The 71,846-nt window shown below is 43.5% G+C and overlaps 2 protein-coding genes across 4 annotated transcripts; both read right to left on the bottom strand.

The window, feature by feature from the left end:
- Window positions 1-24,246: 24,246 nt before the first annotated feature.
- Window positions 24,247-28,298, bottom strand: PRND (prion like protein doppel). Its single transcript, XM_079126527.1, has 2 exons — window positions 28,252-28,298; window positions 24,247-25,681 (listed from the first exon to the last, which is right to left on the bottom strand). Exon 2 carries the CDS (start codon window positions 25,668-25,670, stop codon window positions 25,134-25,136), a length of 537 nt encoding a protein of 178 aa, XP_078982653.1. The 5' UTR covers window positions 25,671-25,681; window positions 28,252-28,298; the 3' UTR covers window positions 24,247-25,133.
- Window positions 28,299-46,629: 18,331 nt separating this feature from the next.
- PRNP (prion protein (Kanno blood group)) lies at window positions 46,630-62,040 on the bottom strand. Of its 3 annotated transcripts, none has more exons than XM_079127398.1 (3): window positions 62,018-62,040; window positions 58,854-58,934; window positions 46,630-49,019 (listed from the first exon to the last, which is right to left on the bottom strand). In XM_079127398.1, exon 3 carries the CDS (start codon window positions 49,007-49,009, stop codon window positions 48,242-48,244), a length of 768 nt encoding a protein of 255 aa, XP_078983524.1. In that variant the 5' UTR covers window positions 49,010-49,019; window positions 58,854-58,934; window positions 62,018-62,040; the 3' UTR covers window positions 46,630-48,241. The 3 variants fall into 3 exon arrangements, with proteins under 3 accessions (XP_078983524.1, XP_078983522.1, XP_078983523.1); XM_079127396.1 differs by lacking the exon at window positions 62,018-62,040 and adding an exon at window positions 61,815-61,951; XM_079127397.1 differs by lacking the exon at window positions 62,018-62,040 and adding an exon at window positions 60,803-60,892.
- Window positions 62,041-71,846: the final 9,806 nt, after the last annotated feature.

Here is a 71,846-nt window from a genome sequence, read left to right on the forward strand (position 1 = left end):
ATTGTGAATTGAGCTGCTATAAACATTGATGTGGCTACATCACTGTAGTATGCTGATTTTAAGTCCTTTCTTCCTATTGACTATCAGCAGGATGATATCAGACTGTTAAGTCCCCACTGCATTTGGTAAAGATCCATGGAAACTCTAGGTCACTTTGGCCCATGCAGACTGGTTCTAATTGGAACCTGTTCTTACAGATTTTATGGTTAGGTGGAATCATCCTTATCTCCTGAGTTCTGAAACCTGGTCTGTATATAAGTCACAAAAGCACCCCCTTCAGGGTAGTGTCCCTCTTACAGCCTTTTGTGCCTGCATTTCTCCTGCAGTAACAAGTTGTTTGCTGAGCAATGTAACAGATCCTATTGACTTAAACCGGACAGGGCTGCAGGTGAATTGCTTTTTAAAAGACAACATGGCGGGGGGCGGTCAGCACAGTGGACCCAGTTTACAGAATTATTCCCTTAACTTCATGCTTCCCCCTCTCCCATCTGTCTGTTACCTATCACTCATAGGATCTGGGGATCTCATTTTTTCTGGGCGGGCTCCCCACTTCTACACAAGGGCCTTTACCTTCAGTTGAAGGCTCCAGCATGACATTTCAACTTTCTTGACGGGAATTATAGAAGTACTGAACTTTATTAAAAAGAGGCAACAAAAGGTAGTGGTTAAGAGTGTGGCTTTTGAAGTCAGGCTGACTGCCCAGGCCCCCTGTTCACTACCAGTCATGACCATCTCACCAAGACTTTCTCTCCCCTTTTGTACAATGGGGATTACTTTGTTTTATTTTTTGACGCTGGGGATTGAATACAGAGGCACTTTACCACTGAGCCACATCCCCCAACATTTTTACTTTTGGAGACAGGGTCTCACTAAGTTGCTTAGGGACTTGCTAAGTTGTTGAGAGTGACCTTGAACTTGTGATCTTCCTGAGTTGCTGGGATTACAGGCATGTGCCACCATGCCCTGCCAATGGGGATAATTTTAGTAGGGCCCACCTAATAGGGTTTTTGTGGAGGTTAAGGCTGCTCCCCACTGACAGAGTAAAAGCCATTGGCTCCTCATTGGGACATACTAAGCACCCAATAAATGTTAGCTGTTGTTTTTGCAACTTTGAAATGAACAATCGGCATCCATAGTTCTTCAATATTCTGTATGTGTCTTCATTTTTCAGGTTAAACTTTTTTTTAACATTGTCACAGAGTCTGTAAGAGAGTCAGGTGCATATGATTTGAGCAGCTTCAAGAGAGATGCTGTGACTTAACTAAAACCTAGAGCAAAAGAAGGCGTCTTCCATGGGTCTGTTCCTTAAGCTTCGAGTAGACAAGGCTGTAGCCACGTGTCCCAGAGCTTGAGCTTGCTCTCGTGAAGAAGTGCTGCCAGGTGGCTTCAAGACCGGCCTTCTGAGGGTTACCCCTTCTTTATGGAACCCATGTCCTTAACAGTTTCAAGAGCAACGCTAATCTCAGAGGAACTGCCTGGCATCTGCTAAGGTCTTCTCCCTTGTGCAGCCTCCTCAAAGTTGGTTGCTATTTTTAAACTCACTAGAAGGAATCAGTCAATACCTCAGCCCTGGCCACTCCATTCTTCTGCCTTCATAGAATCTGGAGTCAGAGGAACTTGGGGCTCATTCAGGGGGTCCTCCACCCGGTGTTGCAGGAATCCCTTTTGAAGCACCGTGACAGACGTTGGAGGTTCCAAGATGGGGTCCATGTCACCGTCTGACCTTCCCCTTGCACCAGAACTTCTTCTCTGGCTCCAAGCCACCCTGTCTCCTTCTCCAGAAGATTCCAGCTGGGCCCTTTAGGGCAGCACAGGGATCTTTCTCTCCCAGGACCAGATGACCAGGACCAAGAACAGCTCCTTCTGCTCTGCTGTATTTTTTCCTTAGGAACCCAGGAATGGAAAGGTGGCTCTCAGGGACAGTTGGACGGGGCCCAACTTCTCAGGCCCACACAGGGAAAGGAAACAAGGTTCCAAGCTTTCCCTGTGGGTCTTCCCCTCCCCAGCCCCACCTCCTGTGGCAGAATGAGGAAGAGTCCTGATCCTAATTGTTTGGCACCAGCCCCAGCCCCTGAGGGCTGAAGTCTTCCTGACAGGACCAGTCACTTCACTTGAGAGGCCCTGCGCAAAATGAAGACGTGGGCCCTTGTTAAACAGTTAGCAAGAATTCTGAGGTGACAGAGTGTTAAAACAAGAGCAGGGCCTTTCTGGCAGCTGCAGAGGTCATGGACCTCACAGGAGTGTGTCCTGCTTATTGCATCTTCCTGAGATTCCTAAAGCTCCTTGCTTGTTTTTCTTTATCTGGTCTTTTATATCTGGTTTCTTTATTTAACTTAACATTTTCAAGATTTGCCCATTTTCATTCCTTTTTATGGCTGCATAATATCCCACTGCATTAAGTAGACCACGTTTTGTTTGTTATAGCTCTGTATTTCTTTCTGAAATCTGATCTTCACACCACTCAGAATGACTCTCATTTTGCAATAATCATCCTATTTTCAAAGACTCGTCTATTTCCTCCTTTTAAAACTTTGTGTTTTATGGATGTGGAGCTGATACATAGTAAATGGCACTGTGTTAATGTTGCTTTACTGTAACAAAATACCTGATATTATCAATAAGACAAAAGGTTTACTTTGGCTTCCAGTTTTGGAAGTTGGAGTTCATGATCAGTTGGTCCTGTTGCTTTGGGGACTGTGACATTGCAGCATATCATGGCAGAAGCATGTGGCAGAGGGAGATATAGCTCATGGTAGGAATGTGAAAGAGAGAGGAAGAGATCACATCCCATAATTCATTTTGAGGGCATTCTCCCAGTGACCAGAATACCTCCCACCAGGCCCTACTTCTTAAAGGTCTCTACTACCTTCCCATAGCACTAAGCTGAAAATCAACCTTGTAGCACAGCAAGCCTTTGGGAAACATTCCAGATCTAAAGTATAGATGCACATATCTCCAGTTTCAGGTTGACAAATTCTTGCATGCCTAAATCTGAATAACCACCACCCAGAATATTTCCTCTCCCATCAGCCTCTCTGAAGCCTCCCCTCAGGCAATACCATGTGCCCCGCCCCTCAGAGGAAATCACTATTCTAATTTCTACCACCTCAGATTAGTTGTATGTATCCTTGAACTTCATAGAAAATGGAGCTTTGCATTATTCTTTTGCTCAACTTTTGTTTGTTTGCCTAGCAATAAGACTGAAATTCGCTCCTATCGAGTATGGCCATGATCCTGTCTCTGTGTTGGCTCTGGTGTGCCATTGTAGGGCTGTGCCACCATCTAACTATTTTATCTGTGGATATTTGGATTGCTCCTAGTATGCAGCCATCGTGAATAAAATAGCTATGAACATTTTCGTCCATGTCTTTTGGTAGCCCGAAGTCCTCACTTCTGTTTGTGAGTGTTCATGTTGCTCTGCTTCCTCATGGACATTTGCATCAGTCATTCTGGTACGCAGTGGCATCTCACTGCAGCTTTAATTTGCATTTCACTGATAATGTATGAGATTGAGCCCTGCCCATATGCTTATTGGCTATGTACATATCCACCTCCAGCTAGAGTTTTGTTTTTATTTTTATTTTCAGATAGAGTTTCCCTATGTTGTCTGGACTGGCCTTGAACTCCTGGGCTCAAGAGCTCCTCCCACATCAACCTTCTGAGCAGCTGGAACTACAGGTGTGCACCACTGCACCTGGCCTCCTATGGTCTATTTTTGTGGGGGGGGCGGTACAAAGGATTGAACTCAGGGGCACTCGACCAGGGAGTTACATCCCCAGCCCTCTTTTGTATTTTATTTAGAGACAGGGTCTCACTGAGTTGCTTAGTGCCTTGCTCTTGCTGAGGCTGGCTTTGAATTCTCCATCCTCCTGCCTCCGCCTCCTGAGCTGCTGGGATTACAGGTGTGCACCACCACACCCCGGCTCCTATGGTCTTTTTATTCCTTCTTTTATTTTATTTTATTTTATTTTATTTTATTTTGTATTGGGTATTGAACCCACACATGCCAGGTGCATCCCTAGCCCTTTAAAAAAAATATTCATTTATTAGTTTGTTTATTTATTTATTTATTTATTTATTTATTTATTTATTTATTTATTTATTTTGTGGTGCTGGGGATTGAACCCAGGGCCTGGTGCTTCCAGGGCAAGCACTCTACCAACCAAAAAAAATTTATTTTGAGACAGGATTTCCTTAAATTGCCCAACCTGGCCTCAAACTTGTGATCCCCTGGCCTCAGCCTCCCCAGTGACTGGGATGATAGGCATGAGCCACGAGCCCTCTCCTATCACTTTTAAATTGTATTTTCCTTTACACTATGGCAAAGGGATTATACCTTTCTTTTTCTTTAATTTTTCTTAAAAATTCACTCCTGTTGACTTAAACGTCATTGCACATTATTAGATGATGCGTTTTCATTGTTCCTCACATCCTTGCTAATACGGGATATGACCTGTCCTTTAAACTAAAGGGGCAAATAATCTCATTAATACTTTCATGTAATATGCATTTCTCTGATTATCAGTGAGATTAAGCATTTTCTTATGCTTATTGGTTACATGTTTTTTCTCTGTATAGGTTTTTCATGTACTTTATAAGTTTAGTTTTATTTATTTTTTTGTCATTTCCTCATTGATTCTGAAAGTTCTCTCTCTTTTTTTTTTTTTTTGTCTTTTATGGAAGTTCTCTCTCTTTTTTGCAGGGGTGGGATATGACCTTTATTGAACTGATCCACCAGAATGCAGATCATGTCTGTACAAAACCCAATGTTTGCTACTATGAACTTCTGCATCACAATTAAAATCCAAACAGTTTTTTAAAAGCAGTTGATTCAGTCAAAACCCACTACTTCAGAATCAATAGCTTCTTTGACGTCACAGTAACACTTAAATGTGGTTAAGAGGTGAATGCAGAAATTTGGTTGGATGGAAAGCTAATGAAACTTTCAACTTGCTCAAAGAGAATTACAACAAGGCACAATTGCTTTTTCACAGAGGTACAGTCCACTGGGATCACCACCCCTGAACAGCTGTTAAGATTATTAGCGTTCTGAGATAATAAGTAATCCAGGCGTCCTTTAGATAGCCTGCTGTTGTCCTTTGTCCCAGTCAGAGATTTGTGGGTATGTAGGATGATACCACCAGCAGCAATAGTAGCCTTGATGAGGGAGTCCAGTCCTTCATCTCCACAAAAAGTGGGGATGGGGTGATCCCCTTTACCTTTAAGTCTTTTGATGCAAGTACCTCTGTGGTGAGGTATTCTACGATGGCTGCACTAGACACAGTGACCGACGGGCCCACAGGTCCATGACTGGTTGCCCTAGATTTCAGGTGTCCATGAATATGGCCCACAGGGAACTGCATGCCGGCTCTGTGAGCAGGAAACTGCCTTTGTCTTGGCCTTTCTGGAGTCCTTTCCAGCCTTACCACCAGCCATCTGGATTCTGCTGAAGCTCAGACAAGCAAGGCAGAGAAAAGGCAAGAAAAGGCTAGTCAGATGCAGCACCAGGATTCAAAAAAAAATTTTTTTTTTTTTTTTTTTTGTGGTGCTGGGGATTGAACCCAGGTCTCATGCATGCAAAGCACATTCTTTACCACTGAGCTAAATCCCCAGCCCAATTATGGAAGTTCTTTATATGTTTTGTAATTTATTATCTGTTAAATACTGCAAATGCTTTCTTATCTTCTGTTGCTTGCATGAAAACAAATACTTTCCTGGGTTTAAAACAATTTTAGAGTCACAGAAAAGTGAAGAAGATAGCACAGAGTTCCCACATACCCGCACCCAGAGTCCCCTTTTGTTAACATCTTACATTACTACATGTTACATTTGTTACAATTAATGAATTGATATCAATACGTTATCTCTCTGTCATGTCTCCTTACGCTCCTCGTGGCTGTGATAGTTCCTTGGACGTTCCTTGTTTTTGTGACCTTGACAGTTTTAACAAGCACAGGTCAGATATTTTGCAGAATGTCCCTTTGATTTGTGTGATGTTTTCCCTAATGGTGAGACTGGGAGTCATAACCCAAAACTTTTTTTTAGGAGGAAAACCACAGAGGTAAAATAACGATTTTTCCCACATCTTAACAGAAGTAGGTACTGTTAACATGATTTATCACTGTTGATGTTGACCTTGGTCACCTGGCTGAGGTAGTATTTGTCAGGTTTCTCCACTGTAAATTTACTCTTGCTCCTCATTCCATGCTGTACTGCTGAGAAGAAAGTCACCATGCTTGCTCACACTTTAGGAGAGCAGATGTAGGGTCTCCCTACTTGAGGGCAGAGTATATGCATGAATTATTTGGATCTTCTGTGCAAGGAAGATTTCCTAATTTTTTCAATCATTTATTTATATTGGTATGGAATCATGAATATTTATCTTCAATTCTGGGTTATAACCCAGTACTACTTCATTTCAGTTGGTTGCTATATCTCTTCGACAGAGTTCCATTAATTTACATTTGTGTAGTTTTGAAGCACTTCCTTATTTTTGGTACTATAACATGTTCCAGGCTCATCTTGTGTACTTCTGCCTCCATCATAGACTCAGTCATTTCTCCAAGGAGCCCTGCTTCCTTTTATTGGAGAAGAGAATTAGAAACCAAGATCTGCCTGGGCACAGTGGTGCACACCTATAATTCCTGCTATCAAGAGGCTGAGGCAGGAGGAATGTAAGTTCAAGGCCAGCCTGAGCAACTTAGTGAGACTCTGTCTCAAAATTAAAAAAAATATAAAAAATAAAAATGGCTGGGGATGTAGTTCAGTGGTTGGTGCTTGACTAGCATGTGCTAGGCCCTGGGTTCACTCTCCAATACTGCAGAAAAACAAAACAGAACAAAGAAACCTGGGTGGTTTTTCTTTTAGGCCTTTTCAGCTAACAGAGCAAGGAAATAAATGTGTGTGTACTAACCAGTATACATACAGACATAAGCATAAATGTTTTTGTATGCAACCTTTTGTATACATATTAAGGTAGAGATGAGTTAATGCTGAAGTCTCCAACTCTGCTCAGTTACCACCTTGAATAATTAAATAAATGGATTGTCACTTAAGGTCAGTCAAGGTCATTCAAGCCCTGTTCTTGTTTATCTGTAAATTTCCACTCCAACAGTGAGATGCCTGACTCCTACTATCCACCATCCATTTATTTAATTATTCAATTCAATTATGCACATGGCAGAACTGTTATCCTGTACCTAACTCAGGATACTAAACTACAACTTTGTCAACTGAAGTGCAGAATGCATATGATGAAGAATCCCTTGGTGGCCGAGTAAGGATAGGACTAACTTGTAACTGGTCTGTGGAGATTCTGAACTTAATTCCAGGAGTTTCTGGACGTCTGGTGAAGAGCTGTAGTCAAGATATGGATTAATTGCTCTTGCTAATAATTTATAAAATGCTGCTTAAAGTCCCAAATTCCTTGAAAGTCCAAAGCTCCTGTACCAGCATGTTTACATTATTTTCCCAAAAATGTAAGAAGTGACTGTTGGCATCAATAATAATGCAATAAAGTTTTGGGCAGGGAAGGTCTGGAAAGGGTTTGGCAATATGGTGGAAATTTAAGGCATGTGCCTTGTGGTGAGGTTGGAGAACGAGGCAGAGTCCAGGTTAAGAAGGACCTAGTGCACTTGATCAAGGAGCCATAAACTTCTCCTGTGCATGATGGAGTGACCTTAAAGGATTTAGAATAGATTTGGAGGACCCTCAGAAACAAAGGTAAGGCCCTAGGAACCACTTTATTCTATTTTCCTTGAAGAATTGAAAATGTTTGCAACTTGAATTGTTTCTAATACATCTCAAGGATGTTCTCATAAATCCATCTTCTCTCTTTTGAACAATTTTTTACTTTGCCTTTTTATGGTGCAGGTATACTGGGGTAACTGAGTGTTAGGGTGAGTGAGGAGGCAAAGACATTCATGGCAGATTACTTCGAGCCCCTTGGATAATGTTGCTATGACATTGATGGAGACACAAGTTCTTTTAGGGCATAGTAGAATCTCCAAAGTGGGTGTGAGAGTGCAGAAAAGGAGGAACCAGCATCCACAATAAAAACAGGGAACATTTATTCATTCCTTCCCTGGCTCTGGTGCACTTAGCATTGGGCCAGTGCTCTGTGATACACTAGAAATTACGATTTCAGTCCTTGTTGCTGAGGAACCCATCTCTGCTTAGAAGAAAGAGATGACATCAGCAAAGTAAAATTGTGCTGTTGTAGCTTATTAATAGAAGTTAAGGACATTTTAAGGGGACTCAGAAGATCTTTGTGGGTTCAGAGATAAGCTTTGTTGGTTTTGATGCAGATGACAGACATAACGGGTGGAGTGCAGTTGGGAAGAATTTCAGGGGGGGGAGTAGGGCCAAATGCAGGTGGTGGCCTCATGTAGAAGAAAGCCATCAGGATAGGTGTGCCAACTCCAGGAACCTCTGACTGTAGGCAGAGAGCCTTGCTGACATGAAATTGCATAGCAGGCCAATGCTCCCCAGCAAACCCAGACACTCTGGTGCATCTCATGCACCACCTCACGGCACCCAGCTTATAAAATGACCTTTATCTCCGAGACACTAGATTATTGCAGTGATATAGGATGGTTCTTCATCTTGTTGACCATTCACTCAACATGAGCCAATAAAGAGCCTCTTTCATGAGCCATCTGTACAATTAGAAGTTGAAACTACTCTCATCACGTTTTTCCATGCCTCTGTGCATTCTCCTCTGTTGAAGAATGACATACTTTAAAATTTTTAACCATGGCCCTAGTTTTCAGGTTAAATATTGCACTAAATGTTTCTGGCATATTCCTTACAAGGCCTTCACATGAAGCGATATTTGCAATTAGAAAAATGAGAGGTATTTCTATATTTTCTTGGTGTCAACTGGAGATGGAAAGGTCACAGGTGAGCTGAAGCCACAGGCTAAGCTCACCTACCTGTCAGGCTTGGCTTTGAGGAATTATTTTTTCCTTTGAAAAAGCAGATGCTTAAGAAATATGGTAGTGGGGTGGGTGGAGGTACCCAGGAGGGTCAAAGTGAGTTCGTCTCATCTTGTTGTGCGTTAAAGCGTCTTGAGTATTCACTTATTTCCTTCTGTGATTCCAACTCTCATCGTTAGAAGACAGGACCAGTGTGGTCTGAAGTTCACTCAGCCCATGTGCATAATGGGCTGGAACTATGAGGGAATTAAGGCCTCTGGGGGAACTGCCCTTCTCCAGGAACTAAGCTGTATTGGCGCATCCACATTCCCCAGGTCCCCTGCCCCTCAGGTGGGAGGGCTTTGACGTATATGTCCTGCACCTGCTCCCAAGGGTCCCCAGCAGAGTGAAGCCTCCGTTGCCCCTGCAATGACCTTGCCAACACCTTTAGGGGTCGCCCTCTTTTCCCTGTTGCATTCCCACTTGCCATGTGCCCAGAAATTGCCTCCTTGCCTGTGACTCTCTCACAAGGACTCTACTCCTAACTCCGAGGGTTACCAGCCTAATCTGCACAGAGACTCCTGCCATCTAAGAGGAAGGGAAGATGAAGAAAGATGATACTCTTTTTAAACCTCATTAAGTTTATCTACCACCTTGATTTCAGATTCTACTTTTAAAATATCTTGTCACAGTTTGCTTTACCTTTGTTCATTTTGATGCAATTAATATTTACTTTGTATCAGGTTTTTCCAAATGCATCCTCTTATTTGATTTTCCAGAAGGCTTCCAGGGGTAGGTGGCATTACATCCTCTATCTGGATGAAGAGATTAAGTGATTTGCCTAAAGACCCATTGCAAGGGGCAGCAAGATATGAAATCATTTTATTATTATTATTATTATTATTATTATTAATTTGCAGTACCAGAGATTGAACTCAGGGTGTTCTATCACTGAGCCACATCCCTGGCCCTTTTTACTTTTTATTTTGAGACATGATCTTGCTAAGTTGTTTAGGGCCTAACTAGGTTGCTGAGGCTGTTCTCTAGTTTGCCATCCTCCTGCCTCAGCCTCCCAAGTTGCTGGGATTGCAGGTGTGCACCACTGTGTCTGGATGGATTTACGTTTCCATTTCTCTTGGGTGTATACCTGAGACTGAGACTATTGGGTTACAGATTTAACAATTGGAAACTGCCAAACAGCTTTTCACAGTCAGGATGAGAACTAGGAATGTGTTTTTAATGTGCCCCACTCCTAGTTGATCTTTAGGTCTCAACACAATCATCATTTCCATATGACAGTCTTCTGTTGTCCTTCAGATGGGGCGAACACCTCTTGTCTTAATATCCATATCCCTTTACATGCCAATTAGTTTTATTTATTTATTTATTTATTGTAAACAAATGGGATACATGTTGTTTCTGTTTGTTCTGGAGTAACAGCATACCATTTGCATATTCATACATTTACATAGAGTAATGATGTTTGATTCATTCCGTTATTTTTTTCCTCCCCCCCACCCCTCCCACCTCTCTTTTCCCTCTATACAATCCCTCCTTCCTCCATTCTTGCCCCCCTCCCACCCCCCATTATGTGTCATCATCCGCTTATCAGTGAGATCATTCGTCTTTTGGATTTTTGAGATTGGCTTATCTCACTTAGCATGATATTCTCCAATTTCATCCATTTGCCTGCAAATGTCATAATTTTATTATTCTTTATGGCTGAGTAATATTCCATTGTATATATATATACCACAGTTTCTTTATCCATTCATCAGTTGAAGGGCATCTAGGTTGGTTCCATAGTCTGGCTATTGTGAATTGAGCAGCTATGAACATTGATGTGGCTGTATCTCTGTAGTATGCTGATTTTAAGTCCTTTGGGTATAGGCCGAGGAGTGGGATAGCGGGGTCAAATGGTAGGTCCATTCCAAGTTTTCTAAGGAATCTCCACACTGCTTTCCAGAGTGGCTGCACTAATTTGCAGCCCCACCAGCAACGTATGAGTGTACCTTTTCCCCCACATCCTCTCCAACACCTATTGTTGCTTGTATTCTTGATAATTGCCATTCTAATTGGGGTGAGATGGAATCTTAGTGTAGTTTTGATTTGCATTTCTCTTATTACTAAAGATAGTGAACATTTTTTCATATGTTTGTTGATTGCTTGTAGATCTTCTCTGGTGAAGTGTCTGTTCATTTCCTTGGCCCATTTGTTGACTGGGTTATTTGTATTCTTGGTGTAGAGTTTTTTGAGTTCTTTATAGATTCTGGAAATTAGTGCTCTATCTGAAGTATGGGTGGCAAAGATATTCTCCCACTCTGTAGGCTCTCTCTTCACATTGCTGATAGTTTCCTTTGCTGAGAGAAAGCTATTTAGTTTGAATCTATCCCAGTTATTGATTCTTGCTTTGATTTCTTGTGCTATGGGAGTCCTGTTAAGGAAGTCTGAACCTAAGCCAACAAGGTGAAGATTTGGACCTACTTTTTTTTCTATAAGATGCAGGGTCTCTGGTCTGATTTCAAGGTCCTTGATCCATTGTGAGTTGAGTTTTGTGCAGGGTGAGAGATAGGGGTTTAGTTTCATTCTGTTGTATATGAATTTCCAGTTTTCCCAGCACCATTTGTTGAAGAGGCTATCTTTTCTCCATTGCATATTTTTGGCACCTTTGTCTAGTATGAGAAAATTGTATTTATTTGGGTTTGTGTCCGTGTCCTCTATTCTGTACCATTGATCTACCTGTCTATTTTGGTGCCAATACCATGCCGTTTTTGATACTGTTGCTTTGTAGTATAGTTGAAGTTCTGGTATTGCGATACCCCCTGTTTCATTCTTCCTGCTAAGGATTGCTTTAGCTATTCTGGGTTTCTTATTCTTCCAGATGAATTTCATGACTGCTTGCTCTATTTCTGTAAGGTACATCATTGGGATTTTAATTGGAATTGCATTGAAGCTGTATAGCACTTTTGGTAGTATGGCCATTTTGACAATATTAATTCTGCCTATCCAAGAACATGGGAGATCTTTCCATCTTCTAAGGTCTTCCTTAATTTCTTTCTTCAATGTTTTGTAGTTTTCATCGTAGAGATCTTTTACCTCTTTGGTTAGATGGATGCCCAAGTATTTTATTTTTTTTGAGGCTATTGCAAATGGAGTTGTTTTCCTCATTTCCCTTTCAGCTGTTTCGTTGCTTGCATATAAAAATGCTTTAGATTTATGTGTGTTGATTTTATAGCCTGCTATTTTGCTGAATTCATTGATGAGGTCTAGAAGTTTTCTGGAGGAGGTTTTTGGTCATCCGCAAATAGTGACAGCTTAAGTTCCTCTTTTCCTATTCGTATTCCTTTAATTTCTTTAGTCTGCCTAATTGCTCTGGCTAGTTTCGAGGACAATGTTGAATAGAAGTGGTGAAAGAGGACATCCTTGTCTTGTTCCCATTTTTAAAGAGAATAGTTTCAGTTTTTCTCCATTAAGAATGATGTTGGCCTTGGGCTTAGCATAAATAGCCTTTACAATGTTCAGGTATGTTCCTACTATCCCTATTTTTTCTAGTGTTTTGAGCATGAAAGGGTGTTGTATTTTGTCGAACACTTTTTCTGCATCAACTGAAATAACCATATGATTCTTATCCTAAGTCTATTGACATGATGAATTACATTTATTGATTTATGAATGTTGAACCATCCTTGCATTCCAGGGATGAACCCCACTTGATTGTGGTGCACAATTTTCTTAATATGTTTTTGGATATGGTTTGCCAATATTTTGTTAAGGATCTTTGCATCTATATTCATCAAGGATATTGGTCTAAAACTTTCTTTCCTTGATGTGTCTTTTCCTGGTTTGGGTATGAGGGTGATATTAGCTTCATAGAATGAGTTTGGTAGGGTACCCTCCTTTTCTATTTCCTGAAATACTTTGAGAAGTATTGGAATGAGTTCTTCTTTGAATGTCTTGTAGAACTTGGCTGAGAATCCTTCTGGTCCTGGGCTTTTCTTGGATGGTAGATTTTTAATGGCTTCTTCTATTTCATTGCTTGATATTGATCTGTTTAAATCGTGTATGTCCTCCTGGTTCAGTTTGGGAGGAGCATATGTCTCTAGAAATTTGTCAATGTCTTTGATACTTTCTATTTTGTTGGAATACAGATTTTCAAAGTAGTTTCTCATTATGTTCTGTATCTCAGTGGTGTCTGTCGTGATATTTCCTTTTGCATTATGTATTTTAGTAATTTGAGTCTTCTCTCTCCTTCTCTTTGTTAGTGTGGAGAATACAGATTTTCAAAGTAGCTTCTCATTATGTTCTGTATCTCAGTGGTGTCTGTCATGATATTTCCTTTTGCATTATGTATTTTAGTAATTTGAGTCTTCTCTCTCCTTCTCTTTGTTAGTGTGGCTAAGGATTTGTCTATTTTGTTTACTTTCTCAAAGAACCAACTTTTTGTTTTGTCAATCTTTTGAATAGTTTCTTTTGTTTCAATTTCATTGATTTCAGCTCTGATTTTAATTATTTCCTGTCCTCTATTACTTTTGCTGTTATTCTGTTCTTCTTTTTCTAGGGCTTTGAGCTGTAATGTTAGGTCATTTAGTTGTTGACTTTTCATTCTTTTCTGGAATGTGCTCCATGCAATGAACTTTCCTCTTAGTACCGCTTTCATAGTGTCCCAGAGATTTTGATATGTTGTATCATCATTCTCATTGACCTCTAAGAATTTTTTAATCTCCTCCCTGATGTTTTTTGTTATCCATGTTTCATTCAATAGCATATTATTTAGTCTCCAAGTGTTAGAGTAATTTCCCTTTTTTATTTTGTCATTGATTTCTACTCTCAGTCCATTATGATCTGATAGAACACAAGGCAGTATCTCTATTTTTTTGTATTTCCTAAGGGCTGCTTTGTGGCATAACATATGGTCTATTTTCGAGAAGGTTCCATGTGCTGCTGAGAAGAAAGTGTATCCGCTCGTTGATGGATGGAATATTCTATATACGTCTATTAAGTCTAGGTTATTGATTGTGTTATTGAGTTCTATGGTTTCTTTTGTTGGATTTTGTTTGGAAGATCTATCTAGTGGTGACAGCGGTGCGTTAAAGTCGCCCAGAATTATTGTGTTGTGGTCTATGTGATTCCTGAAATTGAGAAGGATTTGTTTGATGTACAGGGATGCACCATTGTTTGGGGCATAAATATTTACTATCGTTATGTCTTCCTGATTTACGGTTCCCTTAAGCAGTATGAAATGACCTTCTTTATCCCTTCTGACTAACTTTGGCTTGAAGTCCACTTTATCTGATATAAGGATGGAAACCCCCGCTTTTTTACTGAGTCCATGTGCGTGGTAGGTTTTTTCCCATCCTTTCACCTTTAGTCTATGGATGTCTTTTTCTATGAGATGAGTCTCTTGCAGGCAGCATATTGTTGGGTCTTTCTTTTTAATCCATTCTGCCAGTCTATGTCTTTTGATTGATGAGTTTAGGCCATTAACGTTCAGGGTTATTATTGAGAAATGATTTGTATTCCCAGTCATTTGGCTTATTTTTGGTTTTTAAGTTGGCTTGGTTTCTCCTTTGAGTGGTTTTTTTCTAAGGTAGTTCCTCCCTTTGCTGACCTCCATTGTTGTTTTTCATTTCCTCCTCATGGAATATTTTGTTGAGAACATTCTGTAGTGCAGACTTTCTATTTGTAAATTCTTTTAACTTTTGTTTATCATGGAAGGATTTTATTTCATCTTCATATCTGAAGGTTAGTTTTGCTGGGTATAGGATTCTTGGTTGGCAACCATGTTCTTTCAGAGCTTGAAATATGCTGGTCCAGGCCCTTCTAGCTTTTAGAGTCTGGGTTGAGAAGTCGGCTGCTGTCCGTATTGGTCTCCCCCTATATGTAATCTCATGCTTTTCTCTCACGGTCTTCAAAATTCTATCTTTATTTTGAATGTTAGGCATTTTCATTATAATGTGCCTTGGTGTGGATCTGTTGTGATTCTGTGCACTTGGTGTTCTGTAAGCCTCTTGTATTTGATTTTCCATTTCATTCTTCAGGTTTGGGAAATTTTCTGATATTATTTCATTGAATAGGTTGTTCATTCCTTTGGTTTGTATCTCTGTGCCTTCCTCAATCCCAATAATTCTTAAATTTGGTCTTTTCATGATGTCCCATAGTTCTTGGAGATTCTGTTCATGATTTCTTACTATTTTCTCTGTTTGGGCAACTTTATTTTCAAGATTAAATATTTTGTCTTCATTGTCTGAGGTTCTGTCTTCCAAGTGGTCTAGTCTGTTGGTGATGCTTTCCATTGAGTTTTTTATTTGGTTTATTGTCTCCTTCATTTCAAGGATTTCCGTTTGGTTTTTTTTTTTTTTTGAGAATCTCTATCTCTTTGTTAAAATGATCTTTTTCTTCCTGCAGGTGCTCTTTCAGCTTATTGGTATTATCATTCATTGCCTGCATTTGCTCTCTTATCTCATCCTTTGCTTCACGAATCATCTTAATCATGTATAATCTGAAGTCCTTTTCTGACATTTCTCTAACATACTGTCATTGGATTCTATTAATATAGAATCTAGATTCATTTGGATCATTTTCTTCCCTTGTTTTTTCATGTTGTTCATGTATCTTCCCCTCTAGCAGTGCAGATCTGGGGTATTGCAGATTTCCCCCTATAGGCTTATAGTGGCCCTATAGGTTTCCAAAACCCTTCCTTTAAGGGGAGATCAATATTAGCAGTGCCCAAATCAGACACTATGCAGTCCTAGACCAAATAGCCCTTATGGGGACAACAACAATATTGTCATAATAAACAAAGTGAGTTCAAATATTATCTTTGGTAAAACAAACAGGTTTGCAATAAGGTCTGCAGTTTCTAATGGAGGACAAAGAGGATGCAGAGGGATGTAGAATGTGGCTGTTAATGGGATAAGAAAAGAATATACACACGTTCTAGAAAATAGAAAGGGTGAGAGTGTAATCAAAAGAAATCGGATGTTAGCATGCAAAAAAGGGAGAAAGAGACTCTGAGGGAACAGGTAAACAAAAGGAAAAGAGAGCAAGAAAGTAAAGAAATAAAAACATTTTTTTAAAAAGGAGAAAAAAGAAAATCTACAGTATAACAGTCATATAGTAATGAAACCTCCCAGTGTTCAGTAGCCTGATGCATGAGAGGTACCTGACAATGAGCTTCAAGCCTCCAGCAGGCGTCTCAGTATGGGATTTGCCCCACCCAAAGATTGGAGCTTCGGCTTCCAGGATTATCCAAGATGGCTGCTCTGGTTTCGAAATGTGTTGGCAAATGGGGAGCTGCAGCTCAGGGGTGGACGTGGTCAGCTGGAGGTCCTGGAGACAGGATGCAGTTGGTCCGGCAGGGGTCCTGGAGGTCCCATGTGTTTGGTGTGGTTGTGGGATCCTGGAGGCCGTGTGCAATCAGTTGGTCTGGGGTCCCAGTGATAGGGCACAGTCAGTTGGTCTGGGGGTCCTGGCGGCAGGGAGCAGTCAATGTGAGGGCCCCAGAGGCAGGGAGTGATTGGTAGGGCTGAGGGATCCTGGAGATGGGGCTCAGTCAGTCTGGTCAGGGGTCCTACAGGGCCTGGCTGTTGTCTCAAAATGGCGGCAGCCACGTGTAATCAAACCTACAGGTACTGTGACAGTGAACTTTCAGGCAGCAGCAGGCAGCTGGTGCTCCACTGGCAGTTGGCGATCAGTTTGCTGACTGTTGTTGGACGATTGGGAAGTGAACCTCGAGTGTTGGGTGATGGATAGGAGTAAGGCAGGCGATGGACAGGCACGCAAATGGCGGATGATAGACGCCTGACAGTGAGCTGCCAATTAGTTTTAAAGGCTGTAGCTCATCAAGTCTGCTCAGCTTTTGAGATGTTGGAGACAGGTCCTTGCCTGTGGTCTCCATCACTATATTCCCCAGGCCTGGATCAGGTGAGGTCACACAGAAAAGGCTTGGGTAAGCTTTGTTCCTAAGAGGCTGGCCAGCAGCCTGGTGCTAAGCTGTGCTCAATTTGGTCTTCTACACAGGATTCTTTGGGTTCTGTTCTCTCTGGCGATCTCTCTTTTTCTCTTCTCTCCACTCTCCCATTCACAGTCTACGTACCAAGCTGGGCAGGGCATATAGAATTTGTCACCTCTTCCAGCCCTTTCAGCTCCTAGAATGTTGTTCCTTCTTATAGCAGTCCCTGTCCCCACTGTCCCATTCTCTCACTTTTTTTCTGTACCCTGCCCAATTTTCATCTCTAATGTCTCAGCTAATGACTAGCTAGGTGCCCTCTTCAAGCTCCATAGTAGCCCTTCAGTGCCCTTTAAGTTTCTGATGTGTCCCCATCACTGTGGACTATGAACACTCACAAGCAATGCTTCCTAAGATTTTTGTGAATCTCACGATAGCACACATTTCCCCCATGAAATTTAGTGGAGTTTAATTAGAAAACATAAGCCATCACCCTTGTTGCTTTGAATATATACTCCAGGGATAGGTGTTTACAAAGTTACTGAAACAAACTCTCTAAAATAAGTGACTCTCCTGTGCAATAGCACTGAGTGATATGAGACAGAAATTTGTCCAGATCTGTAAAGCCAAATCGTGCTGCCCAGGCTGGCTGCACGTGGGGAGATGTCCCGGAAGAGGAAGAATCCTGGCACACCAACCGCTCCCTTAGGGGAGAAGTGGGTGAGAAGGGAGGCAGACGCAGAGCAGGATCCTGAAAGGACACCTCGCACTCGGCATGCTCCTGGCTCAGCTCAGGCTTCCTCTCCTCCAGTGCTGCTGCAGCCCATTCCCGCGTCAGAAACGCAAGCCCAATCGTGGCCTCCACCTTCACAGCACCCTTCTGCTTCCTTCTTACCTACATCCTCTCTAAGCAAAGCATGGTCAGCAGCATCGGCCTCATCGGGAGCTTGATAGAGATGCAGGATCTCAGGACCCACACCAACCTGCTGAAGCAGACGTTGACTTTTACCAAGATCCCTGGGGATTCATTTGCCTATTAAAGTTTGAGTCCTGCTGCCCTGGAGGACCCCAGTGAGCTTCAGGAGGGCCCTTTGTTGACCCTGCTCCTCTCCTCCAGTCTCAACCTGGACGTTGCTCTCCTCCTTACACACCCACATCCCTGCTGTACCGAATGCACCGGGGTCCCTCCCTCCCTCCCTCCCTCCCTCCCTCCCTCCCTCCCTCCCTCCCTCCCTCCCTCCCTCCTTCCTTCCTTCCTTCCTTCCTTCCTTCCTTCCTTCCTTCCTTCCTTCCTTCCTTCCTTCCTTCCTTCCTTCCTTCTTCCCTCCCTTCCTTCCTCCCCATCTCCCCTTACAATGATACAGTCTCCTCCTTTCTCTTCCGGGGCACTCCTCCTGTCTTTTCAGACTTGCCCTGTCTAGAAATCTTTCTTGCTCCCGCCCAGATGGAGCACAGCACTTTCCCATGCCACATGGTCATTATTCATTTCCCCATCAGGTGTGAGTATCTCAAAGGCAGTGGCAGTGGCCTGTTCATGGTGGTGTCTGTGCTGTGCTAGACCCAAGCTTTATCAAGAAGTTTCCAGACAGGGCAAGACTGAAGGAATGGATGGGGATATCTTGGTGGAAAGATGGGAGAGAGGCAGAATCTTTGCAAAAAACCATCTGATACACCATAAAACTGATGCACACATGTGTCACCCTGAAAGTAAGACAGCGCCTCTGTCACCCACCATTAGAACTCCAGCAGAGTAGATGAGCACATAGTAGAAACTCAATAAATGTTTGTGGGTTGAAGACATGGATGAACTCCAGGAAAGGCCTAAGCTGAGGCAAACAAGGACATTAGCCGAAATGCTGAACATAAATTAGGAGCTATGTTAATGCCCAGAGGTTAAAAAAATACCTATAATTCTAATGCCAAGGCAGAGGAGGGTTAATGGCCTTGAGATGTGATGTGTGGCCCAGAAGACACATGAGGGAGGTTGGAGTTTCCCTGGTAAGACTCCAATAGGTAAATTTCTGTAAACATCTGTCTGCACAGGTCAGTATCCTTCCAACTGAGAGGGTACACTGTGGGAAGCCATCCTTATTTAGCAGAATCAGACTAGGTTGAGCTACAGGACGCAGAGGCCTAGCTTCTAGGAACTGCCGGGAAGCATGTGGCACTGCGTGGGAATGGTTCCCTGTCTCCTTCTGGAATTTTTCCCCTAAGAGGATGGCTTCCCTAACTCCACCCTATCCTGTCCATCACAGAAGAAGCTCCTCTGGGTCCTGCCCCCCTTTACCTGTGTATTACAAATAAAGGAGAGTTGGACGACTCCATATTGTTGTTGTAGGAGGCCAGAGCTGGTATGGCCAGACCCATCATGCCCCCTCCCATAACAAGAGCATTGGCTCTTGTGTGTTCATTGAGTAGACAAGTTTTTTGGGTAATAGATAGAAAAACCGCCAACATCCTCCTCCGGCAGTTAACCCTTTTCTCCTCCACGTGGTCCGTGGCAGAGAGGACCCCCATAGCACAGGATTTCAGAACACACCAAGTTCAAAATTCCAGGGGGAACTTTTTTGATTCTGCTCTTCTGCCAATGAGTCCAGAAGTCTGTTAATATTGGGTGGGTGGGAGCACTACTCTTTAGCTCTTCCAAGTGGGCCAAACACCCAGGAAACCCCCCCACCCTTTGCTCCTGCTCCTCTCTAGTCCCCCTTCACCCCAGGAGAACGGAGGTGATGGTGTGATTTGGCTTAGGCACAGCAGGGGATAAATGACATTTAAGACATGTCAGAAACTCCTCTGTTTTTTTTTTTTTTTTTTTTTTTTTTTTTTTCCTGTGCTGGGGGTTGAACCCAGCATCTCCTGCCCACTAGGCAAGTGCTCTACCACCACACCACATCCCCAGTCCCAATTTGTTCTTGATTACTAAGTAGCCCTGAGTTAAAACAGCCAGTTATAAAGATTCCAAACCTTAATTACAGATCGGGAAATTCTAGCACAACACAACTGATGCGGCCGTCACCACTCCAGACCCTATTTGGACCACATCCTGGGCTTCGTCCTTGAAACCCCTCTCCTTGGTGCTGAACTGAGCCCCTGAGGGCGTCATGCCCTCCCCGGCTGGATGCTCTGGTCACTTCAGATGAGTGTAGAATTCTCCCCTGGATGTCCATGGATGTCTTTCCCCTGCCCTCGGTAGCCCCTGGCCCCGCCCGTCTCCCTCCATCCACTGAGGCCAGCTGCCTTAGCTCCTCTGGCCCCGACCTGCTTGCTTCCAGCTTCCTCTTGTTCCTCTCTGGCCTCCTGCCAATTTCCTTCCACAGTTCATGGTCAAGCCTGCTGGAGTTAAAACAATTTGCATTGTTTAAGGAGAGCAATGCCTTTCCACAGAAGGGTTAGCTTTAAAATTAGATGTGGAAATCCCAAGGAGGGGCAGCAATGGGAGGGTGGAGGGAGGTTCTGAAATTCAGACGAGGGCACGGGAAAGGCAACCTGGGAGAGAATCGGAGGATGAGCAGTGGCGGGGAGGAGGTCAGCTTCGTATTGACCAGGAAAGTCCCTTGAGACAGAGGGTCGGGGCGAGGCGTTCATTTCAGTCTCAGATCTCTCACACAATGCCTGCCAATCCCTCTTCCATCCTCCACCTGCCTTCTGGGGCTCACTGTGAGAGGGATTCCTCTGGGCTTTAGTATCCAATGGGCAGGGTCTCAGTCCTCCCTGGTAAGACTCCCTAGTGTCCCTAGCCCAGGCGAAGGCTCCCATTCACCAACAGAAACAGCTGCGCCTGTTATCTCAGGACAGGCTTTGCATGGCCTGCAGCGGACTTAGAGACGTCTCCACGACACAGCTTATTCACATTCTGACTCGTTCCCCTTTCCCATGGCCACACATTCCCAGAAGCATGGGCATTTGGCTCCTTTGCCTTCCACCAGGCAATGTGGGTGCTCAGTTGAACTGGGTTTCCTGCCCCCAGTGAAGCTGGGAGGATGAGCCTCGTGCTTGCCTGTGACTCACCGCCTTGAGGCTGGGAGAGCCTCTGGTTCAGCCTGACTCGTCAACAGGTCTGCTCTTCAATGCAGCGATGCCTGAGCTTCCAGCAGCGAACACTGCAACTCACCATGACGCCACATCAGTGTCAATCTACATGATCATTCCCCCGGCGTGTGTGGCCGTCACTGTGCTGCCTGTCTGCAGACATGTGGGTCCTGCTGGCATTGTTTCAGCAGAGACCCCAGAGGACTCCAGAATGTGCCACACAGAGACAAGTGGGCACCTTAGGGCATCTCTGAACAGCCATGAAGAAGGAGTGAGGACGAGCATTTTAGGGGGGTTGGGTGATATAACCACATCTCAGGTAGGAAGTAGGGCCTGGGGTTCCTGGCTCAATGGGCCACTGCCTCAAGCCAGTTACTATTAGACAGCTCAAGGTAGGGGTGTGGGCAACTCAAGACAAACTTATGGCCACTACCCAGGACACACCACATTGGCCCAGAGGGTAGAGTTTCTCAATGTTGTCAGGCACAACTTAGGCCAGGTGGGACATGAGGGATTGTGGGGAGATGCTGATCATCTACCCAACCTCAGAAGAGAGTGTGGGCTCCTTTGATGGTGGGCTTGATGCCCATTCCTTTGAGCCTTTGATCTAGAAGTCATTCTCACTGAAATGCAGTTACTAGCATGTGTAATTTTACTATGCATTTGTCAAAAGGCCAGGGCCAAACCTTATCCTAGGCCTTCCTTGGTTTCTGAGAAATATGGAGATATACAGTCACACCACCCTCTTAGCAGAAAGCCAACACGCTGTCTGCTTTGCAGTCTTCTCTTCAGATGTTTTGCACCAAGAACCACTTTTAGAATGAAAAATATCAACAGCTTTAGGATATTCAAATGACCACATGGTCAGTTACTTAGGAAGTTTTAGGTGTGTCCTCTGCAAATAAGATTCACAAGCAATATTTGTGGAACAGATGGCTTCTTATACTTAAATGATAGAAACTCTTTCATGTTAATGCCATATGCTGCTGGTGGAAATGAGAATTGCTCCAAACGTATAGAAACATTGTGGTCATGTCTGGTAAAGTCCTACTTACACACAGGCTTTGTTCCTAACATTCTGTGAATCAATTCTGCAGAAATAAAAGCACCAGACAGCCAGGTTGTATGTATAAGGACATTTATTATTTGCAGTGGCAGAAAAGAATCTGAAGGTTCATCAAAAAGGAAATGATTAAATCAACCACAGTACATTCGACTATGGAATATTATACAGCAATCTAAAAGAACAAGTTAGCTAACAGCTAGCTGTTGACCCAGGGAGTTTCAAGATGCAGTGTTAAGATAGGAAGGGAAATTGCAGACAAATGAAAACTGTTGTATAGTTATCATATTTTTAAAAGGCATAATGAGACAAAAACAATCCTTGCTTATATATCTGAGCACAGTAAAAGGGTGGAGGCTACACCCCAGGACGTAAGGAGTGGGTGGGGATGATGAAATAAGAAAAAAAAATCATAGGAAAATTTAAAAAAAATCATTGAGTGAAGTTAAGTAAAAATTTAGAAGATGGAAGTTCATCTGTATATCATGGTAAATGTGTACATTTCTATATGTAAATGGTAGAGAGCAGGAGATTCCGAGGGAAATGAAAACACTTAATGAGAGGGCTTAATGAGAGGTTGGAGTTATAGTCATTTTTTTGGTTCTTGTTTTCTGTTATAATTTTAATGCCACTTTAATGATAAGTTTATATTTTAAAAAGTCAACATCTGGAAGGAGCAAGAAAGCAATAGCTGGTGACATCATTCATGTTGTAAAACGACCAGATAAAGAACAACTTAGAAGTGCCTGCAATGTCTTATGCACACAAGGCATCTGATAACCCTTTAACCCAAATTGAAAAGTCCAAAGATGTTCAGGTCCATACGGTTTCAGTTAAAAACTCCATAAACAGGTTTCACATTCAAATCACCGTGTACCAATGCACGCTCCACTTAAATTTGATTTGTGGGACAATTAATGAAACGAGAAAAGACCCCGATGACAGAGGACGGACTACACCACAGCTGAAGCATTTTCACATTGGAAATGGAGTCATTTGCTGAAGTGGCTGTGCCTGCCCTTGTCATTGAAGTTGGAGCTGGGAGTTCAAACAGTTTCCCTCTACCTTTTCTTTCTTTATTATCATTTTTAGTGTTTAAAAAAATTGGAATGCAAGAAATAACCTCTGTGTGTTCTGTACTTTTTTCTTGCTCACTGATTTAGAATTATTAGGGTCATGGGCACAAGAGACAGGGTGGCCAGCAGCAGCAGGAACCAGCACCCTGGGCTGGCTCCTCTGCACTGTCTGAGTAGTGGGCTCTCCCAATGGAAGGATGGGAACAGCGGGTAGCACATTGCTTTGCTTCCCTGGGCTGCCCGGCCCCCTAGTCCTTCACCCATTTTCCATGTTAAAACCTTCCAAATGTATTCTTGAGAAGAACTGATAACAGTGGGAACTCAGCACACGAGGTACCATTATCAACACTCATGTTCTGAAAAACCCAGGATAAATTGTCTGGCAGTGCACATTCCTCCCCTTGCAGATGTTCTTTACAAGAGAATTGATAATATTCAGTAGCTGTTATCTCCAACTATGGTTCAACAGCTCTCGGAGTTCTCTGAGCATCTGCCGAGGGCCTGTGGGAGTATCTTGGAACATTAGATCCATTAGTTTTTATTTGAAAGATATTCACAACTTTGTAAACTAGTAAGGTGGTGTATCAACTCTTGCTCATGGTGGATATGAGTTCTTCATTGGTCCTCCCTCAAGAGACTGTTTTTTAAAAAGCCTTGTTGGCAAATAATGATATTTTATAGTGATGATTAATTGACAGAGCTGATGGCCCTTCTAAGGTGTTAAAAGGAGCAACAGAAATTGTGGAAAGCATTTTGTAAGGGTGTGTGTGTGTGTGTGTGTGTACATACATATATGCAATGACATATATATAAGATTTTTTTTTTTTTTTTGTACTGGGGATTGAACTCAGAGGTGCTCTACCACTGAACAACATCCCCAGTCCTTTTTATTTTTTATTTTGAGCCAGGGTCTCTCTAAGTTGCCCAGGCTGGCCTTGAACTTCAGATCTTCTTGACTCAGCCTTCAGAGTTGCTGGGATTATAGGTATGCACCAGGGAACCTGGCTATAGGTATATCTTATTAAAAATTTTATTGGTGCATGTTAATGATACAGAAGGATGGGTCTCATTGTGGCACATTCGTACATTTGTATAGCACAGTTTGATCAATTTTACTCTCCCACGCAGGGAGTGTATTTAAAGACGCTCATACAAGTGTACATAAGAACATGCACATAAGGCCAGGGGAACATTAGAAGCAAATGTGTCATTTAAACATTTTCTTTTGTAAATGCACAGACTATTGTAGGGATGGGAACAGCAAATACCATTTCCGTGAAAAAGAATCTATAGTGCCATCGACATTTTAAAACTGTTTATGCATACCTTGTTATCAAACTGGTCTGTTCTGAGAATTCATTGGCAATATTTTCCTACAATCTGATTTCTGGGCCTTTGTTTATCTTTATGTCTGTTTAAGTTTAATTCCTTTATTATATTTTAGTTTCAGTAGAAGGATTAAACTAAACTTCCATGTATCAAAGTTCATAGCTGCAGACTCAGGTTTTTTCATTTATTTCTAAAAGCGGAGCTTTCACAGTTTCATTAGAGAAAATAAGGTTGGATTTAGGCTTTGTGAACCACAAAGTGATCATGAGACAGCTGTGGGATTGGACAGAGCAGAAAACCTGAGGTTAACAGGCCCTGGTTGATTCCTGGCTCTGCTACTTTCTAGCTGTGTGACTCTGGGTGAGCTACATCACCTCTCTGAGCTTTGGTCTCCTCATCTGATGAATAATATCTAACTCTAAGAGTTGTGAGAGGTTTGATGAAATACTTGGCACAGTTCCTGATGAATTCTTTGATTGATTCACCAATTGCTTAAGGCCATGTGCCAGATACTCCACTAGGAGCTGAGAATGTAGTGATGAGCAAATCACCCCCAGCCGCCACATAGCAGGTGGGGAAATTGACACACAGACACATGCTTATCACATACAAATACAGGTGGATACTTGGGAGTGATATTTGAAGCACTGCTGAATCACTGCTCTTTGGTACCTTCAAGACACATGTGGGTGTGGGGTGGGGGAGGACTGAGGTACCTCTCTCCACAGTTTGCTCACCGGCTCACCTCTGTGACCACCAGTCTCCTTCCAAGATTATTTCACGATGAACCAAATGAAGACCAGCAGGCAGATCATCACTGGCTGGTCCATGGAAGGCTGAAATCCGGCTCCCCCTTCCAACCAAAAGTCACAGTGCTTGACCGAGCAGAGCTCTTTGATCAGCCGCCACAGGATCCGCTGGTGAAGCTTATTGTCCTGTTTCTCCCGGGAAAACTCTGCCTGGTTGGCGGCCTGGGTGGCATTGATGCACTTGGCGATGAACACCTCCTTGGTCACGTTGACCTCGGAGCAGCCGTCATAGTAGATCCCGTCGGGGAACTGCCAGTAGTTGGCCTCGTAGTACTTGTTGCCTTCAGCTCCGAAGTCAATGTGGAGCTTCCGGCCTTGCTTGATGAAGGCTCCCGGGGGTTTCTGGGCCACCTGGGCTTCTGTGATCTGGGAGGGGCTGTGCACAGACTTCCGGTTCCACTTGATCCTGTGCTTGATGCCCCTTGCCTTGACCGTGGAGAGATGGTTGAAGAGTAGGACACAGACGATAGCCAACCCCCATGTGCCCAGGTACTTCTTCATCGTGTCAGAATCTGCAGGAGAAATGACCAGGGCAGTTAACTTTCCCACTGCCTTCCCAGCCTTCCCTCCTCTCTCCCAAGTGCCCCAGATTTTTTTTTTTTTGCACAGCACCTAGGGGATTCTATCGCTAAGCTACACCTTCAACCCTTCCTTCCTTCCTTCCTTCCTTTTTTTTTTTCTTTAAGATAGGGTCTAAGTTGCCCAGGCTAGCCTCGAACTTGTGATCCTCCTACTTCAACCTCCCGCGTAGCTGGGATTACTAGCATATGCCACCAGGCCTCGGGTAGCAAATTTTAAGCAAACGAATGGCATCCTTGGACCATTTACATTTCCCCAAAAGCATAATGGTATTTCCGTGTTTGGACTGCACAGGGTCCACTCAGACACCAAGTTTCTTTGCTTTTGCTGGGAACTATACTCTCTCAGGGATACAGTTGATCTTGACTTTCTTAGGCAGATAAGAAGCTGCAACTGGAAATTATAAAGCCTTTGAATATGCATGGGAAAATAAATGAGCTATGATGTAATGCACATAAGTTTTCTTTGGTTACTCCCAAGTCTTTCAAATCAGGGGGTCCCTGGCAGGTAAAAGCGTTGGAATCAAATGCTTCTGGTCATAGACTTTAATTTTAATCTTTCTTCTCTATTGCTCTGAACTGGCACTGTTTCAGGCACATTCTGCCATCCATTCTAAGAACATCTCAGGTTGCTGATCTTACAAGTCTTTATGGGAATGAGAGAGAGAGGAGAGAGAGAGAGAGAGAGAGAGAGAGAGAGAGAGAGAGAGAGAGAGAGAGAGAGAGAGAGAGAGAGAGAGAGAGAGAGAGAGAAAGGAGAAGAAGAACAGGAGGAGGAGGAGGAGGAGGAGCGTAGAAACATAGTTTTAAGGGATCTCAGACACTCCCTAGGTCAAGGGATGAAAATGTACCGGAGGTATCTTTCTGAATCTCACCCCAGGGGACAATGTGCCCCTGCTCATTCTTCTAGCTTGATTGCACACTTTATTGTGCTACTGTGCTAAGCCTTTCTGTGACATGGCCTAAGGTAATCCTCACATGGGATGGCAACATTATTATTCTTATTTTATAGAAGTACAGATAGCCAGCTGCAGTGGTGCATGCCTATAATCCCAGCTGCTGCGGAGGCTAAAGCAGGAGGGTCACAAATTCAAAGCAAACCTGGGTGACTTAGTGAGACCCTATCTCTAAATAAAAAAAGATTTAAAAGGGCTGGAGATGTAGCTCAGTGGTAGAGCACTTGGCTAGCATGCATGAAGCTTTGGGTTCAATTCCCAGTACCAAGAGGAACAACAAAAAAACGTTGTCCTGGGATTCAGAAATGTAGTTTGCAAGGCTGCACAGGAGGAGGTGGCAGATTTGAACTCAGCTCGCTCTGATGCTAACCTTCCATGCCCCACTGCCAATCAGAGCTTCAAGAGGTTGCTCACATTTTATGCTGCTGTGCATGATGTAAGCAAGGAACAGGGACCTTGAGGAATTTAGAAGGAAATGAATTGAAGGTGTGGTTAGGAGGGCTTGGGAGAACAACAAGGGGATCCTGGGTCAAGGTGGCCCCTGGGCCATCCAAGGGGCTTCTGAGGTCATAGAATATTCCCTCTACTCCATCTCTAATTCTGGTAGCTTGTCACATGTGGCTTCTGAAACTATAAGTCATTGTGAAAAGCCACCTCCCAAGTCGAGCTGGCAGGGCATTCTGGCACCTGGACCTCTGTCGTGTGTCCTAGGGACATGGGAGGAGTTCCTAAAGGAGGCATGCTGGAGCAGTCTTCTAGGACTCACAGTAGTGAGTCCAAGGGAAGTCAGCACTGGAGGGGCTGAGGTGGCTTGCACAGTGCCTGACATTCCCTTGACTACTCCTGCGGCACCCTGAAGGGATTCATTCTCCTGTTAAACCTTCAACTCTGGTGTGACACTGGTTCTGTTAAAAAAAAAAAAATGCAGGGGCTGGGGATATAGCTCAGTTGGTAGAGTGCTTGCCTTGCAAGCACAAGGCCCTGGGTTCGATCCCCAGCACCGCAAAAAAAAAAAAAAAAAAAAAAAAAAATGCAGCCTGCAAGCTCACCCCCATCCTGACTTGTGGGCATTGTCTTTTCTCTGCCCTCGGTAGGTGTGAGCACCCATTCCTTTCTGCCCCTAAACACAGTGAACTCAGACTGGCTTTCTCCAAAGAGATCCCAATGTGAAGCATTCATTAGGCTAATGAATGAGCTGAGCATTCATTAGGCTCCTAAATAGGGGGGCCACACTCTATATCATCACCATCTACTATTTGGTAGGAAAAATCTTAAATAAGAAAAATAGTATAATAAGAATTCTCAGGGAAAGAAAATAAACTCATTATTTATAGGCAAGGGTTTAAAGGCAGAAAAAAAAAGTCCCAACCAGTCAACCCTACAGTAGTATTTTATTATTACACCAAAGCACAGAAATGCAAGGCCATTGATGAGTGAACAGGTGTCCCTTGACTGGGGACCCATCCTGGGATGAAGGAGAAAAGAAATCTGGGTTAGAGATCTGGTTAGAATGAGCAACCCTGCTGGCAGAAGTGCCTCCCCACATACCTTGGCTGTCTGCTGTGAGTGCGCTTCTGGAGCCACGGGCTGGAGCTGTGCAGTCCTCCAGCTTACCCTCCTGCAGCCAGGCCCGCCCAGCTATATAGAAGCTGTGGGAAGGGGAGGTGGCCTCTCTGCTGCCCTCCAAATATGGCAGCCCTTCCCTCCCTGGTAGGACCAATCAGGGGCTCCTGGGCCACTCCTTCATCCTGAGAAGGATGGGCCTTCTCATTACTCTTGACTGATAGAAACCACATGAAGATCTTGATGCTCAGCAAGACCTGAGAGATGCCTTTAGAGCTGGAATTTGCTTTTTCAACTAGGTGAATCTCACGAAGGCTGAGGCAGGAGGATTGCAAGTTCAAGCCCTGTTTTGAAATAAAAAATAAACAGGACTGGGGATGTAACTTAGTGGTAGAGTACCCCTACAGCTTTCCATAAATATCTACAGTATAAGGGGATGTTTATTGTCCTGTTCCTAAAGATCAGACCAGCCTCTTACAGCAGAGGGGTCTCTTTCAGGCAGTGCCTGTGGACCAGTTCAAAAAGAAGTTCCCAATGCCCTGAAGCTGGGATCTACAAGTGGAAGAAGAGCCTCATTTCCAAAGGGTAGGTGGGAAAGCAAGACTAATGAGTGGGCGAGGGACAAATGAGGACTTCTCAGCACTTTGGGCTGCTTGGGGCCATGTGTGCATCCTTGAACTGAGCCCGAAGGCCAACAGGTTACCCATCTGTGGAAACCCAGGAGGTGGAGCCAGAGCCAGATGAAACGAACCCTGTACACGGATGATGGGGACCAAAAGTGGGTTCCCTGGAATGCCTGATGCCAGGTGCTGTCTGGAGGGAAGCTGGAATTATTCTTGGGCTTTAGTGGCATGACGCTCAGTTATTTTGGTGACTATCCCAGAAAGAACTATCACTATACAGAAGAAACTTGCTCAGATATCCCCGTTAAGGTTATTACTGCAAGGAAAAATCAAAAGCGAATTCTGGAGGTTAGAATGGGGTAAGATTTGCCTGTAAATACAACGCAGTCTTTATTCTGAGCATGACCCCATTGACATTGATTCCCTTCAGAGCTCTACTGCAAACCAAATTAAGAGGTTGTTTCTGAGATGGCCAGCAGGTGGCGCCAGAGGAGTTTACAAAGACCGTAGCCTAGCGATGGGAACCCTCGCCAGCTAATGCTGCTCCTGAGTAGCTTCTGAGCTCTGGATAGATTTGGGTTCTCCATCGACCCTTTCCTTCTTGGCTGCCTTTACTTTAAAAAATTATTTCAATTTCCCCCTTCCTAAGAGATTTTTTTGGGTTTGGGCACCAGGGATTGCATTCAGGGGCACTCAAACACTGAGCCACAACCCTAGCCCTATTTTGTATTTTATTTACAGACAGGGTCTCACTGAGTTGCTTAGGGCCTTGCTTTTGTTGAGGCTGGCTTTGAACTCGCCATCCTCCTGTCTCAGCTTCCTGAGCCGCTGGGTTTAGGGGTGTGCACTACGGCGCCCAGTTTAAGAGATGCTTTTATTTTGTTTAGAGTCATGAGCTTTTTGTTTGTGAACATAAAACACAAACTTCTTGGTGGTGTAATCTTAGTATAGATTATTTGCAAAATGCAGAGGAGAAGGGAAAAAAATCTAATAGGTCATTCTCCAGAGACAAGTGTCAGTACAATTTTGGGGGGGTGGGTACTGGAGATTAAACCCAGTGGCACTTTACTACTGGGACACACCCAGTCCTTTTTATTTTTATTGACTTATTTTATTCTGAGACAGGGTCTTGCTAAATTGCTCAGACAGGCCTCCAACTTGCATTCCTCCTGCCTCAGCTCCTGAATTGCTGGGATTACAGGTGTGTGCAAACGTACCCAGCAATTTTGTTGAATACATCGATGCTTGATTACCATGATTAGGACTTGATGTGTTCGGAACTAGAAAGGATCCAGAATTGTCTCTGGTCCAGCTCCTCTGCACAGCAAGGTCACAGGTTCAGATAGGTCCAAGGTCACTCAGCCAGGCCTCAGGCAGGCCATACAGCCCTGGCAGGCCCATTACTTCATTCTGAACTTGGTGTCCTGTCCACCCTGCTGGTCCCACTAGACACCATTATCTCCAGCCCCCTTGCTCTCGCTTCCTATTGCTTTTCTGAGTAGGGCTTTGCCCAGAGAGTGGTGGGAGTTTGGGTTAGAGCTGATGAGCCTGCAGATTCCTCTTGTCAGTGAACAAAGGCTGTTCTCAAAGGCAAAGGAGTGTGGAAGACTGAGAGAATGCTCCAGAAGAAGGGAGGAGCTCTGGGAGTTGCCAAGAAGGCAAGAAAACTGCTGCAGATGCAGAGAATGCCAAGCTGCTGCAGTACCACCTGGCTACCCTGCCTGTGAGAAGGAACAGCCAGGGATTTCTATGGGGACATTCGCTTCTTCTTATGAGCAGAGAGACCACGGCCAAAGGGATTTCATCTTATGGCATTAAAGTTATATAAGGGAGACAGTGATATGTACACCATCTCTGAGGAAACAGGAAGGATGAGATGGATACCACAGAGCCGGGTATTCCACGATGCAGGGGACTAGGCCGTATTTCTACTGAATGTATGAACATCAGAAAATTATGCTAATTGTATAAAAGAAGCAACAGAGAAAGCTTGGATTCTAGCATGCATGTGTGGGTCCTTCGTTTATAAGTTCCTTGATTAGATTAGATCTTGGATCAGTTTGAAAGCACTTATACATGAATAAAGTGTATACTACTTCCCATGTCAAACCAATACACCCAGGCATGTTTCCTTGTGGGAAAATCACTTATCGAACTTGAGCCAAGGACGGGAGAGCTTAAGACAAAAGAGCCAGGTTCTGTTGCCAAAGGAGCTCACGGCCTAGTTGTAGAGAAATAATAGCAATCCTATTTGGAAAATAATACTTATTAGACAGATGTGTGCCTGTCTAAACAGTTGCTACGGTCTGAATGTTTGTGTCCTCCTAAAATTCATATGTTGAAATGCTAGCCCTCAAGATAATCATATTAGGTGGGCATTTGTGCCAGGCCTTGTGTGCACACCAGTAATCCCAGTGATGCAGGAGACTGAGGCGGAAGATTTGCAAGTGTGAGGCCAGTCTCAGCAACTAAGCAAGACTGCTTCAAAATAAAAAATAAAAAGGGTTGGGGATGTAGTTCAGTGGTAAAGGGCTCCTGAGTTCAATCCCCAATGGGGGTGGGGGGAGAAAGAGGTGATCTTGATCCTATGATTGTGTTATGGTTTGGATGTGAGGTTTCCCCCAAAAGCTCACGTGTGAGACAATGTAAGAAGGTTCAGAAGAGAAACGATTGTGTTTTGAGAATCTTAACTTAATCAGTGAATTAATTCCTGATGGCATTAACTGGAGGCAGGTAGGGTGTGGCTGGAGGAGGTAGGAATTGGGGAGTGGCTTTGGGGTATATATATTTGTATCTGGCAAGTGGAGACTCTCTCTGCTTCCTGATCACTGTGATGTGAGCTGCTTCCCTCCACCATCCTCTCCTGCCATGATGTTCAGCCTCACCTTGAGCCCCGAGGAATGGAGCCAGCCTTCTATGGACTAAGACCTCTGAAACCTTTCGTTCTTTACAGTTGTGCTAGTGGCGTCATTTAGTCACAGCAGCGAAAAAGCTGACTAAAACAGATTGGAATTAGTGTCCTCATAAAAGAGGTCTAAGAGAGCTACTTTGTTCCTTCTGCCTTGTGAGGACAAGCAAAAGACAGTCATCTGTGAACTGGGAGAAGGTCCTCGCCAGATATTGAGCTGCTAGCATCTTGATCTTGAACTTCCCAGCCTCCAGAACCATGAGAAATAAGCTTGTGTTGTGTGGTTAGCTTGTGGTGTTTTGTTATAGTGCTTCAATCAAACTCAATTTTTTCCTTTGAGGTGTTAGGACACTATCCACACAGACATGTGCACACATTCTAAATGCACAACATCATTCATTTTTGCAAACTGAATACATCTGTGCATCCTGCACTCAGAATAAGAAATTGAACATCACGGGGCTTGGTAGCACATGCCTGTAATCCCAGTGACCCGGGAGACTGTGGCAGGAGGATTGCAAGTTCAAGGCCAGCCTCAGCCTCTTATGAAGCCCCAAGCAATTTAGCGAGTCCCTGTCGAAAACAGAAAGTAGTAAAAGGGCTGGGGATGTGGCTTAGTGATAAAATGTTATAACTGAGCATTACAGTACTCTTCAAGCCTACTCATGGCTCCCTGAGCTCACGAGCTCCGTCCCTATACTGACCAGGCTGATTCCAACATAACAGATTGGTTTAGCCTGTTTTTTACTTCGTATGAATAAATTAATATAGAGCATAATCCTTTGTGTCTGTTTTTTGTTAAGATTTACATCTTTGGGATTCACTTACCTTAAATGTGGTTGTGGATTGTTCATTCCATTATGAGAATATTTCTCAGTTTACTCATCTGTTCCTGCTGGTGCGTGTTTGGTTGTTTCTGGTTTGAGCTCTTGTGAATAGTACTACTGCAATGTTCTTGCCCGTTCTGGGTGGCTATATTTCTTTTCGATGTGTACTTTTAGTCATGGACTTGGTGGGTCATGAAATATTTCTACGTTTAGCTTTTGTGCTTTGGGAATTTTAGTTATTGCTTTGTGCAGGTCTTAAATGTCACCTCTCTGTCGAGGTTGTCCATTCTTCTCTTCACAAACATGGTCACAAGCCTCCACATGGGTTCCCATTGCACTCGGCACATAACCCATCACGTAGTAGTCATCCGAGGAATCCCATGGTGTCCACACATTTTGCTAAGCTCACAGAAATTGAAGGAATGTGTTTCATCAGTACCTAGAATCTAAATGCATCTAGATTCCCTTTGTCCCCTCTTTATCAGCGACATGGATGAGGACAATATTGTCAAATCTACACATAGCTCAGAGCTCCCAAGGCAGGCTGCGTGCCAGAAGGCAGATGCAGCATTCCAAACCACAGCAGGTTGGGATCTATATAAGCAGCACGAGGACATCTAACTGGAGAAATGTGACAGTTTCACAGTTAGTTAAAATAAAAAAAAAGAAGAAAGAAAGAAAGAAAGAAAGAGAAAGAAAGAAAGAAACCGCAGGCAACACAGTAAGACCTGTCACGGCAGTAGTTGATATTTCACGGCATACAGTTGTCTAGAGGCAGGACATGAACCCACAGGGTGACCACGGCCTGGAGAAGCAAAGGCTGTGCAAATCCAAGCATCATTTCCGCTGCAGCCCTCTGCCCTCCCCTGGTCAGACGGCAGCTGTGTCTGGAGCGAGGCTGCCGGGCAGGGAGTGAAGGAGTGTGTGGGGACCGGAAAATCCATGAGTAAGGGAGGCAGGTGAGGAACCTTGTGGTGGCCTCGCAGGGACAGCAGAAGGCGGTGACTCATGCCTGGCAGACATCACTTCGTGCTTGTGAAGCAGGACGTTGGCTTAGAGAAGCGAAGGCTGGCAGCAGGTGTGATAGGATGAGGGCTGGGTTTTAAGGAGACCTCTTGGGGACTGTCCAGAAAGGAACAGCACGGGGCTCCCACCTGAGGCCCAGCAGGGCAGAGAATGCCAGGCTGCCGCCATTTAAAAAAATTTCTCATTCAGCCTCCCCTCCGCTCTTCTCATGCGGTCTCGTGTTTGTAAGAACATGATTAACCTGATCAACTGATCTGCCGCTTCTCTCTCTAAACCAGCAGGAAACTGTCAAAAAAAAAAAAAAAAAAGGCTGCCCCCAGGATGAGATAACCTGGAACAGGTGAGAAGGGACAGCTCTTCTCTCAGAGCAGTGATGCCTCCATTATCCAGGGTGATTTTTATCCTCAGGGGCGTTCTTCAGGGTGCTGAGGAGAGCAGACAAGAGCCAGAGACCTGTTCTAACCCCGTTCTGTCGCGCTGTCTTGCATAACATGGAATTTCTCTATCAGGGGAGAGCTTTGGCCTTACTCTCTGTGGAAGGCACCCTCTGCCTTCAACAATGAAAGAGTCATTTCCTGGGCCTCTCCGAGGGAGGCCGAAGTTCACATTGAGAATTGATTTTCACATCTGTGCACGGGGCAGCCTGCCGGCCCCACGCCTCATTGTCACGGCTATTGTGGATGAAAGCTTATCAAGTGCTGCTTGGCACTTGGAGTTGCAGAATTCCATATACATCTTTCCCCTGAAATATTGTAAATAGTTTTTTTGACATTTAAATTCAAAGAGTATTGAAACTTTTTGATAACTGTATTTTAGTTTAACTGGTTTCTTTTGTAACCTGCATATTTTATTTTATGTGACTAAAGACATTATGTTCAGCAAGATCTATAGTCTTCACCTGGTTCACAAAGGATTGATAGGGATACACGTTTTAGTTGGGCCTTGATGTATACATAGAGTTTGCCAGCTTGAGACAGGAAGCTAAGGTCTAAAAACTGCTTTGAATACTCAGGCCTGCATTCACATGTTAATTATGCCACAAACACTAATAAAGTGTTGGCTGTGACAGCAAGCGACAAAGAACAAAGAAGTTTATGCCAGTTGGGTCTGCAATAGCTGCTGGCCAGGGGAAAAATCGGAGCACCATCCAGGTGGTTGATTCAGTGGCGGAAGGTAGTGACCAAGCTGTAGAGCCAGAAAGTGCAGCAAGAGGTCCCTTTTAGCTACTGGTTACTGCAGTGACTGAATCTGACAAGAGATAGAAACAGGGGACCCAACAATTTATATATTACTATCGGGGCTAGGGATATAGCTCAGTGATAGAGTGCTTGCCTAGCATGTTTGAGGTCTTGGTTTGATGCCCAGCATGGAGAAGAAAAGAATATTACACACACACACACACACACACACACACACACACCTATGAAAGGATAACACAGAATGTGCACATACCATAAGTACAAAATTCAGTATATTTTCATAAACCAAGATCCTTATTTTTTTTTTAAGGTTTATTTATTTATTTGGTTATCAGGGATTGAACCCAGGGGCTCTCAAACACTGAGCCACATCCCTCGTTCTTTTATTTTTTTATTAGTTCTAATTAGTTACACATGACCACGGAATGCATTTTGATTCATTGTACATGAATGGAGCACCACTTTTCATTTCTTTGGTTATACACGATGCAGAATCTCACCATTCATGTAATCTTACATGTATATAGGGTAATAATGTCCATCTCATTCCACCATCTTTCCCATCCCCAACCCCATTCCCCTGCCCTCACTCCCCTCTGCCCAATCAAACGTTCCTCTATTCTAACCTTGTCCCACGCACTGCCCTCCCATTATGAATTAGCATCCACATATCATAGAAAACATTTGGCCTTCGTTTTTTTGGGATTGGCTTATTTCACTTAGCATGGTACTTTCCAACTCCAATCTATCTACTTGCAAATGCTATAATTTTATTCTCCTTTAAGGCTGAGTAATATTCCATATTATATACCACAGTTTCTTTATCCATTTATTCATTGAAGGGCACCTAGGTTGGTTCCATAGCTTAGCTATTGTGAATTGAGCTGCCATAAATATTGATGCGGCTGTGTCACTGTGGTATGCTGAGTTTAAATTCTTTGGGTATAAACCAAAGAGTGGAATAGCTGGGTCAAAAGGTGGGTCCATTCCAAGTTTTCTGAGGAATCTCCATACTGCTTTCCATATTGGTTGCACCAATCTGCAGTCCCACCAACAATGTATAAGTATACTTTTCCCTGACATCCTCACCAACATCAAGACCCTTATTTGACCAGGAGATTATTCACAACCCTTATAAGCTCAGTGGTAACCACCGTCTTGACTTCTAACCTCCAGACTGGTCTCACTTGTCTTTTGTATTTTATACAAATGAAATCATGTGCCATGTGCCTTTTTGTGGCTTCTTCTTTTTGTTTGTGAGATTCACCAATATTATCTAGGATGCATTTAAAAATTCTCATTTGGGCTTAATATATGGCTATACAAATAGACCACAATTTACTTGCCTATTCACTTCTTGAATAGAGGACGTTGAAATTCTTCCCCATTTGGGTTATTGTGAACATGGTTGCTATGAAAATTCTTGTGCCTGTTTCTTGGTGAATACAAGCTCTCGTTTCTCTTGGGCAAATACTCAGGAATGAAAATGCTGGATCAGAGGAGAGATATTTGTTCAGCTTTTGTGGAAACTGCCAAACACTCTTCCAAAGTTGTTCAACCAATGTCAATTCAACTGTGTAAGAGAACTGTCTACATCACAATGACCTGCCACAAGCCAGGTTTCCTGTATAGATTTTTAAAAATTCTTCCCATGACCCTATAAGGAAGGTGATTGAGAGAGAAGTTCTGTTATGTTGTTTACACAATGACGACAGTAACAAATTACCATAGATCTAAGTGCAAAGTTTACAGGTTAGGGGAGAGTGAGCTTCATTTTGTCCCAGTAGTTGCAGCGGTTCCTAACCTGGAAGCGAGCTGTCGATGATAGAGTTTGGAAGATTCGTGAATGTGGATGGGGAAAACCACAATCATATCAGTAGCAGGTCTGGGGGTTTAGCTCAGGGGAAGAAGCACTTGCCTAACACATGTGAGGCCTAAGGCCTCGGGTTCAATGCCCAGCATCACAAAAAGAATGCAAGCAGCCAGTGGCAGCAGGATTTGCTGTACTTGTGACTATAATGCCACTAGAATCACAGATTTTTCATGGTACCTTACAGGGAGGGTGATCAACGTTTCCTTTTGCCAGGGGCTGAGGGGATTCTCAGGACAAATGATTTTCAGTGCTAAAATGGGAAGGTATGGGGCAAACCAGGATGAGTTGGCCATCCTAATCCCCAGTGTAGAAGATCTCAAAATAGCCTTTGCATTTATCACCATAAAATTATGATAGTTATAAGGACCACCCCTTGATCTTAGTGAGTTTAAAAAAAAATTTTTTTTTTAATTTGAGGAGTATTGAAACAATTTGATAACTCTTTTAGTTTAACTGGTTTCTTTCGTAACCTGTATACTTTATTTTATGTGTTTAAAAATATTATGTTCAGCAAGATCTGTAGTCTTCACCTGATTGACAAAGTGTTGGTAGGGATACACATTTCAGTTGCGTCTTGATGTGTACACGAGAGTTTGCCAGCTTGAGACAGAGGGGAGAGAATATATTTCAGACCTTTCAGGTGGAGGAATGAAAATGGAAGGGGAGTACCTTAGGGGTGTCTCTAGAGGACTGGTATGGTTTGAATGCTTGTCCCTTTCCAAACTCATGTTAAACTTAATTGCCATTTTAACAGCAGTAAGAGGTAGGACCCTTAAGAAGTGATTCATCCATGAGGGCTTTACCCTTGTTATTGGGGTTGGTACCATTATAAAAGGGCAAGGTTGGCTTCCTCTTTCGTCCTTTTACCCTCATGCCTCTTTACTGTGATGACCTAGCAAGAACGCCCTCATCAGATGCAGGCACCTTGATCTTGGACTTCTCAGCTTCCAGAACTGTGAGCCAATAATCTTCAGTTCATTATAAATTGCAGAACCTCCAGCATTCTGTGATAGCAACACAAAGCAGATGGGTAGGTATTCTCAGGGAAGGAAACCTGTGAGTGTGAATGAGGGTGGTTCTTTGACAGAAGCAGGATGATCCAGGTGAACCCTCAGGCCACACCCACCGGGCCGGGGTTGTCCTTGTTTTGAAGGATTGACTGAGTCTCTTCCTGCCTTTTAGCTGCTACCTGGAAATATTTCAGATTTTCCAACCAGACTGCTCCCCTGATCCCAAGTGAAGTGACATGAGGTGTGAGAGGACACAGAGGGGAGGAAGACCAGGGTGAAAGAGAGGCCAATGCAGGCACGGCCAAAGCATCACTCCCCTTCTTAAAAGATCTAGTGAGGCCTCTGAGGAGGGCAAGCAGGTGCAGGTGAGTGGGACAGGAACGCAACGTGGGCAGACAAGAAGCTGGGGCCCAGGTGAGGGCCTCTGTGTCACCATAGCTGGCATTCACACCACCCAGTCTTACCGCAAAAGAAGGGCACGTCCTGACTCGTCTGCATAACTTCCATGTGAGGTGGAGGAGGAACAGCTGGGCAGAAGGAGAAGTCAGGAGAAGCTGGGTTTTGGGGGAAAAAGGTCAGAATTCTGAGAAGATGAAAGGTGTTAAAATAGTCTAAGGGAGGAGAAATTTATAACGCAGTGGAAAAGGCAGTCACAAGACTCGCCACAAAAACTGGTGCATGAAGTCATTTCCAAGGTCCCAGAGCATGTGCATTCATTCTGGATCCAGACTGTCTCCTTAGGAAATTTTAGTATGTATGTAGGTACGTATGTATGTATACATGTATGTATGTATGTATAGTACTGGGGATGAACCCAGGGGTGCTTAACCACTCAGCCACACCCCCAGGCCTTTTTATTTTTTATATTGACCCAGGGTCTCACTAAGTTGCTTAGGGCCTAGCTAAGTTGCTGAGGCTGGCATTGAACACGTGACCCTCCTGCCTCAGCCTCCCTAGCTGCTGGAATCATAGGAGTGTGCTACTGCGCCTGGCAAAATTTTAGCATTTAATACTGAATAAAGGGGACCGTATTTCCACCAGAAATTTTCCACCACTGCATTCTCTACTCTTGATGCCAGCAGGTCTTTGAAGCACGACAGATCACACAACAGGGCAAGTAGGATTTAAACTTCATTCCTCTCTGATTCAACACTTCTTTTACCTTCTTCAAGGCCAAAAATATCATATTCCATGGTCCAGCTTTCACTGGTGTAGCCTTTGACACAGTGGCCAGAAAGGTCTTCTGGTCAAGTGTTTATAAATATGGTAGAGGCCAGGCTGTAAGTGCTTCTGTTCACACTGATTTTGGGAAAACCTGTGAGAAAAACGAGTGGGCAGAAATGTTCTCATAACAGATTAACCTCAAATAAATGCCTAACGTTCCCCTACCCTCTCATTACCTTTATTCCTAGGTAGGTAATTCTATGCTTTAGAAAAAATAGCAGCTTCTCTGAGATAGCATGACTCATATAACAGGAGCTTCACCATTCAATGTGTGTATACAGCAATATTTAGTATATAATTCACAAACTTCTTCATCGATTTCCACTATCTAATTCTAGCACATCTGTATCATCCCAGAAAGAAGCCCCTTACCCATTCTCAGTCATTCCCCATTCCTCCATCTCTCTCCAGTCTCTGGTAACCACTCATCTACTTTCTGTCTCTACAGATTTGCTGATTCTGGATATTTCAGATAAATGGATCACACAAAACGTGGTCTTTTGTGATTGGCTTCTTTCACTTAGCATCTGGTTTTCCAGGTTCATGCATGTTGGAGCATGTAACAACACTTTATTCCTTCTTATTGCTGAATAACATTGCATGGTCTCTGTGGTTTTATAACAAAGGCTGCCCTTTACCCTGGAGGACACTAATGTTCCTCTACTTTATACTGCTATGTTAATCTGGGAGATGCCTAATAAAACATTTCTATTGTCCTTATACTCTTTAGTATGGCTGTGTCAAAAGCAAGATGGTGGTTTTTGATAGGCATTTCCCACAGCTTGCCTGGATAGAGCCAAACAGCCTGTCCTGGTTTATTTGTTGCATTCATATCCTGGCTGTGTGGGAACTGCGGTAGCTCAGGCTGATTGAAATCACATGTGCAGCAGAGCCACAGTGTGTCTCTTCCCTGGGTGGGCAATGAAAAATTTTGATCTTAAAATTCTCAAGCTGAGAATGGACTCATTCAGACTTTCTCTGGGGAATCTGGGCTTGATCAAACTTGTGATCATTTGTTCTTTTCTTCATTCGCCAAAGGTCCAGAGGAAACATCAGCCCTGCTATACGGTGGGCTCACTGGAGGCTTGAGAGTCTTCTTCTGGGCTGGGCTGGTCTACAATAAACTCACTGCATGATGCCACAAGACCAGAACTGTGGGTCAATCACTTCTTGGAAGGTGATGTCTAGAAAGGGGTCTTCAGATTGGTTGGTGAGAACAGACCTTCTTAAAGGGCTGCAAGAAAAGGATATTCAGAGACATCTGGGAGAAAGGGGAGCAGTAAGGCTTTGGCTAGAAAAAGAGATTATAGTTCCCTTGGTCTGTTGAATGTGGACAATGGGCCAAGCCAGCTTAGCATACAGGAGGAAGGGCCTGATGACTTACAGATCCTCTCTTTGGGGTTCTTCCTCCATTTTGGAGTTTGAGCCTTGGGAAGGTGAGCTTTGGCCATAAAGAAACCTGAGTGGACGCATTCCCCATGTGGGTAGCTGTGATGAACAGGGTGGTGGGTGTGCCCAGCAGTGTGACCACAGGGGAGCTTGCCACCCTTCTGTGGCATCAACTGAATTACAGTGGACACTCACTGCTTCTTTTCATTAGCTCATAATCAGCATAGCTCCATGCCAGGTGAGTCTGCAATGTATTTGTGTGTAGGAGGAACATGATCTGGCTTAGTGCGTTGGATCTTCATGGATGTGAGCCAGACTAAACAAATTTGGTGGATCGTGAAACCCTTCACTTCGTGCCAGACATGGGGGCATGGAGGCTGGATTCCTCAGGAGCTGTATCTAGAATGGAAGCATTTCTACTTGCTCTTCAATGGGCACCCTTGGTGCTGCTAAGGTGAGCGCCAGGCAGTGACCCATCTGTGCACGGGCATAGAGTGACCCAGACAATGGTATTTTTGTTATGAGAAGTGACAGATGTGTGAATGTGGGGTCTCCATGTGGCCCTCACAGTCCTGGGAATGCCTTAGAACTGGGTTAGGAATGAGACAGATATACTACTAGGATATTTCTAGAAAGATGGTGCATTGGGCTGAATTATGTCCCCACAAAAAATTCATATGTTTAAGTCCTAACTCCCCAGTATCTCACAATGTGACTAATTTTGGAGATAGGGCCTTTTAAAATGATTAAATTAAAATGAGGTCATATGGGTGGGCTCTAATGGAATACCACTGGTGTCCTTTTAGGAGAGGAGACTAGAACACAGACACACAGAGGGAAGACCATGTGAAGACAGAAAGAAAATGTCACCTATGTCAAACTCTGAAGTATCATCCAGAGCACTGACAAAGAATTTCCATCATGTATTTTACACATAATAATTGTGTATCCTTGGGCAAATGACAGAATGAAGACTTTGGATGTCAGCTTCCTAAATTGGAGATCATTATGAGATCTGATAAGATCAAATATGCTAAGTGTGCAGCATCCTGGCCAGGATGGTACATACCATTAGAGGAATTAAAAATAATAGTTACTGATCTTTTTCTCATTATAAAAGAAGTACTTGTTCACCATATGTGTGAGTCAGAGTTCTCCAGAGAAACAGAACCTGAAGAGAGAGAGAAGGAGAGAGAGAGAGAGAGAGAGAGAGTGTGTGTGTGTGTGTGTGTGTGTGCAGAAGGGATTTTTAAGATGAGGAATTGGTTCATGCAATTATGGAAGATGAGAAGTCCTACCATCTTTTGTCTTTAAGCTGGAGAACGAGGAATGCTGGTGGTGTAGCTCCAATTTGAGCCCCAAAGCCTAAGAACCAATCTCAATGAGGGTGTAAATCTCAGTTCAGGAGCAGGAGGAAACTGAGGTCCCAGCCAACATAGGCACGCAGGAAAAAAAGGGGCAAATTCCTCCTTCCTCTATCTTGTTCTATTCAGGCCCCCTAATGGACTGAATGCTGTCCACCCACACTGGTGAGGACAATCTTCCTTACTCAGTCTACTGAGTCAAATGCTAATCTTGTCCAGAAACATCTTCACAGGCACACCCAGAGTAATCTGGGCACAGCTTGATCCAGGAAAGTTAACACATAAGATTAGCCATTGAACTATGAATAGAATATATAAAAATAATGCTGAAGGAAATAAAAATCACTTGTTATTCACCACCTAACAGTAACCACTGTTAATATGAATGCCTATATATTTCTTGTATTTGTTCTCCTGGATATTTGTAGTTTTTATTTCTTTGTTTTATAAAACATATACATTAACTGGGTGCAGAAGTGACTTGGGAGGGTTGCAGTTCAAGGCTAGCCCTGGCAATGTAGCAAGACTGTTTCAAAACAAAAAATAAAGAGGGCAGGGCAAAATTGAATTGATGTGCTATCAGCGCTCCAGGTCTTAGAAGCAAGTGTTGGTGGTTGTGTTGGTCAGCTTTGCATCACTTTGACCAAAGCTTGAACAAGAACAACTTAGAGGGTAAGTTTATTTTGGGTCACAGTTTCAGAGGCTTAGTCCATTAGAACCCAGTTCATTGCCCTGGGTCCAAGGTGAGGTAGAGTATCATGGCAGAGGGGGTGGCAGAGGATTGCTGCTTGCCATTTGGTGTCCAGGATGCTGAAGGCAGGGGAAGGGGCTGCAGAGAAGATGTACCCTTCCAGGGTACTACCCCGGTGACCCACCTCCTCCTGCCATGCCCCATCTGCCTACAGTTACCATCCAGTTAGTCCAATCAAACTAGGGTGGACTGATTAGGTTATAGCTCACAATCTCATCATTTCACCTCCAAACATTTCTGCATTAACACAGGAAATTTGGGGGGATGCCTCATATCCAAACCACAATAGTGGTGGAACAAGAACACCATTGTCACCTGACCGGTGAGATCCTATAAGTTGGAGTACATGGTACAAGAAGTGTCCATGGCACTGGCCAGCTTCTAAAGATTCACAAGAAGATGCTTGGGAACATGGGTGTGGTTGGACTAATTGGATGGGGGCCATGAGAAGAAGGTGAGGAGCTGCTGTCTAGGGCGGTGAATTCGCTGGGAGGTGCCAGCGTGAGCCTACTGCTATCTAGGGGCTGCAGGTGCATTTGGAGAACCAAAACAAGGACTTGACGTGACCAGTTCCAGCCTTGTGCAGAACATAAAAATATTTTCAGGACTTGGAGATATTTGTAAAATATCACTGAATTCCAACATCCTGGATATGTGGAATGTGGTTTAGGAACAGGGCAATGGGCTCTAAGCAGAAGCCTAAGGGGGATCCTTTAAAGCACACAGTAAGGATAGGCGCCACCCCCCACCCCCACCCCCGTCCTGGGTTTGAGAAGAAGCCAGTGTCTCAGGCAAAGGGCATGGTCTGACCTGAGACTGTGTGGGACAGTGATAGCAGCACCATCAGTCCTCTGAGGCCTAACTTCTGGCCCCGTTTGGCTATCGGAACTCAGGAAATGATAGACAGGAAACAGCAACCCTAAGAACCTGTCACAGGTTGGTGGGGCAAGAGGTCCCATGAGCCCCATTTCTTTAGCCTCTGAGAAGTTCTCAGCATAATTCCGAGTCTAAGTCTGGACAGAAAATGACTGTGTCCACCTCACGTGCCACCCTGAGCCCTGTGAGGTCATGTTCATCTTGGAGAAACCAAATGGGTGAAAGAGCGATTTTCCTAATCCTCTTTATCTTGGAAATTGTGGGCGATTTCTATAGAACAAGCAAATCTGTTGGAGGTTCAAAGAAATTGAGAGTCTGGAGGATGAAGATGTTGCAGCTGGGGCTGAGTCTTCCTCAGAGAGAGTCTCTCAGGGGCAATGAGCTGACTATCTTAGGTCTGAGGGAAGCTACACAGTCTGGCCGCCTGTGAGGGGCCAATTCTACTACTGGGCCAATGGGGGGAATTGTACAGGGGAGGAAGTCCTTAGAAACAAGAGAGGGTGATTTCCCCTGACAGGTTCTGAGCCCTCAGTGCTTCCCCAATGTCTAGTCCCTAGTTCCCTGGGGACTAGACAGGCTCTCCAGGATGACCTGGGCTGCTGGCTCCTTCTTAGGGTGTGGTCCCCAGAACTCCCCATCATCACATCACCTGGGAACTCAAAACTTCAGAGTTACTGAGCTCACCTCAGACCTGAAATCTCAGAACCTGCATTTTAACATCCTCAGGTGATTGTGGGCACATCTGGGCATGAGAAGCCCTCACTGGTGGACTATGTACCATCTCAGGTTTAGCTAAATTTCTCAGAAGGGGTGGGCTGTAGGATTCAACTGAGCTTGTGCTTTTCAGACTGCAGGAGTTAATCACCTCCTTACACCCCTCTAGTCATTCACCCCCTGAACTCCTAGCTCTCTCCTTCTTCCAGGGAGAATTCCCAGTTTCTTGTTTCTGGGTCAGATGTTCAGTTTCTATCCAGCTTTTTGAGTATTTCAGGGCTGGGACAGTCTTCTATTTCTTTTACATCTTGTGGTAGGGCATTGGATTTTCCTGCTTAAGATTCTTACCAGTAGCATCAGCATCACCTGGGGATTTGTTAGAAATGCAGACCTTCAGGCCCCAACCCAGTACTTGGGAATCAGAAGCTCCAGAGATGGGCCAGCCCTCTGTGCTTAGTAAGCCTTCCAGGGGGCTTCTGATGCAATTTTCCAGTGTGGGAACCCCAGAGCCTTTTTAAAAGGTAGTTCATGGGTCCAGCACAGCATCATTTAGGAACTTGCTAGAAATGCAGAATATTGGGTCTCAGAGCAGACCTGCAAGTAGGGACCTACCTGCAGTTTTACCTGCATGTTTGAGTTCAAGGAGCCCTGCTCCAGGGCAAGGAGGGAAGGAATGTTCTACAGAAGCATCTGGAGCAGATGTGGCTTCCAAGGAAAATGTGGGCAGGACTCACAGGAAGTGGGTAAAGAATGGAAACAGTACAGGATGAGCTAAGTTCCAGCAGAAGAGTTCTAGGAGTCAGAGAGGAAGTCACCCTCATTGAGTGGAAATGAATCATACATAGCATGCTCAGGTCAATTAGCAAGGTCAGGCCTTGGACCTGGAGACGCTTATGTTCTAGATTGAGGCTTCCCACTAGAGCAGGAAGCAATGCTAAGCTGAATTTCCCTCCAAAGGCAGAGGATGCCTCTTTGGTTTCATCTCTAGACAGGGAGGAGAGAAACAAAGGCAGCATTTGGCAGAACCCTTTCTGGGGGTAGAATAGTTTCATTTATTTTAAAATTTTTGTTTACTTTTAAAAATAAAATTTCCTTTTGAAACACTTTCTGGAGTCAGAGATGACAAAGAAAACCTGGGGGCCTGAGAAAGATAGATATTATTCACTCTGGCCTTACAAATGAACACCTGCGCTCTGGATGATTCCAGTCTTCTCCATGGGCTAGTTTTGAGAAATTAGTATTGTCAGATAATGAATTTATTTTTAAAACTTCATTGAAGGAAAAATGGCAAAAGAGAGAAAATAGTTCTAGAAATGTTATGGGTCAGCTCTGAGGTCCATTCGTAAGGCTTTTGAGATTTTGCATGTTATCTTGATTTAGCAGTTTTGTGAATGACGGGGTCTCAGTGGGTTAATACAAGGTTTATCCTCTGGCATTGTATTGTATATTTTAAAAAACTCTTATTTTTCTGATGTCAACACCCCTACAAACAGGCATGCTGTGTACCCATCCCAGGCAACAGGTGCACCAATATGATAAAGCTTTATCTGCCCTTCTTAACAGTCCTCTGGCTCTGACCTAGTGACATTCAAATACACCCATGATATCCCCTTCCATTTGTGTCCTCCACCTTGAACCCCAGTAAAGGCACTTGCCCATGGCTTCTGTCTCTTGCTCCCCACCTGCTCAATGGAGTTGCTCCTTCTATTTGGCTGCTGCATGGCATGCCATGCTTACCTTCCCTAGGACCTGAGTATTATATATCCTTTAATTTCACGTGCCTCTCTGAGTTTGATTTCCCCAGCCATCCTGGAGTCATACTTCAAAGACCCACCAGGGCAACTTCCTCCTCCAGCCACAATGCAGGTATTTGCTAAGGTCTTGATACTGTAATTTCCATCACTCCTTATGATTATTAGTGAATTAGAGTTGCCAAAGGAAACCTCTAGAGAAGATAACTAAGATCATCACAATGCTGGTGCCTCTCACTTAGGAAGGAGCAACACGTGCAGAATGAGGTGGAAGGTCGTGACAGATGAGAAGTGGCCTTTTGGTCCACAGGTATTGAATCTGAGAAGTGATTGTCACTGGGGCTCATAAGACCTAAGAATGTTTAAGAAACAGAGCTAGGGGCATCGAATGGGTAATTTAGAGGTTGTTTTCAGTTTTTCTAGAAAATCTGTTTCTAGGAGCTGGGAGTGTATGTAGCTCAGTAATAGAGTACTTGCCTAGCATGCATGAAGCCCTGGGTTCAATTCCCAGCAATGTAAAAATCCATTTCTAAATCCATGACAGAAAAAGGCTCCCAGAGCATGTGAATTGTGTTCCTCCTGCGTCAAGAGTGCCTTCACAGTTTACTCAAGGCTCAGTGCACTCAGATACTTGCAGGGAAAAATGAGAAGCCAGTGGAGATAAACTAGTCTGACTGGAAGTAAGGCTGATGGCAGGATCAGAGCAGGTACATGTAATCAGCCATCGCCCAGGCTGAAAGTGCCACCTGGCTCAGATCAACCCCCAGGTGATTCTGCCAACACAGGGTCAGTGCCAATGAATACAACTTCAAACTCTGAGAGTGGTGCTCATCTTAGCTCTTGTTTAATTTCAGTCAGATAATAAACATTTATAAATTTTTATACAACAAAACAAATACATGCAAAGTTACAAATATAGAAAATATAAAGTACATGCATATTTCAAAGACCAGTTAGTGGTGTTCACTTTGGATTCATATACAAAACTATTCAGTGCACATTGTAAGCCTAAGGGCCACACAACAGCCTTTCCCACGTATTAAGTACTTAGTACCTTACAAAACCATTAATGTGTTAGACTTTTCAGATGTTAACTGCTCTAAACAAAACTTCTAAGTTTGTCATATGCAATATATATTTCATATATACTTTTTAAAACATAAAACACCCATATAGTGCAAGCCAATTACATTGCAGAATAGTAATATTTATCTGCTAGGTGACAATATTGAACAATTTAGGGAACAACTTGACCTTATCTAAACATTTACAGAATTTCCTTTTCCACTCAGAATGGTTATTTCTGTCATCTGCAACCTAAGATATTTTTTAGATTGTCTCCCTGTTCTTTGATTCAAAAGCCAATTAGAGAAACTGAAGACTCGACCTAATCCTGGGTTTTGACATTTATGGGACAGAAATGAAGAAACCCAAGCTCCTTTTTGCATTCTTCACTTCGTAATCCTCCAAGAGGATCATGGTTTTGCAACTGCAGCCTTCCTTGGAGTTTCATCTCCTGGTGTCACCCAAACACGGTTAGTTATCACTCTAGTTTCCGGGAAACAAAGATTCACCTTCAGTGTTTAGGAGGCAATCTAACTTTTCTTGCTGCCTTAATTATCTATGATTTATTTACTAAAGAAAGGAATGCCACGTGTGGATGCTCTACACATCCCAAATGAGAGCTTGTCTCCAAAGGCACCATTCCCAAATGCTGGATTTTTCAGTCTCAGAAGTCTTTTGCCTGTGTTAATTATGTCCATCCCCTGTGAATATGTCCTCTGGCTGGAGGTTTAGGGTCACACTAATATTTACTCTAATTCAGCAACTGCTGTGTAGTTCCTTCTGCAAAAAGCAAGATGTCATCACAGCTCTCTGAAAACACACAGCACATGCTCCAGGGCTGAGCCTGCGGCCCAAGAGTTGAGGATTTCTAGTGTTTTTTCTTTTGAATGAGTATTACGTGGCCCCCTTCCAAACTTGGAAGAAATGATATCAAGTTTTCTTAACAGGGATGAGAAAAAAGTTCCAAACTACTATGAAATCATTGCTAAGCCAGGGCATTCATGCCCTGAGCTCTGGCTACTAAAGGAGCCAGAGGTATTCAGGCAAAAGTCTTGGAGGACCATTTTAAGATCTATTTTAGTCTTTATCTGTTGCACTAGACCAAAAATAAGCCTAGATTAACCAGTGATCATTTACTGTTATACTGGCTCAGCATTAGCCTTGGTCCACGAAGGACTCAATCAAAGGGCCCTTGAATAAACAGCATCCAAGTCTACTCGGCATTTTCTGGTGCCCATCAGTGCCAAGGGTATAGCCTAAGGGGGATGAAGAGAAAAGCAAGAATGAGACACCACCACTAAAATGGCTGCAGGTGGACACCCCCCTCCCCACCCTGGACCAAGATAAAGAAGACTTGGAAACAGGAAGACCTTCCTCATCCCACGATCAGGAAAATGAGGAAGGAGATGAGGAGGATCACAGGTGGGGACGAGAAGAGGACCATGCTGGATCCTCTCTGATAGTAAGCCTGGGCCTCCTGCTGGTACTGGGTGATGCACATCTGCTCCACCACGCGCTCCATGATCTTAATGTCGGTCTCGGTGAAGTTCTCCCCTTTGGTGGTCGTGGTGACTGTGTGCTGCTTGACTGTGATATTGACGCAGTCATGCACAAAGTTGTTCTGGTTGCTGTACTGATCCACGGGCTTGTAGTACACTTGGTTGGGGTAACGATACATGTTTTCACGGTAGTAACGGTCCTCATAGTCGTTGCCAAAATGTATAAGGGGCCGGCTCATGGCACTCCCCAGCATGTAGCCACCAAGGCCCCCCACCACTGCCCCAGCCGCAGCAGCACCTGCCACATGCTTCATGTTGGTTTTTGGCTTATTAGGCTTGCCCCATTGATTGTGGGTGCCTCCTTGCCCCCAGCCACCACCGTGGGGTTGTCCCCAGCCACCACCACCATGGGGTTGCCCCCAACCTCCGCCACCATGGGGTTGCCCCCAGCCACCACCATGAGGCTGCCCCCAGCCACCACCACCTTGGGGTGGGTAGCGGTTGCCTCCAGGGCTGCCTTGCCCAGGGTAACGGCTTCCCCCAGTGTTCCACCCTCCTCCAGGCTTTGGTCGCTTTTTGCAGAGGCCAACGTCACTCAATGTGGCCACGAAGAGAACCAGCAGCCAGCAGCCAGGGTTCACCATGATGACTGATCTGCAAAATGAAGAAGAGGGCGTGGTATGAGTGACCTACATTTATCCTGAAACCATCTACTGTTTGCTGCATAATGAATGAATGCATAGCAGGGACCAGCTCCTCGCACCCTGGGCTTCTTGGTAACACTCTGGATAAAAGCAATTGTAAGTAACGGGCAACACAATTTATTCTCATTCTCTGAAGACAAATTTGACTTTGAGTTAATTTCCAGCTGTTTCCTGGAAACCTGAAAGAGAGGCAGAATGCCAGCAACTTTCCTTGGTGTAAAAATAATCGCCAGTTGGTAACCTGCATGTGTCTGGGAGGAACTACTAACTCCTGGTGGGTTTACCATGGTTTTGAGCTTCTTTAGAGCAGTCAATCTTAGAACTGGGCACATCCTCCTGGGGACACTGGAAGCTGTGCCACTAGTCTGCTATAAGGGGCATCAGCTCCTGTGGGGCATGGGTCTTCTACATCAAGAGGAACCATTCACCCACCAGGATGGAACTTATTCCCTCAAACCTGAGCAGTCACTTGCAGGGGCTGGGGGTTGAGACAAGTCCCCAGCTGCTTTGTGGATATCAAAAACCCTGGTGCGTCCCCTTCAGAGTAACCTGAGGCCACGTGGCCTGTGTGAGTTTATGAATGTAATGTCTAGTTAGGAAGTCCCCCAGGTGGATGTGGCAGGAATTATGCAAAAAAACCAGGCCCAGTGTCTTCTTTCCTCTGCAGGAATGTAGGCAGGGAATAAGTGGCTCTTGTTTGTAGCTGTGTCCTTAGGGGTTAGGGCAGCGCCTGGCACAGAGCAGGACACAATAGATTTTTGTTAAGTTAAAGAATTAATATCCCCTAAACATGTAAATGCCAAGAATAACTTCCTCAAAGGAATTCAATACAATTTTACTAGAAACAGGAAACACCCAGGATTTTGCAAGCCCATTCATTGCTCTCTCTAAAGACAGACAGGTGGGGCTGTTGAACACTCTGGGCAGTGTTCACAAGAAGTGCAATCACACTTGGTGCATGAGTTTTATTTTAGTATTCAATGTTTTATGAGTGATTTATTTTCTTCTAATTTTTGGTAGGAAAGAAATATTTTAGATTATAAAAGGGCTTTCACAGTTTAGAAATCAGCAATGAGCCAAATATCCTGAATCACAATTTATGACCCATTTTAGAATGTCCCTTCATCAAATTAGAAATTTCCTTTCAGAATAAAAGATCTCATTTACTCTGGGAGCTCTTCTCCAAGGACAGAGGTAAAAGACAGAGTAGAACGATTATTAAACAGAATATATATCCCAGATCAAATCATATGCTTCAAGATATCAAGTGTGCCGTAAGATCTAAAATGGTATACGCCGTCGTGTTCCTAGCACTGGGATTATCTTCAAATTTTAAAAAAGGCATAGTTTGTTTTCATATCCTGCTGAAATAACAACTAAATTGCATGCTATTCATGAGAATTATCAAACGAATAAAAGAGTTAATTAACATCCTGCTTAAGTTCCTACTAACATTATTAAAATTGGAAATGCTGGTGGTCATAAGTAAATGAAAATTACAAGTCAAATTAAAGTATTCAGATCATACTAATTAGGATTTTGGGAGGCTCCCTGAAGGAGCCATTGCTGTTCCCCCTCCGTTGTCGGCAGGCCTCCTCCCTGACCCACTCATCGTCTCATGGGTCCAGCTCTCGGCCTCCACGCTGCTCACACCCCCCAGGGAACCATCTCCTCACTTAACAGCTCCCAGTCTGAAGGGTTTTTAGGTCAACTCCTTCCTCCTTTACCCAGTGAGCCAAACCCAGACGACCTTGGGGTTACTCTTGAATTTTCTCTTTACAGCACACCTTGGCTCTATCAGCAAATCTAATTAGCTCCACCTTGACAAGAATCCTAAGCACCTTGGCTTCCCGCATTTTCCAACATGACAGTCTTAGCTGAAGCCTCCATCACTTCCCACCTGAGTCCTTCCCAGCCTCCCATCCAGCCTCCCTGCTTCTCCCTTGGCTCCTAGTGTGTGTTCTCTTTTTAATATGCAATTACATGGTGCCATTCCCTTGCCCCCAAGTGACATGCTTTTGTATTCAGGATAAAATGCAAAATCCTGACCATACTGGCGGGCCACAAGACCTGGCTCCACTGGTTTCCTCTCCCCAGCCTCCTGCTGCTCCTCAAACCAACCAGCAAATCACTTTCTCTGGGCCTTGGCACTTGCTATTGCTACTCAGGTGGCTCAAGTCTGCACAAATGTCATCTTGGGGCGGAGGCCTTCGCACCAATCCACGTAAAATAGCACCCCATCCTGTCCCCTTTCCCCGTTTCATTTCCTTCCAGAGTTGTCACGGCTACTTGACAAACTATTTATTGTAGCTACTGTCCATCTTCTCCACTGGAGCATAGGCTCCTCCAGGGCAGGGACTTGGTTTTGCTCAAAGCACGTCCCTGGACATGGCATCTGATTCATAGTGGATGCTGAATGAATGAAAGACCGTGAAAACTGCTCTGTAGTAGAGCATAAGGACTAAGCAAACTATAAATAAAGTATTTACAATGACTTTCTGAAGAGGATTATATTTATAAATTTACAAACCATTCTTTTCTCCATGGCCAGCTGATAGCTTCAGTTCAATAAAACAAACATTTGTTTCATGTGCCAGCCACGGTGGCAGGCTCTGGCTGGCTGGAGATTCAGTATGACCTGAAAAGGGAGGTGGGAGGAAGGGGAGGCTGCAACCACACTGAGTTGGGCCCTGAATGCCCCATTTAAGGCTGTAAGAGTTAACAGCTCTTGACGGAGGGTGTAGCTGGTGGTAGATTGCTTGGCTAGCATGCCGAGGCCCTGGGTTCAAACCCTTGCAACACACACACATATGTAGAAAGAGTTAGGGCTCTCTAAGCTCATGATGACACAGGACCAGCAATGATACCCTATGGTGAGGGAGGAACAGAGGACAGAAACCAGGCACAGAAGGTGGATGGCATCCAACAGCATTTGGAATGGAGAAGGGTGGTGAGAGAGGATACTGGCAGGTCTGAGGCAGCCTCAGTACCTGAGCAAGACCCTGTCTTAAAATAAACAGGGCTGGGGATCTAGCTCAGTGGTTGAGTGTGCCTGGGTTCAATCCCCAGTACCTTTGTTGGAAGTGTCCCAGTTCAGATGCTCAGATTATCTATGGCCAGTTCTTTATCGAGAGTACTGTGTACTATGTTTGTTTTACGAATGAAAAATCCGTGTGAGATGGATAGTCTTTCCATTATAATATAAATTACAAAAATCACCTTCAGAATTAATGCATTTGACATATACTGATGGAATAACTAGTATATGCCATTTATTTTAAGAAATAGAAGCTGGGTGGAGTGGTATATACCTATAATCCCAGTTACTTAAGAAGCTGAGGTGGAAGGATCCCAAGTTTGAGCAACTTAGCGAGACTCTGTCTCAAAAATAAAATAAAAAGGGCTGGGGATGTAGCTCAACAGTAAGAGCTGCACAGGGTGCATTCAAAGCCCACTCAGTGTGGTTCCCTGCAGCCTCCTCTTCCTCCCACCTCCTAGTTCACGCCATACTGTACTTGTCCTTGCCTGGCATGTGCAAGGCCCTGGGTTCAAAGCCCAGTACTGTCAAAAGAAAAAAACAAACAGAAGGAAAACTAGAATTGACCAATGACCAAAGAAAAATGGAGAAAAATGTGGTCAAAAATTATATATTATGCTGGGCGCTCTGATGTATACCTAAAATCCCAGTGACTCAGGAAGCTGAGGCAGGAGAATAGCAAGTTTGAGGCCAGTCAGCAAGTTGGTGAGATCTTGTGTCAAAATGAAAAACAGAGTTGGGGATGTAGCTCAGTGATAAGAGCACCTGTGTTCAATCTCCAGAGTGGTAAAACAAAACAAAACAAAACAAACAACAACAACAACAAAAACCCTAAACAATGAGAGAAACTATCCATCTATCTAGTAATGTAATATTATAATACAGAAACTTACTGATTCCTGTCATGGTTTGGATGTGCTTTGTGCCCTAAGGGTTGGAGGCTCAATCCTCAATGTGGCAAGGTTGGGAGGTAACAGTCATTAAGAGGCGGGGTCTAGTGAGAGGTTCTTAGGTCACTGGAGGTGCTACTCCCCAGAAGGGATTAAGGCAGCTACCAGGGGCATGGGTTAGTTCTCTGGAGAGTGAGTTGTTAAAGAGAAAGCCCAAACCCAGAGTCACTTTTGACTTCCTGTCTGGTGATACGATCTTTCCTTCTCACATTCATTCCTTCCATCGTGGGGCCATCTGCCACGAGGCTCCTACCAGAGCCAAGCTGATGCTCACCATGCTCTTCTACCTCCAGGTCTGTAAGCAAAACAAACCTCTTTGCTTTACAAAGCATAGGGTATTTCACTACAGTAACAAAATGGTCTCATATAATAGTTTTATACATATTTTGAATGTCTTTTAAGATTGTAGAATTATGTGAGGGGCCAAGGACACAATTGTAAGATATTTAGTTTGGTGTGTTCAAAGCCCAAAAAAGATATTGAGTATCTAGAGTCTTATGAAATAAGAGGAAAAGTACACTGTTGAAATTGGAGAAGTGGGTAAAGGTCTTAGTAGGAGGTTAATACCATAGAATTGTTTTTTCCAAAAGTTCATCCTAACTGTATGTAAAGAAGAAAATTTAGCCATTTAGGGCAGAAAAGGAAATGGAGAGACCAGTTAGAAAATTATTAAAGAAAGATGGCAGCATGCCTGGGATGAGGCTGATGAGCTATAAATAAATGAAATGTAATCTGCAGAAGGAACCAATTAGACCTGCTGATAGAGCAGAGAGGAATGAGAGTTGCCCAAGCTTGTGGCTTTCATAACCTGGGGTTGGTGGTGATACCATTTCTGAAATAGGAGAAACTGGAAGAAGGCCATAGTTGGGCAAACAAAACTAACAGTTAGTTTAGACACATAAACTTTGCCATATCTAGGAGACATTCAAGTGGGAGCATGGAGTGAGAGTTTAGGCAGTTGTTTAAAGAATCTGGAAAGCAGCAGAGATAAACATTTGGGCATCTTTACCTGATATACAGTGTTTATAACCAATGGGGTAAAGGGACAAGATTCAAATTCTTGCTGGACAAAGTGGCCCACAACTGTAATCCCAGCAATTTTCAGGAGGCTGAGAAAGGAGGGTCACATGTTTGAGGCCAGCCTGGATAACTGAGTGAGACCCTGTATCAAAATAAAATTTGTAAAGAGATGGGGCTGTAGCTCAGTGGTAGAGCACTTGCCTAGCATGTGTGATGCCCTGGGCTCAATCTCCACTACTGCAAAAAGAGAGAGAGAGAGAGAGAGAGAGAGAGAGAGAGAGAGAGAGAGAGAGAGAGAGAGAGAGAGAAAGAGAGAGAAAGAGAAAGAGAGAAAGAGAAAGATTCAACCCCTAGTATGAAGGCTGACATTCAGCCAGTCTGCTACACAATCTCCAGTGATAGGAATATTTTCACATCCATAGAAAAGACCACCAAACTAATTCTAATAGTTTAGTAAAAGCAGAATGCACTGTGAACAGTAAGGATTATTTTAGGAATAACAGAATATCTCAAAATCAGGAAATCTTAACAGATCTTAACAGGTCAAGGAAGGAAAAAACTCAAATTTTTTGCAGACGTCAAAAAGTTTTCAACTATCCCAGTGGTTGATTCTAGCTTTTATTTCTTGTGCTATGTGAGTCCTGTTAAGGAAGTCTGATCCTAAGCCAACAAGTTGAAGGTTTGGACCTACTTTTTCTTCTATAAGATGCAGGGAAACTAAAAAGCTTTCGCTCAGCAAAGGAAACTATCAGTAATGTGAAGAGAGAGCCTACAGAGTGGGAGAATATCTTTGCCACTCATACTTCAGATAGAGCACTAATTTCCAGAATCTATAAAGAACTCAAAAAACTCTACACCAAGAATACAAATAATCCAATCAACAAATGGGCTAAGGAAATGAACAGACACTTCACAGAAGAAGATGTACAAGCAATCAACAGATATATGAAAAAATGTTCAACATCTCTAGTAATAAGAGAAATGCAAATCAAAACTACCCTAAGATTCCATCTCACCCCAATTAGAATGGCAATTATCAAGAACACAAGCAACAATAGGTGTTGGAGAGGATGTGGGGAAAAAGGTACCCTCATACATTGCTGGTGGGGCTGCAAATTAGTGTAGCCACTCTGGAAAGCAGTATAGAGATTTCTCAGAAAGCTTGGAATGGACCCACCATTTGACCCAGCTATCCCACTCCTTGGCCTATACCCAAAGGACTTAAAATCAGCATACTACAGAGATACAGCCATATCAATGTTCATAGCTGCTCAATTCACTATAGCCAGATTGTGGAACCAACCTAGATGCCCTTCAGTTGATGAATGGATAAAGAAACTGTGGCATATATATCCAATGGAATATTACTCCGCCATGAAGAATGATAAAATTATGGCATTTGCAGGCAAATGGATGAAATTGGAGGATATCATGCTAAGGGAGATAAGCCAATCTCAAAAAACTAAAGGACGAATGATCTCACTGATAAGTGAATGAGGACATATAAGGGGGGGTAGAAGGGGTTAGCGTTAGGGTTAGGGTTAGGTTTAGGGTTAGGGATAAGGAGGGTGGTAAGAATGGAGGAAAGAAGGACTGTATAGAGGGAAAAGAGGGGTGGGAGGGGTGGGGTGGAAGGGAAAAAATAACAGAATGAATCAAACAAGATTGCCCTATGTAAATTTATGATTTTTAATTAAAATAAATAAATAAATAATATAAAAAATAAAAAATAAATAAATAAAAGTAGACCTCTATTGGAAAAAAAAAGTTTTCAACTAAAATCAACAACCATTCCTGACTGTAAAAAATTTAAGCTTTTTTTTTTTTTTTTTTTTTTTTTAAGTTTTTATAGGAGACCTGTGTGGTGGCACATGACTATTATGCCAACAATTGTGGAGGCTGAGTCAGGAGGATCACAAGTTTGAGGTCAACCTCAGCAACTTTATGAGACCCTCAGTAAATAAATAAAAGAGGGCTGGGGATGTGGCTCAGTGGTAGAACACCCCTGGGTTCAGTTCTCACTATTGTAAAAAGAAAAGAAAAAAGACAGAAGGAAAGAAGGAAGGAAGGGAGGAAGGAAAAGAAAAGAGAAAGAAAGTTTGTATGGAGGGTGGAGATGTAGTTCAGGGGCAGAGTATGTCCTTGGCATGTGAGGCTTTGGGTTACACACACACACACACACACAAACTGTATAGAACCAGAAGGATAGTCCTTTTCCATCAAGAGTGGTTATCACAAATACAACGCTAACATCGTAGTCTAATTTTTGTTTCTAAAAAAAAAAAAAAAAGGGAAGGCATTTGCACTAATATGGCAAATAAGACGATGATGCAATCTATTGCTGTTATTATTTTAGATGGTGCTGGAAGTTCACATAGATGTGATTTTCTATCAGTAAAATCATCCGAATGGTCTTAGAATAAAGGAGTGAATTCACGAGGGTGGCAACTGTTGAAATCAACATACAAAAACTAGTGATTCCCTAAATCAGCTGTAATTATTTGGAAGATTTAGTAGGCAAAACATTCCATTCGTAATGGCAATAAAAATTTCAAAATACCTAGGGTTTAACTTCCAAATAAATAGTAGGATTTATATGAGGAAAGCGGTGCAACCGTAGGTTCATTCCCCAGCACTGAAAAAAGAAAAAAAAGAACTAAAAAATTTTGGAATGAGAAGGAAAAGCAGAATGCATCTGGTCTGCCAGATACTGGAATGCAAAACTACAATGAGATCATGTGGCACTGGTTACAAGAGCAGAATGGCAGGGTCATGGAACTAGAGAGAAGGTACACAAAGATTCATGAATTATTCCACTGATTCTATTCTCATTTTTTTTTTAACTTTTAATTTTTAAAAATTAATTAATTTATATTTTGGTACTGGGGATTTAACCCAGGGGCATTCTACCACTGAGCTACACCCCAGTCCTTTTTAATTTTTTACTTTGAGGCAAGAGTCTCTAAGTTGTTAAGGATCTTGCTAAATTGCTGAGGCTGGTCTCAAACTTGTGATCCTCCTACCTCAGCCTCCCTAGTTATTGGGATTACATGTGTACATCACTGCACCCAGTCCATTCTCATTTATTGATGGGGACTGGGCCAGAGCTAGAAAGAACTTGTCCTAGGGTCATAACGATCCAAGATGATGGAGCTGTGATCCAAGTTTAGTGGTCTTAATGGCCTTCCAGACCATTAAGGGAGTGTGTTGGTGGCAAACTTTTTATAAATCCGAGTAATGCATAACAACTTGAAGTTTAATTGGCTAAGTTAGGAATAGGGGAGAATCAAGCAGCACCCCCCCCCCACACACACACTGTCTTCGGGGAAATTTTCTATTCTTTCTTGAGCTAAATAGAAAACATTTGTCACAATTTTTTTAAGGTTCTGAAGTCACTGACCCTTGTTTGATGTAAGTCTTACAAAATTTTGGAGCTGGGGATATAGCTCAGTTGGTAGAGTGCTTGACTAGCATGAGAGAGAGAGGAGAGAGGAGAGAGAGAGAGAGGAGAGAGAGGAGAGAGAGGAGAGAGAGAGAGGAGAGAGAGAGGGGAGAGAGAGAGGGGAGAGAGAGAGGAGAGAGAGAGGAGAGAGGGAGGGGAGGGAGAGAGAGAGAGAGAGAGAGAGAGAGAGAGAGAGAGAGAGAGAGAGAGAGAGAGAGAAAGAGAGAGAGAGAATGAATTTTGGGAAAAAAAATTAAGGTAGGGATTTTTTAACTGTCACTCTGAGGTCCAGCTCTGTATTAAATAGGGCAAAGGGCCCCCAACCTGGTCCATCATTAGAATTACTTGAAGAACAGTTGGGTGCAGTGACACAATGCCTGTAAGCTCAGCAGCTTGGGAGGTTGAAGAAGGAGGATCCCAAATTCAAGGTCAGCCTCAGCAATTTAATGAGGCCCTAAGTAAATTAGCAAGACCCTGTGGGGATGTGGCTCAGTGGTTAAGCATCCCAGGTTCAATAAGTGGTACCAAAAGAAAAAAAAAAATTTACAAGAATCACTTGAAGATAAGATTGCCAGAACCCAGAGAGGTACAGCTACAGGATTTTGGAAGCTTCCTAGGGAACTGGCATTCCTAGCCAGGCTTGCAGCTAGGTCCTCCTAAATGTGACACTTAACATTATAATACTTTTCTTCCTGAAAGGAGCACATCTCTTGAAGTGATCATACAATACCATGGTTGCAGCAAGTAGAATATAGTAGGATCAAAGGGTTAACAAACTGAGACCGCAACTCAATCTCAAGAGCTGCGGCATACAACTTCACTTGGGGTTATTTTATAATGTTGTAGCCATCCCCAGGTTAGATACAGACGTGTGTTCAATGTTTAATATGCAGCAGTTCACAGTTGATATAGTTGCCTTGGAATTAGAAATAAGATCTGAAAAGGGAGAATGGACTAGGTAAGTTAAAACTAGTTGAGAAAAACCTTTCGTCTTGGCTTTGTCAGTTGGTTGAGAGTGATGTTCAGTGCCAATCTGATGCAGAAATGTTTATGTTATCGTTGGGCTTTTTATTACATTATTTTAAAAATATTTGCTCCCTTATACAATTCAGCATAATTCTAAAGAAAGTCATAGTGGTTTTTGCTCTGCAAAATCAACTGACTTTACATGAAGAAATAATGCAGTTAGGTGTAAGTTATACATTACCAAATGGCCTCTGGAGCCAGGGCTTATGATTATAGCCTTTCCTGACTTGGATTTGCTGTGACAGTTGGTGACTTTCAATCATCACAAGACCAAAGAGATTTCACAGGGTACAATCTGTTGTGACTCACCTAAACTGGGCAGGTGCCTCTGTGAAGACAGAATGCTTTGGCTTGGTTGAAATTGTTCAGTTTGAAGTATATTCAGGAGTCCTTAAAAACAACAATGAAAAACTGGAATTGATAAATGAATCCAAGAAGTGACTCTTGAAAAGAAAAATCTAATACACAGATTACTAAACCAGTAATCTATTTGAGAAAAAAATGAAGTAGCCCTTGAAAAAGGAAATAAGGTCAGCTAAAAATGTCTCATTCTAAGAAGAAAACATGATAATGATCTCTCCCTCTCTCACCAACACACAGAAAACTGTGGGTCCATCTCATTTCAGAAACTGAAACTGAGTCAGGTGCAGTGGCTCTCGCCTGTAATCCCAACTATTTGGCAGGAAGATTACAAGTTCAAGGCCAGCCTGGGCAACTCATTGAGACCCTGTCTCAAAAAAAATTATAAAAAAGGGGGTGGTGGTGCTGGGGATGTAGCTCAGAGGTAGGTTACTCCTGGATTCACTCTCCAAGACCATACAAACAAACCAAAAACCTGTCCCAGGATTCAATAACATTAGTTAATGAAAACGATGTATCAACAACAACAACAAAAATAGGACCATGTATAATTTGTTAGTACTTTCATTTTCTGTGCTTTCCCTTTCATATTTTTCACCTCTGTATTCACGCATGAACCCCCCACCTATCATTGGCTCCAAATCAAGATTTTTGATGGTTATATAATGTTCCTCTCAGTTAATGTGTCATTTTTCTTAGCAATCCTGCTGTTAAACATTTTCCTTGTTTCTCAGTTGGTTCTAATTTTAGATCATTCTGCTTGGAATAGGTACCTGCATATGGCCTTTTTTTTTTTTTTTTTCCTTTCTATCTTGTTTGTTTTTTTCCATAGCAGGTAAATTCCCAGGAGCAGTATTTCTGGGTCACTGCTTTCAACTAATGCATCCTCAGATTGTTTTATAAAAGGTCTGTATTGATTCACAATGTCTCCAGTGGGTGTGACTAGGAAACAAAAAAGCATGGGTACCAAGGGTCTGTTTTAAGCAGATGGTTAATGTTGTAATCATCCCCGGAAGAACATCATTTTCTCCTTTTTATGAACGGGCAAAAGGAGGGTTAGGAAATTAGGTAACCTGTCTAAAGTCACGGAAGTGGGTTGCAAACTCAGATTTCTAACCCTGCAGCCCTGCCACTTGCCTGAATATCTGAATATTCAAAGTTTCAGGCAACCTTCCAGCAGGGCTTGCTGTCACTGTTGTTTTTGTTAATTTAATAGATGTAAAATGGTAACCTAAATTTGCTTCAATTTGCATTTTATTATGTAAATGACTCATCATTTCACTATTTACCTATTATAACCCTGGCATTTTCTTTTCACAAGGATGGAAAGCTTGTGTCAGGTACAAATGATATACAAATTCTATCCTGGCTACCCTGCTTCCTTTCCCTTTCCGGTTCTTAAAGAGCTTCTCAGTGTTTGTGTAGGTAAAATTGTTCCTTTTCCTAGGTGATATTTTTCTTTTTCAAATCTGGGAGGGTAGTTGATTTTTCCAAATGTCTGACATTTATTCAATTTTCTGTTCCTATTTTTCAGATAATTAAAATTTATACAAATCTTTAATTCTATTCTGGATAGAACCTGGAGTTTTGTATAAGGAAAAGAGAAACATCTCAAATGTTCAGCACAAGGGGAACTACTTATTAAGTCATGATACTCTAAAACAAGAAAATAACGCAGCCATACAGATAACCATAAAATTGCATTTCACTGTTCAAGAAACCGAAAAACAGAAAGCAGTGGACTTTGAGATGGTCAGGGTGGATGTGATGACGATGGAATTCCGCGGTAAAAATTATATGTTCGCTAGGGCTACTACAGAGAGGAAGGGAAAAAATAAAAAATGAACCCACCCCCTCCCACACTGTTTCATAACGAAAGGAAACGTGAAGGAGCCTGCCTTCAGGTGTAGGAGGCCGGTTATCCGCGGCCAGCCGGCCAGGCTCTCTTCCCTTGCAGCCCCACTGATGGCCCAGTTCTGTTCCTTCAGAAGAGCAGGAAAGAATGTGAAAACCGCTGCTGAGGGTCCGAGGCTACACCTGGGGCGGGGCAGAGAGCCCAGCCCCCAAAGCCCGAAGTCGGGCTGCAGACCCTCGACCCGGGGAACCCAGGCAATCCCCGCCTTGCAAATGAAGGGCGGAGCCTACACGAGACCCCGCCCCCGCGCGCCGGGCCGGTCCCCGGGAGGTTGCCAAGGGGGCGGGGCTGCAGCCTCCCCCGGTACTCTTTCGCTGGCCAGAAATGGAGGGCACCGCGCACTCCCGGGGGGTGCTCAACCGCTGGGGAGCGAGGCCGGGAGCAAGCGCTCGCGTACCCAGTCTCTCACTGCCCTCTGGGCATCGGGAAGCAGCTCGGCTTGGCCCAGGGGCATCCTGGCCTCTGCCCTCCGGCTCCGAGGGAGACTGACTGACCAGGAGTCTGGAGCCCAGCGTCCCCCAGGGGCCTGGCCTCTCCGAGCGTTTGCGGCCCCCCGGTTCTCCGACTGCCGGTGACCCCCCCCCCCTACTTCCCCAGTGACCTGCCGCCCGCGCGGTCGCGCGACTCGCCCATCCCGCAGGCCGGTGGGGTGGGGTGGGGTGGGGGAAGCGGTCAGAGGCACCTCTGTCCCACCAACATCCCCCCGAGGGGCTCCGCCAGCCCCTCCCCGATTCCGAATAAAAGGGGCTCTCGTAAAACCTTAAAGCCAAGCCAAGCAGCGTCATCCGAAGAGACGAGCGCACAGGGCAGGCCCAAGACTAGCCACGCGCCCGCCGGGCGCCCCAGCCCCTTCCCACCGCCCGGGTCCTCCGGACCTTACCCGGCCGCGCGCCCTCGCGCCTCGACCCCACGGCCCCGGGCCTCACTCTCGGCCTCCGCGGCTCCCCCGCGGGAGTTCCTAGGATCCCCGCCCCCGGCCCGCGCTGGGTGTTTACCTGCCTCGGAAGCGAGGAGGGACGCTCGCAGCGCCGCGGCTGTCAGCGACTGGCGCAGGGCGCCGGCAGCGCGCAGGGCGCAGGAGGGGCGGGGGCGGGGAAGAGAGGCGCGGCGCTCGCGGGCGGAGGTCGGCGCGGGACCAATTACCTTGCAGCCAAGCTCACGCTCCCCGGCACGGGGCCGACATCCGGCCCCGGCTTACCTTAAAGGGTGCCGGACTCCAGAGCAGGGCTGGGAATGAGTCACCACATAAAACGTGTTGAGATTCGCTTAAACATTTGCATCAGTCGTTACGCCTCCGGGTGGCATCGCTCCCTGACGTTGCTCATTGACTATAAAAAATCATCTTTAATGATTCGGTCCAGAGCTCCAGATCACCGTTATATAATGGAAACTCGAGAAAATGAAAGGTTACATGCGGAATGAGAACGCAATCTCTGGAACTTTGGTAAATAAAAATTTCAAAAGAGAAAGATTTGGCTAACCTGGATTGAGCCCAAAATTTATATTTTTCACTTAAAGCCTTAAAATTTGAGACCTAGAAAGGACATTGGCTATTACCTGCCCCTCCATTTCACTTTCTGCTCCTCATATGCAAAAGGGATGATTTAGATTATGATATTGACAGAGAGGAAAAAATGTAATACATTGAACAAGCCTGCATATGACCTAAGCAGTTCATATGATGCAGAAAGGGTCTTCTTGCTCAAGATTCCTGCTGAAATATTAGATGTGGTTGCTGAGCTGCGGTTTCCCAGCTGAGAGGCTGGGGCAGGAGGATTTAAGTTCCGATGCTAACCTGGGCAGCTTAGCCACACCCTGTCTCAAAATAAAAAATAAAAAGGGCTGGAGATGTAGCTTAGTGGTAGAGGACCCCTGGGTTAAATACCCAGTACAGGAAAATTAAAATTAAAATTAAAATTAAAATTAAAATTAAAAAAGAAAGAAGATGGGTGTTATCATATTTGAAGGAAGTCCAAGGATAAAGCGAGAGGACAGGAATTAGTGTTGGGCAGACCATATAAATTATTGCTTCCATTGAGGCACTTTGGAGCATGAAAGGGGCATAAACTAAAACTGGGAAAAACAGGACATCTAGTCTCACATTATGGGCAAGAGGCTTACAAAAAGTTTAAGAGGTTTAACAACAACAACAACAACAACAACAAAGTTTAAGAACGTTAAGACACCCACTGAAAACAGGATTTGGATTAAATATTTGTTATCTCAGGAGCTATCACTCAAGTGGGAGGGAATGAGTAGTGAGGGAGGGGAGGTGCCAGGAGAATTGTAGCTTTGATGTGAAAGGGCGTTTGTGTGTGTGTGTGTGTGTGTGTGTGTGTGCGCGCGGATCGTTTAGGTGAAGGTGGGCAGCATTGGACAGGTCTGGTGGGAAGAGGAAATGAGAGGGCTGGAAACATGACCTTGGGATAGAGATGATTCAGTAACAGGGACAACAGGATTGTGGCCAGTTAGAAGTGAACTTTAGGACTAGGAACAGTGGCTCACGCCTATGATCCCAGCTACTGTGGTGCGGAGACAGGAGGACACAAGTTCAAGACCACTTTAGACAAATACAAAAATAAAGGGCTGGGCATATAGTTCAGTGGTAGAGTGCCTGTGTAGATGTGCAAAGCCCTGTCTTCCATCACCAGTACCAGAAAGAAAAAAAAGAAAAAAAAAAAAAAAAAAAAAAAACTGAAAAGAAAGAAATGAGCATTTGGCAGCAGTGCAAGTGGCTGTTTGACATCCAACTTGTCTTTGGTGATTGACAGTACTTGTAGGGCCTTACCTTTTTTTCCCCAATGATGGCTCATGCGAGGTGATCTCTGTGTGTGCGATGAATTAGGGAATCAAAGGGATTGACTGTTTTGTACGCTATTCTAATTATTATTGCTATGTAGCAGCTACCTCAGAACTTAGTGGTTTAAAAGAACCACCATTTTATTATGCCCATGGTTTGTGCAGTCAGGGGAGTTGATCAGACACAGTGGGGACTTACTTTTGCCTCATGATGGCTGGGGTCTCAGTTGTGAAGACTCAATGTTTAGGGGCACCTGGATAGCTGGGGGTTGGAATCATCAGAAAGCTCGTTCACTTATGGGAGTCACACCAGGGTGCTTGTGTGTGGCTTTTCCATCTGCTCCAGTGTCCTCATAGCATGGCATTCTTGGCTGAGATGAAGTTCTTACATGGTGGCTTAGAACTCCAAGCATGAGTTTCAGTAAATAAGATGGAAGCAACATTGCCACTTCCCACCCGAGGTACTAGAGAGAAGCAACATTGAACGACACAGAGCGTCACTTCAATTGTATGCTATTGACCAATATTGTCACATACCAACCCAGTTTCAAAGGGAGAGCACATGGACCCCCTCCTCTCAGTGGGAGGAGTATCAAATAATTTGAGGCTATTTGAAAAAAAAACCTGCCTCATGCCTGACTCAGTGGTGCACACCTGCAATCCAGTGACTGGGGAGACATTACAAGTTTGAGGTCAGTCTCAGTGACTTAGCAAGATCCTGTCTCAAAATAAAAAAAAAAATTATAAGGACTGGGATATAGCTCAGTGGTAACCTAGGTAGGTTACCCTGAGTTCAATCCCCAGTACAAAAAAAAAAAAAAAAAAAAAAAAAATCTGCCACATTCCAAGTGCAGAGGTGCACACTTATGATCCCAGCTCTCTGGAGGCTGAGGAGGGAGGACTGTGAATTCGATTCCAACCTTAGCAATTTTGAGAGACTGTCTCAAAATAAAAAATAGAAAGATCTAGGAGATTTGGTTCATGGTAGAACACCCCTGGTTTCAATTTCCAGTACTGGAAAAACAAATCTCTCACAGTGGGGTCTGGCTTATGGATTCTTAGTTTTCACTGACTTTACAAACAGCACCAGAGATGGGCAGTCTATAAGAGGAAGCTATGTTAATGTCCTTATGCAAATGTTGTTCCTTATTCCAACCTCAGTCCTGTCTTTCCATCACCACAAACACACATTAGTATCTACCTATTATAAACAATGAAACTATCTACCTGTTATAAAACTATCTACCTATTATAAACAATGAAACATTTTATGAACTAAGTCAGGAGTGGGGATTAGGGTTTTTCCTCTGTTATCCGGGACCTCATTTGGCCTTTACTGTGCTGAGGTTCACAGCACCATCAAGAACATCTCCTGTGTCTTGGTTTAAAGTTATCAACATCGCACAGATCCTCCTCAGCAAAGAAGGAGACACCTAAATTTATCTTGTTTGCACAAGAAGACTTATTTTATCCAATAAATAATTTCTTGAGCACCTACTGTGAGTTAGTTACAAACTCTGATCTCAGACATCAAAGGAGTCATGTCAACAGTACATGAGAGGGAGACACACAGGGCCATGGTAAATGAAAGGAAATGGGCAGCCCCATGATTGTGCTTTAGATATAGAAGACAGGGACTTATATTCAAGACTATGAGCAACAGGCTTGATGATGAGAGCCATCCTTACTGCCCAACCCTCCAGAGGGTCTCAGTCTATGTCCTTTTTCCCTCTTGGAATTGTGGAACTAATAATAAGACCTAGTGTTGATTAAGCGGCAAGAAGATTTTTATTCTTGGCCAAAAATAGAAGTGGGAGATAGATTCATAAATCAACTTCTTGACTCTTGGGGATCAGGAGGGTTTAGATATAAGGTAAAAGAAATGAGGGGGAGGGCTAGGGATGTAGTTCTGTGGTACAGCACTTGCCTGGCATGTGTAAAGCCCTGAGTTCAATTCCTAGCACTGCAAAAGGAAAATAAAAAGGGGGGTGATATGGGAATAATAGGCTAATAAAAGGGAAGAATATTCATTTTCTGGTAATTCAGGTGCCACCTCTTTTTGCTTCTTTTACCATTTTTTCCAATTGTGTTCATGGAAGTTGTCAACTGTCCTGGCCTGTGTGTGGTGTGTGTGTGTGGCGGGGGGGTGGGGGGGTGTTGGGGGATGGAGGCTGAGGGTGTTGGTGCCAATTCAGCATGCAGATGAGATTATAATGAAGTTAGAGGTTGTCTGGAAGTCCCTCTGGAAGCCATCCTGGATACAGCTGGATTAGGCTAGCTCTTCCGGAGAGGAGCTTCCAGACTACAGGCATCCTTTCTGCAGAGATAAGCAAGATTAGGACTGGGCAGAAATGCAGCTAGGTCACCTAGGCAGTACAAGATTAGGGCTGATAGCATGACCACTGAGAGACCCTTTGGGGTTCATGAATGCTTCTGTTACCAGCTGGTAAGTCACTCCTAGTGGGAAATACAGTACTTTAAAATCAGCATATGACTGGGGAACCTATGATATGGCTAAAAGGATTTGAACATTTTTCTGCTTTTCCAGAGCTGTTCTGGGGTATGATGCAGTGCAGGAAATGTGACATTTTCTGTTTCAGATCTTTTTCTGGCATCCTTTGTCAAAACATCTTTGCTTTGCTTTTGAAAAATATTTCTTCCATATTGATATTGCTCTTCTCTGAAGGTAGCAATGCCTTCTCAGGTCCAGCCCCAAAGTCTAGGCCCAGCTTATTCCTCTTGGAGTTTTATGGATCCTCATGGCTTTTCATAAGGTTTCTTTTTGCAAGGCTATTGCTGTGTGGGAATAGCCAGGTGGGGGGGCGGGCAAGGGTTGGGAGGGAACCGCAGCTTCAGCCTGAGTTGTGTCTCGCTCCGGATGGCCGAGGAGTCAGGGGCCTGGAGGCTTGGTGGGTCCTGCTACCACAAGCCCCCCAGGAAGAGAGCTTGTCTGAGGGGTGAAAAAAATCCACCAGCAAAACTTGGCCTAGTAGCAAAGAGAATTTGTTCCCTATCTTTGCCTTTTTTGTTCCAACAGCTGTGGACAAAGTTCTGAGTCCTGTGCAGAGGATGCTGTGGTTTAACATGGAAACACTTTTACCACATGAACCTTAGAACCTTGGGATTCTAGCAGAACAGGAGAGGAGGAAGAGAGTGTTTTCACTTCTGCTTGGCACACCACAAGTCTGTGGGGTGGGAAAGTCTTGGGGTTCCTGAGGCAGGGGACCCAGGTGTTGCCTAAATCTATCACTAGTGCTCTAACATTCTATTCCCAGATCTTTACTTGTTTTGAGGTAGGAGTTTGGAGCATCAAGATGGAGGATATAGGGTACAAGAAAAATGCCAGCTGGAGTACAAAACAGATGAGTCATCATGTCCCTGTTTACAATAGGTCCCATTACCATGACAACTCCCCCCACTGAGGGCTTATCACCATGGTAACACCATAGGTTCTGTATTCTAATTAGGCAAAAATAAAGCAACCAGTGGGACCAAAAAGGGCAAGGTCTTCCATTAGATCCATACAGAAGGGGACAGAGGCTCAGCTCAGCATGTAAGATTCACCCAGACATCAGGCCGTGAATCACTCTCTGGCTTGGCCCATTCCACTCCACTTTAAGGAGTGTTACTTTAACTTTCACCATCAATAAATGTACACTCTGTCTGTTACTTCTGTGTATGCTCTGTCTGTTATTTCTGTGTGTCTTACTCAATTCTTTGTTCGGGATGCCAAGGACCTAGATCCTCAACCGAAAACTTCACCTGTATCAGTCGTAATGGGGGTGATAAAAATGAAGAAGCATTTATAATGGAAACATGCACTCTCTTCCCCGATTTCTCTTAATAAAAATATGCTTTACTTATGCTGTGTATTAGTCAGCTTTTGTCACTGGGACAAAATATCTGAGAAAAACAACTTAAAGAAGGGAAGATTTGTTGAGCATTCTGGTACATGCATGTAGTCCCAGATATTCATGAGATTGAGGCAGGATCAAGTTTGAGGTCAGCCTCAGCAACTGAGGGAGATTCTGTCTCAAAATAAAAACAAAAAGGACTGGGGATGTAGCTCAGTGGTAAAATTCCCCTGGGTTCAATCCCCAGTAAGTACCAAAAAATTGAAAGAGAGGAAAGATTTATTTTCACTTATAGTTTCAGAGGTTTCAGTCCATGGTTGGCTAGCTGCATTGCTTTGGACCCGAGGTGAGGCAGAACATCATGTCAGAAGAGTGTGGAGGAGGAAGCTCATGGCAAAAAATTGAAAGAAGAATAAGAAGGAAGGAGAAGGAGAAGAAGAAGAAGAAACTGAAGCAGAACCAGAGGAAGGGGAGGAGGGGGGGAGGGGGAGGGGGAGGGGGAGGAGGAGGAGGAGGAGGGGGAGGGGGAGGGGGAGGGGGAGGAGGAGGGGGAGGGGGAGGAGGAGGAGGGGGAGGAGGGGGAGGAGGGGGAGGAGGGGGAGGAGGAGGAGGAGGGAGGGGGAGGAGGAGGAGGAGGAGGAGGGAAGCAGCAGCAGTCAGGGGTAAGATACAATCTCCAAGAGCACATCCCCAAGTACTCAGCACTTCCAACCAGGCTCCACTGACTACTGTTTTTACCACTCCCAATAGTCCATTCAGTTATAAATCCCTCAATGGATTAATCCATTGATGAAGTTAGAGCCTTAGGATCCAATCACTTCTCTGAATCCCCATTTGTTAACATTGCTGAATTGGGAACCTTCAGCACCTGAGCCCTTGGGGGACATTCCAGATCTAATCCAGAAAAAGCTGTAATCACAAAGTGCGTAATTACAACTACATTATAAATGAAACTTGCTTTTGATGGGTTCCTGAAAGTGTGCATGTAATTAAAGATTGTTTTTGCCATATAAGTGTGAAAATATGTCAAGGTATATTAACTTTTGCAAATTATCATTTGGTAACATGGACCTTCCTTCATAAGTTTTGTAGCTCCATGTTCTCAGATGTGGGTTTGCAAGGTACATTTTCAAGGACCCTTCATAGGACTTCAACTGCCCTGCCTCCTCCTCTACCGTCTTCACCCTGTGCTTTACTGTGTTTTCTCAGGACAATGGCAGCTGCTCTCTGGGTCTTCTCTCTCAGCAAAATCTTTGTATTTTGGCCTTGAGTGTGGCCATCCAGGGTCAGCTTCCAAATCTGCCAGTCTGACCACACCTAGTTTCATCAAAAACCTTAATGTGACTTACTGTGGGTGTGTCACACATTACAATTCTTACTCTGCACCAACTTACATTATCTTGTTTTAAGAGGTTTTGTTTACTTGCCCTGTGGTATTTCCTTAAGAGGCACACAAAGATTTTCATTGTTTTAATTTCCTGATGGACTGTTATTTCTTTGAATGTGACTTGATGCCAAGACTAAACTGTGAACAGGTTGGATTTTTATGTAAGTTATAATTGTTTGTCTGGGATGCCCCTCAAATTTTAACCTGAGTGACATCCTAAAAAAAAGTTAACCACAGATAGAGGAAGCAAAATTGAATAGCAAAATTAATAATACAAGAAAGTAAAAATCGTTGCAGCTTTTGTCAAAGCTAATATGCCACTCTTTTTTCCCCTTTATCTCTTATTAAAAAAAAAAAAAAGTGAGACAAACCAGGATTGGAAATAATGCCATCTGAAGCAATCTGAAAATGACTGAAAACCACATACTCTTTTCCATATTTTGCTTCTGACTTTCCTGCAAGGAGAAATGCCTTGGGATGGAAAACGGTGGAGTAAGCACTGCATTTACATTATTTAAATAGAGTATGTAATATAGAATATAATTATGTGATTTAATTATATAACAATAAGAATAGAACTATATTATACTATAATACTTGTATTATTAATTAATACAAATTAATGTAATAATATATAGAAGCTCTAGGTCATAATTTCCAACCTATTTTAATGGACCTGTGTCAATTACATTGAAATATTTACAAAATTGAAAACTTGGTACTTAATGGGTTAAAAAGTGAGCCTTTAAGAGGTAATTAGGTCATAAGGGCTCCTATTCCCCTCATAAATGGGATCCAGGCCCTTAAAAAAGAAACTTTATGGCTGGGTGCATTGTATGCCTGTAATCCCAGTGATTTGGGAGGCTGAGTCAGGAGGCCAGGCCAGCACAAACAATTTAGTGAGACCTTGTCTCAAAATAAAAAATGAAGCAAGGTTTGTAGCTCAATAGCTCAGCAGTAGAGTATCCCTGGGTTCCATCACCAGTACCGGGGGTAGGGGTGGGGTGGGAGCTGTAGGAAGAAGCTTCACATATAGTTTGATCTTCGTGCCCTTCTGTCTTTCTCCCTGTTAAAAGATACAGCATTACTGGGCACGATGGTGCACTCCTGTAATCCTAGAGGCTCGGGAGGCTGAGGCAGGAGGACTGTGAGTTCAAAGCCAGCCCTAAACAACTTGGTGAGACCCTGTTTCTAAATAAAAAAAATGTAAAAAGGGCTAGTGGCTCAGTGGTTAAGGGCCACTGGGTTCAATCCCTGGTAACCAAAAAAAAATAAATAAATAAATAAATTAAAAAAAAAAAAAAAAAAAGAGAGAGAGACACACACAGAGCATTCTTCCTCTTCAGAGGATGCAGCATCTAGGTGCCATCTAGGAAGCAGAGAACATCCCTCACCTGAGGCCTTGATTCTTGATCTTGAACTTCTTGGCCTTCAGAATGGTGAGAAATACATTTCTGTTCTTTATAAATTACCTAGTCTGTGACATTCTGCTATCACATCACAGCCTACGAGAGATGGTTTCAGACGTTCCAGGTGTTGAGAATGTGAGTTTATTACCACAAGTCTAAGAGGTTTTGATGGTGGAGGCAGAAATGTCACAAATCAACACATGGGTTTATTCTTTGACTTCCAGATTATTCAAACTCTGGGTTAGAATATTAGAGAACACTCATGGTGAGGAAGAGAAACCCACTCAAACTGCCAGTAAAAGACAACTTGTTATAATGAAGTGATAGATGACAGTCACCACACAGGGGACAGCCTGACTTCATGCATCAGCACTGAAATATTTATTTCCTCTTGCTCCCTCCACACCCCTGTACTGGGGATGGAACCCAGGCCAGCCTACCTCTGAGCTACATCCCCAAGTTGCAGAGGCTAACCTCAAATTTGAGATTCTTCTGCCTCTGCCTCCTGAGTAGCTAGAATCACAGGATTGCCCCACCACACCCAGCTTGCCTCTTTTTAAAAGATCATTTAAGTTGTTGTTTCTTGCAAAAGCAATACATGTTCAATAGGTACATTAGAAATATAAAGAAAATAGAGTATTCATAATTCAACCCCTTTCAAATTACTTTTATGTGTAAATATGATTTTTACTTACCCTGAGACAATCATGAATTAGTCTCTCACCATATAACAATATATTCTGCAACACTGTTTAAATGGATGCATAGCATTCCATTATGCACCTGGGAAGAATATCCAGCAGCTGAATAATTGGCCAGGAGTAGAAGGTGCAGAAAAGATGGGTAGACTCTTAAGCTTTTGAAGCATGTAGTCAAAGTGGTCATATCAATTTACACTTCCATAAAAAGTTCTCTGATCTCCGAGGAAGGTATTATCACTTTTTAATTTTCTTTTTAAAATTATTATAATTTTTTCTTAATCATTCCAATTTGATAAGTGAAAATGCTATTTGTTTTAATAAATGATTAAAACTTTTTGATTGCTATAAAATTAATTATGAAATCCTGGCTTTCACAAAGAACCTCAAGCGACAAAGTGAAAAGGAAGCATTTTCCTAACAGTCTTTTAAATCTCTTATGATTGGTTTTGTGGTCTCTTCTTTCTTACTTGGATAAAAACCCATCTACTTTTATTGATTTTATGCCCTGGGTCTTCCAGAATCTTGGTGAGCACTGTTATATCTAAAGATATTTTTTCTGTTATAAGTGAGTCAGAGAGATATATGGAATTATGATAAAAAGTTGGATATTTTCTGGATAGACTTCTGTGAGAAATTATCTCCCTATTTTTAAAATTCCTTTCACTAATATAATATATTTTGAGGAAGCAGTGTTTTCTTTTTTAATGTATGCTTTGTGGGAAACTGTATGTCAGTTGCAGCTATTCTATTGGACAATTTTCTTATTTGGTTTATTGTTTCGTTCATTTCAAGGATTTCCGTTTTTTTTTTTTTTTTTTTTTTTTGAGAATCTCTATCTCTTTGTTGAAATGATCTTTTGCTTCCTGCAGGTGCTCTT

This window comes from Sciurus vulgaris (genome assembly GCF_902686455.1).
Source record: "Sciurus vulgaris genome assembly, chromosome: 2".
Classification (NCBI taxonomy): Eukaryota; Metazoa; Chordata; class Mammalia; order Rodentia; family Sciuridae; genus Sciurus; species Sciurus vulgaris.

Coding starts and splice junctions, on each gene's coding strand:
- PRNP (XM_079127398.1), bottom strand. CDS start 49,009: ATGGTGAACCCTGGCTGCTGGCTGCTGGTTCTCTTCGTGGCCACATTG.
- PRND (XM_079126527.1), bottom strand. CDS start 25,670: ATGAAGAAGTACCTGGGCACATGGGGGTTGGCTATCGTCTGTGTCCTA.